This window comes from Pistacia vera, unplaced genomic scaffold, assembly GCF_008641045.1.
Source record: "Pistacia vera cultivar Batoury unplaced genomic scaffold, PisVer_v2 Contig686, whole genome shotgun sequence".
Classification (NCBI taxonomy): Eukaryota; Viridiplantae; Streptophyta; class Magnoliopsida; order Sapindales; family Anacardiaceae; genus Pistacia; species Pistacia vera.
In genome coordinates, this window is record NW_022196541.1 from 19,532 (window position 1) to 91,620 (window position 72,089).

The 72,089-nt window shown below is 35.6% G+C and overlaps 4 protein-coding genes across 4 annotated transcripts; 3 read left to right on the top strand and 1 right to left on the bottom strand.

Annotated features, from left to right (window-relative positions):
* Positions 1 to 25,084: 25,084 nt before the first annotated feature.
* LOC116113603 (chaperone protein DnaJ-like) lies at positions 25,085 to 26,363 on the top strand. The gene is made up of 5 exons (XM_031399756.1): positions 25,085 to 25,205; positions 25,302 to 25,389; positions 25,500 to 25,570; positions 25,670 to 25,726; positions 25,823 to 26,363. The coding sequence occupies exons 1-5, from the start codon at positions 25,110 to 25,112 to the stop codon at positions 26,012 to 26,014; spliced, it is 504 nt and encodes a 167-aa protein (XP_031255616.1). The 5' UTR covers positions 25,085 to 25,109; the 3' UTR covers positions 26,015 to 26,363.
* Positions 26,364 to 29,629: 3,266 nt separating this feature from the next.
* LOC116113606 (sulfated surface glycoprotein 185-like) lies at positions 29,630 to 30,465 on the top strand. Its single transcript, XM_031399759.1, has one exon. It carries the CDS (start codon positions 29,893 to 29,895, stop codon positions 30,337 to 30,339), a length of 447 nt encoding a protein of 148 aa, XP_031255619.1. The 5' UTR covers positions 29,630 to 29,892; the 3' UTR covers positions 30,340 to 30,465.
* A 17,387-nt stretch (positions 30,466 to 47,852) lies between these two features.
* On the top strand, positions 47,853 to 48,538 carry LOC116113611 (extensin-like). The gene has a single exon (XM_031399763.1). The coding sequence runs from the start codon at positions 47,912 to 47,914 to the stop codon at positions 48,374 to 48,376; it is 465 nt and encodes a 154-aa protein (XP_031255623.1). The 5' UTR covers positions 47,853 to 47,911; the 3' UTR covers positions 48,377 to 48,538.
* Positions 48,539 to 49,892: 1,354 nt separating this feature from the next.
* On the bottom strand, positions 49,893 to 54,903 carry LOC116113616 (protein WVD2-like 7). The gene is given in 12 exon segments (XM_031399769.1): positions 49,893 to 50,715; positions 51,040 to 51,059; positions 51,062 to 51,112; positions 51,115 to 51,148; positions 51,332 to 51,403; positions 51,501 to 51,600; positions 51,686 to 51,781; positions 51,863 to 51,906; positions 52,147 to 52,359; positions 52,528 to 53,385; positions 54,314 to 54,409; positions 54,639 to 54,903. Coding segments are annotated over 11 exon segments (1,986 nt in total). The 5' UTR covers positions 54,356 to 54,409; positions 54,639 to 54,903; the 3' UTR covers positions 49,893 to 50,259.
* Between the last annotated feature and the right edge of the window lie 17,186 nt (positions 54,904 to 72,089).

The window sequence follows — 72,089 nt, forward strand, 5'->3', positions numbered from 1 at the left end:
ACAATCTCTTATTCTTTAATAACGTCGTAATTAATTACAATTAGTGAATTGAGGATGACTAAAAATCATCATTATTGTTCATCTTTAATTTTGTTTTTTTCGTAATTTAAAACTTCAAAATTCTTTTTATATTTTTAATGGCGCCGAACAAATAACAATATTTTCAAAAAAACTCATTGATGTTAATTTCAACATTAGTTAAGTTATACTGAAATCAGCTTTATCAAACCAACTCTCATACTAACCCTTCGATTTTCAACACACACATCAATTCTATTTGACTTAGAATTACAAATTACTTTCCCAAATTCTCTGGATCTTTTCACCTGTAAAATTTATTGTGCTTTAGCTTTACATCCACTGGTGACAGTAACTATACAGAGTAGAGTGGGGAATATTAAATGCATGTAATGTAGCTTCGAAAAGGATTGTTGTTGGTAAGTCTTCTGCTTGTGGATCGATGTTGCCAAAAACATGAAAAACAAAGAACAAAATAAAAAAATTACTGATAATAATGATGTAAACAAAGACTTGGAAATGGGGGAGAAAGTAGATGCAGAGTGTGGGATCATGTGAGACTTGGACACAAATGCTCCATACAAAATTTCTTTTCCATCAACATTTCAGAATCACACGAGCACATCTAACTCTTCTTCAACGCAATTCCCAACTTAATTTAATTTAATTAATTATAGTCTCCATCTACTTTCTCTCTTTAGACACTTCAAATTGATTTTATTTTTTTATTTTTTACCAAGGAGAAGGTTGTTAAGGAAGAAGAAAGCACATGCACCACAATTCGTTAACAACGTATGAATTGTTTCACCCGTGAGTCAAACCTTCCCACGAGCCAAATGGCACGTAACAGATTCACACAATACGACACATTCAACTCAAATCAATCTTAAGATCTTTTTATTATCTTATCTCTATAAAACGGGGATTCCACTTAACCACAAGACACACTACTTCTTCATGGCCAAAGGGAAGAATTAGAAAAAAAAAAAAAAAAACTGGTACGTGCTTGTGCTTCTTCTTCTTCTTCCTCCATCTTTTGCTTTTTGCATCATTTTGATCCGATTCAGATTGATTTGGAAGCTGGTTTGACTTTACTTTGATTTTTTTTCAGGTGGGTTTGTGTCGTAAGACTTCAACCATATATGATTGAATTATGTACGAGAGATCCTATATACATAGCCGAAAGAATATTGAAAATCGGATGGGAATATTTTTCTTCTTGCTCGCTCGGGTGAGTGGCTTCCATGCTATACTTGTCAAGTGAGTAGTCTTTTGCAGGTTAACCTTTGCTTCGTTGTCTGTTCGACCTTGAACATTAATAAGACTTCTTCGAACAAACCCTAGTTAATAAAATTATTATTGATAATTTTATATATGTAATATGATCTAACTAAACTTAATAATCTTCTTAACATACATCTTTTTTTTTGATGATTCAATTTCTTTACATATAAGGAATCATCTTCAAATTTATCGATCTCATCTACTAATTACCCCATCATGATCCTTCTTCTTCTTCTCTTCGAAAAAGTGCTTCCATGGTTCCATGTATGTGTTGTAGTTTAAGTTTAGTTAGGTGGGAAGAAAAAACTTGTGCTTTCTGCGTATGACTTTCTGGTGCACTCAAATATTTGGGAGAAAATGAAAAAAGAGAACATACGTTTGATGAGACTATAGACTAAAACTTTTATTGCACTTGTACACCTTCAGGATCTAATTAACTTCTGTTTATATATAAGCTAGCCTTCGTTGAATCCATGCATGAAGTCAGTCAAGATTCATATTAGTTTCAGTTCTTTGCTATAAGGATCAGTTTAGAGTAAGCTAGCCTTCATTGAATCCATGCATGAATTAAGATTTTAATTATTTAGAAATTACATGATTGAAAACTTTCATTTGTTGAGTTAGATGTGGTGAATATTTTGACCTATATAGTTTGAAGATTCCAATTTGTTCGCATCAAATAGCTAGCTTGGCGCCTCGTGTGATTCATAATTTAATCATAAAGCTTTCCAAAAGCTGACATGTTCATGATCAACAAATACATCCATATTCTTTTCTAATTAGTCTCTGATTTTTTCATAAGCGAGTCCATAAGGGTGTGATTGAAATGAAGAACATCTTATAATTAGTTTTCCTAGAAGGAATTTAAGAGCCCATTTTGATAATATATGCTTTATTTACCAATCTCTCTCTCTCTCTCTCTCTCTCTCTCTCCTGTACTGCAACAACATGTCTTTTGACTACTTATTAACTACTATACAACTTTTGACAGATAATGAAAGTGGGGCCTTTTAGGAGTTACATATTTGAAAAAATCTACATTAGATTTTACCCACATATTTTAAACTTAAGGTGAAAAATAGTAAAGTACTCGTTGATTGGAATGTTATAGGATTATAATAAAGCCGGGGGAACAACAATTGCCTAAAAATTAGGTCAAAAGACTTAAGAAAGTTAACCGTTGGGGTTAAACTACCTAGATTAATTAGGTCTGTACTCTATACTACAATTAGAATGCTTGTTTAAGTTAATAATATTTCTTCCACTTCAAGAAAATTTCCTAGTTAAAAAATACTAATGGGTTTAAGTGTTATGCCTTGAGGCTTGAACTAAATATATTATAAATGATCTTTAAAATAAATACGTACATCCCATGTAGTCTGATCTGAATCTCACTCTGTAATATAAAAGAATCAACGAAGGCTGAAATTTCCCATTTAATTAACATATGAGTCGGTGATGTCACGACACTTTTTGGTTCACGAGTTGTTCAAATCATTGTGTTTTTTGGAGGTCTCTCTCTCTTGGATCTTTCAGCTTCATGGGGTCTCTAGCAGCCTAGGTTCGGAAACTTAATTTTGTGGCTTACATTTATCCGTGCATTTGTTTGTGAATTTTTTCCTAAAATTCTAAACAAAATATATCAATCTGGTTGTTGCACCTAATTAACTGCATGTATGAGCCAATGTACACCTTGTAAAATTTCACCAAAACTCTAGTACTTTGTTGGATTTTTTCCATTTCTGAATTCTGATGATTACAGGCAAGCAGATGAAAAGGTTTCTTTTACTGCATTCAACCCTTTCAATATGACCAATGCTTGTAATTTTAATTTCCCATAAAAGAATAATGTAGATATAGTTTTAATATATTTCATATAGTAAAATTAATTCAAGGTCGAACAGACGACGAAAGTGAGGTATAAAGCAAGGGACTGTTCTTTTGACGAGGGTTTGCATGGAACTCAACACCCTAATTCTTTGAAATGTGTATCAGCCAAAGTGAAGAATTTCACTTGAAAGGTAAAAATGAAGATGAAATATCTATCTCTATAAATTATAATCTCCTTTTATTTTTTTTTATTTTTTTCACTTACTCTTTTGCCATTGTAGTTGTATTGCAGGTGCCCATGTACGCATCACTTCGTAAGATTGTAATAATTTTTAGTAATAAATCGTGCCCCTCTAGTCCCCTAGCTACTAAAAGTAAGTTGTAAATTGGAAATTTGTTTGTGCAGCATTGATTATGTCGATGCAGTTTTTCGTACCAACTAGAAATACGCAGGATTCTAGATGAATCTACACAAGAATCTGCTTGAGACTCACGGATTTGATACATATACAATTCTGTCCCACTCAAATTAGAAATGGGGTGCTAACAGTATCCATGATTAAAATTAATAGTACTTTTGTAATATACATTGATATATCTTAAAATTAAAGAAGGCTTTACTTTCGAATAGATGTCCGTACTACGTGGAATGTTTAATTAATCTGATTGATATATTTTAAAGAAACCTTAAAACTTTTGGCAAATTAATTTGTGCCGTCAATCTCTCGTTTATTCATTTTGAAAGTCTTTAGGTGTATTTAAGAATTATTTTTGTATTATCTTCTTATTACTTGGGTTTCTTCTCTTATAAATTTACCAAATATCATAAGAATAATAATCAATTAGAAGAAAACAAAACAGCCCCCGTTGGGTAGTCAGAATTGTCCTCAAAATGGGTCTACGAAAATCATTATAAGCACTATACTGTGTTAATTTATTGAGTCAAAGAGAATGTTTTTGTGCAATATATTGTATACTTCATTCTAGAGGAAGTAGTTGGCTCTCACAAATCCAAATCAGTTTGATCGAAGACACGAAGTATAATGCTTCCATGAATACACTTAATATTGCTTGTCATTTGACTCTCTAAATAATTGCAGAAACCTCAATATTAAAGTCGACGACAGTAGAAATAAAAGCGAATTTTTATATTAAAATTTTCACATTTCAAGCAAATGGGTCTGATTAAAATCCTGTTTTGAATCTTGATAAAAGCTGGTTTTTTTCTTTTTTTTTAAAAAAAGAAAAAGAAAAAAGAGAAGAACTGGAGTTCTTTAGATTAAGGAAAGAAAGAAAGTATAAAATGACTTAATATCAGGTTTAATTAGGAAGTATGTAGTTTGGAAATGAGAAACAGAAAACTGCGGTTAAGGGCTTGGTGTTGGTGAGAGAGGGAAGGGAGGGTCGGTGCAATCATCTGATATTTGCAGACCATTTTAATTTAATCTGATGATGTATTTGAAGAAACCTTGAAACCTTTGGCAAATTAATTTATGCCGTCAATCTCTCGCTTATCATTTCGAACGTCTTTAGGTGAATTTAAGAATTATTTACAGGATTAACTTGTTTAACTTCAATGTAAATATTCAAACTGATCCACACCTTGAAATTCCAATATCAGAAACCTTTCGTCTATTTTTCTTCGGCTTTCCTCTAATGTTTTCTTTTTCATTCCAAGAGATGTGTCATCTCATTTAGAAAAATAAATCATACAATCGGTGGAGTAACTACTTTTAATATGTTAATATATTTTTGAGAGCCCATTGAATAATCCTAACTTAAGTTGATTATACGTCCTACATTCTTTAAGTTGAAATTTACATTTAATATATTATATATATATATATAGCATTCAAAGTCAGATTTTATTGTGTTATATTAAAATCATAAGTTATGAATTCTGACACCTATTCTGTGACTATAAAAGCTGGAGCATATACTCTCTCCATGTATCTTGTGATTATTCATCTGTCCAGGTAACGTGTCAAGGAGTTACTTCACTGTAAGGTTGTTAAGAGCTGTTTCAACAGTAAGATTTAAGACTGAGAGTCATCTAAGTGGCGTGGCATCTACGAAAGTACTACTTCACTATTAAGTCTCCAAAAAGGCCGATTTGTTAGGCACATGTCATGTAATAAGAGAGTTCTCATAAATATATAAAAGCACCCATCAACAATATAAATAGGGGTCTCTCACCCCAAATGAAGGGCCTTGAGAATTTGATATTTCAATAGAAAAAAAAGTGATTCTCTCTTGAGAGTAAATATCTTTTGTAAATATGTTAACAAGATAACAATGAACGTAAGATTACATTTGCATCCAAACACTTTAAAAACTGTTTTTGTCTATTCTTGTTATATTCTTACGCATTACTATTATTGCACATTGGTTCAGATCATATTTCTTGGTCTCAGCAAATCATTTGCGCAAACTCCCTCAAAGGCTTGCGTACTTCTGTTGGCGTGGAAAATCGCAGCAACATTTGTTATAGCCTTATGACTCTTAACAATAGCGAAAATGCCGGATATTATAAAGACCAACCTGATGATTTGAATCGTAAAAATATTTACTTAATTATTACATGATCAACAAAGAAAATATTCTTCAACGGAAATGGTCTTGTCATTTTTTTGCCACTAACTGCACTTCCATCATCGTCTAATGAAAGGCTAATAATTAAAGTCGAAGATGGAAATTTTGATGCTATTGCATATAATTTATTTACATTGACCTAGTTCATATTAGAGTTCTATCACAGCTTTATACTTGGGCGATTGGAGAAGAGTTATTTTATTCTAATATACTTAAACTCTTCACTGATTCTCTAAAAGATTTTACTGAGAGATTTCTCTATATATATGATCATAATATATGATAATGCGTCGGGAACTCTAATATGCTCCGCGACGATGAATTGAGTCGCATAACCTAATATCTTGTGATGAGTTCTGATTTCTTCACATAAACATGCGTCGGGGAAAATTTATTTTCTCTGATGTATCACTAATTCGAACATCATAGTGTTAACTGAGAATTAGGTTTCTACTTACGTGAGATTCTATTATATATTTTTGGATTATAAACTACTAAACTGGTGCATCTTTTAATACTTTGAGTCATATATACTGATGTCAAAACAATCAAGAGATAACTGAAATTGAAGACAGCAAGTGATATGAAAAACTATCATCGAATTGTATCAAGATTCAAATACTGGATTATTTGAAAACCTTTAGGTTTCTCAATACTTATAACATATAATATAAAAAAACTGTTGTTCTTAGGTTGAAACAATCTTTAAATAGTTCTCCCTTAAAATCTTAATCCGAGAAAACAAAGAAAATGAAAATTAAACAACTATTGTAAACATACCAAAACATCTAGAAACTCATATAAACAACCCTAAATTAAAAAATGTCCAAAACCCCTCAAAATGACCCAAAAGGTTAAAAAATAACGACCATGGCATGAATTTTGTTCGTTTAGTCATTTCGGTGTGCTTGCTCAAAAAAAATGGCATTCTGACACAATAGTACTATTTAACCCGTGAGACCCATATATATAATATATATATATATATATAATATATATATAATATATATATATATATATATTCAAAAGAGTATTTCTCAACCTAGCTCGACAAATATTATATCCATAAATATATTCTTATGGTTAGGAATAAGGCTGTAATATAGTTTGCCCTATATAAATAAACGTAGAGAATGAGAAAATAATTTAATGTCGCAGCTATCTAATTGTCCACGTTGACATTACTTAAAGCTTCAATTTTCATTCTCTCTCTTCTCTCTCTCAACGTCTTTATTCGCGAGAAGAAGACAATTAGCAACCGATAGTCAAAGTTCATAAGGTGTAAAATATTACAGCAAATACTCACAAAAAATGGTCCAAATTTCGAGAGAGTAAAAATCAAATCACCTGGACATTAGTATTTTTCATAAATTCTTTGCTAGCTACTCTTCTTTTTGTCACCAATATAATTTTATTTGATTTTTTACATTTATTTGATCTTTTCAGGTGGCTCTGGGCTTTAGGTGACAGTCAGACTACCATTGAATCACAAATAGAAAGCCAAGATTGACAATTGATGTACGAGTAAATTGAATTCTGCATTTTTCATTAAATAAGACTCTGATTTGTAACACATTAGTCAATAGGGTTTTTCTTAAGAAATAAATAGTAATTTATTGTGTCAAGAATTAGGGTTTTCCACGTCTCACTGCAATTTCTGAGGACAGGAAATATGCATTAAATTTTTCTAAAATATAGAAAGAAAAACTAATTTAAAATATATATAATAAGAAATAATAGATTAGCTAACTTGTGTGTGTGTGTGTGTGTGTGTGTTTTGTAAATAAGAGAATATTATGGAAGGTCTCACTGAAACTGACTTCACACCCTCATAATTAGAAAAAGATTTGTTTGACTTGTGAAATAAAGGCCATAAGATTTGCTGCGTCAAAGAAGAAGGAAACGACATTGGTTTCAGACTTTCGTCCATGAATCTACTTTTTAATTGAAGGGAATGGCAGATAGGCTCCTGCAATTCAGTACAGATATATTACATAGCTATACATAGCTTCAAAGATATTTATTTCTATTGGTGCACATTATGAAGGTTGGAGTTAAAATCTATCTCGTTAGTATATTCAAAGATTTTTATAGAGGATTGAGCGAAAAAATGGTGGGATGAGAAATGGAAAGGAAACGAATATGTATTTGAGTAGATAGGAATATGATAGAAAGAGAATAGGGAAACAAACGTTGTCATAGCTTTCATATTTAAATCCAAACCATCCTTTAACTTTTTGTGTTTTAAGTCTAAGAGTTATCTAATAATAAGGATAATCAATACAAATCACATTTTGGTCCAAATCAAGTATATATTGTCAAATAGTTATGGAACAAGCCTTATAAATTGAATTTAGGTTCATTTAGAAGTGAAGCTGGATTGACTGACTTTCCACTTTATACATCTTGGTTCTCATGAGATGCCACACCATCTATCTAGGGTGTTAAAAAAATAACAAAAACCGAACCGAAAAAACGGTTCGGTTACGGTTTGAAAAATTAAAAAAATCAGATTTTCGGTTAGGTTACGATTCGGGAAAAAATTAAAAACAGTTAACTGAAACCGGTTTTTTGAACCAGTTTATATATATATATATATAATATATATATAATATATAATATATATATATATATATATAATAATAATAAAATAATATAATAATAATAATAATAATATAATAATAATAATCCCCTAAAATTCACTCAACCAAAAATCCCAACCCAAATTCTTGATATCCCTTCTCACTCCCAGTTCTCAAAACTCTCCACCGTCACGGCAGCTTCGTCGTCTTTTTCCTGGCTTCGATAGCTTTGTCGTCTTCTTTCGACAGCTTCGTCATCTTCTTCCGGCTCCAGCAGCTTCGTCATTTTCTTTCGGTAGGCGGCAACTTCGTCGTCTTCTTCCAGCAGCAGGACAAGTTCCATTCTCTTCTCTGTAGTTTTCCGGCAGCAGGACAAGCTCCCTGATCTTCTTCAGCTTCGTCTTCTTTTAGTTCTCTCTAGATTCATCACACTTAGTCATTCACAGAGACACACACAAACGATCAGGTATCAGGAGCAGCTCTATCTCAACTTTCACTCTTTCAGTGGTTGATGATATGAATATGTGATAAAGATCTCATCTTTATGGTATTAACTCCAGTTCATTTTACTGTTTTTCATAATTATTTCCAAGAAAAAAATTAAGAAACTTTATAATGTTTGCTTCAACAGAGTTAAATTTGTAGGGCTGTTTTGTAGATTCGATATCCACATAATGTGGACTTTTTCTTACATCTCGACGTTGCCTCTTTTATACTTGGTTTCTTGCAGTCTTAGATTTGGTGTAGGCTTGTTCTTTGAATCGCTAATCTAGTTAAGTTCACTTGTATTGTTGTTTTTTTCTGCTAGCTGAATTTGATGTGGGGTTGGATTGCGTTTTATTTAGTTTCGGATGTTTGCTTTTTGAACAATGCAAGTGTTTTATTTAGTTTCGTATGCTTATTTTTTATTATTCTTCAATTTTCTGCTTGAAGATTATGATGATTTATTCAAGAACTTGGGTTTTGGTTTTGGGGGAAAACTCAAATTCATTTTTTCAGTTGCAGGGCATGTGTCTTTGATCTACATAATTGAATAAATAAGTTACATTTTTTTTAAGATAGAGATAAGAGGCTGTAAGATACTCTGATTGGATTGTTTGTTTGTTTATATATTTATTATCTTAGTCTTTAGTTTTAAATCATTTTCACATATTTCTTCATGTTGATGTTGCAGATATCCAAATCCAATCCCATGGCCGTTGACCATTCTAATACTGATGAGAGTCCTGAGACACCAACTAGTAGGAATCCAACTCCAAACTCATTGGTAGCTCCACATCCTTCTACGGATCCCGATCCTGATCCACAATTACGACCACCACGAGTCCCCAAACATGTAAGTTTTAATACTCGAAAGAATACTTCTGACATGTGGGTCACTTTACTGTAAATCCTTGTGAGAATATGGATGATAGGACAACAACGTGTGATTATTGTGGGAATGTGCTTATATGTCCAAGTAAAAGTGGTACTAGTTGTCTACGGAATCGCTTAAGTCGATGTAAAAAGTACCATTTTAATGTGATGGATAAGAAATAAAGGATCTTAGTTTTTCAACAGACATAATCACATGACCAATCAAGCGGTATTGCTGCCACCTCCACAAAATCTTCACTTACAACTTGGAAATTCAATCTAGATAAGCTTAGACGGTCTCTAGCTAGAATGATCATTGTTGATGAGTTACCCTTTAGACATGTAGAGCGTGAGGGGTTCTGCGACATGATAAGGGATGCACAACCTCTATTTCAAGTTCCCTCTCGTATTACTATGACTGGAGATTGTTTTAATATTTATGTTGAGGAGAGAAATAAGTTGAAGGCATTTTTTAGTAAGCTTAGTCAGAGAATAAGTCTTACCACAGATACATGGACATCTTGCCAAAACCTTAACTATATGTGTTTGACAGCTCACTTCATTGATGATGATTGGAAATTACACAAAAAGATCTCAAACTTTTGTCCAATTGCTAGTCACAAATGTTTATTGATTGGCAAGGCAATTGAGAGATGTTTGCTTGATTGGGATATTTCTAAGGTTTTTACCATTACCGTTGACAATGCAAGTTTTAATGATGTTGGAATGAAATATCTCCAGAATCGGTTAGAAAGTTGGAAGGGTAGTGTTTTGAATGGTGACTTTCTGCACATGAGGTGTTGTGCACATATATTAAGTCTCACTATAAAAGAGGGGTTAAAAGACATAGAGGACTCCATTTTTAGAATTTGTTCTGCAATGAGATATGTGAGGTCTTCTCCAATGAGATTACAAAAGTTTAAGGAGTGTGTAGAGCAAGAAAAGATTGAACAAAAAAATCTTTTGGTTCTTGATGTAGAAACAAGGTGGAACTTTACGTACTTAATGTTGGATGTGGCTATAAAATTTCAGAAAACATTTGAGTTGTTGGAAATCCAAGACATTAAGTATAGAGATGAACTTACTAGAGGGGAAAAGTCAAGGGGTTTGCCTATGCCTAGTTATTGGGAGTATGCCCGTTACTTGTTACCTTTTTTGAAAGTTTTTTATGATACTACTCTACGTGTGTTGGACTCACTTTTTGTTACTGGTAATGCATACATGCATGAGATCTTTGCCATTGGAATGCAGATTTCAACATGGTGTAGAATTAATGATGTTGGCTTAAGTATTATGGCTAGGAGAATGAAGGGAAAACATGATAAATATTGGTCAAATATTGATAACATCAACTTAATGTTATTCATTGCAGTGGTGTTGGATCCGAGATTCAAGTTAAGATATGTGAATTGGGTTATTAGTAATTCATATGATGATTTTAATGTTAAACTTTTGAAGACAAAAGTGCATACAACGTTGTACTCTTTATTTGACCAATACAAGCTCATTTATGCTTCTTCAAGTGGGCAATCTAGTCAACAATTTGAACAAGCAAGTCATGTTAATGTTGAAGATGTAAATGTTGATCCTGAAGAATTAATGTATTGTATGTACGATAAGGCAATGGCTAGACAAGAAGTTATGGTGACCAAATCTGAGATGGGTAAATATTTAGAGGATGAATGTGAGCAGTGTCATAAGGACAAGATGTTTGATATCTTGAGTTGGTGGAAAGTGAATTCAAATAGATATCCTGTTCTCTCTTCGATAGCACGAGAGGTGTTGGCTATGTCGGTTTCTACTGTTGCATCTGAGTCAGCGTTTAGCATTGGGGGTCGTGTATTAGATCCATTTCATAGCTCCCTCACTCCTAAGACAGTGGAGACTCTTATTTGTACACAAGATTGGATTCGGGTTACAGGTGGACCATTCATGATTGAGGAAAGCTTGGAAGAGATAGTAGAGCTTGAGTCAGGTAAAGTTTTTGCTTTAGTTTCAATTATTAGTTATTATGTTGTTTTTATTGGATTTATTGACTATATTTTGAATTTAACCATTATTTATATGATCTATTTTTTGTAGAATTTGTGTCTTCGGCAATGGGAAATAGTACTCGTATTCAACTTGATGATTGAAGGTTTTGTAGCATTTAATTGAGATTTGATTTTTTTAACAGTTTTGTTTTGTAGGCAATGAAAAAAAAATATGATTTAATTTTTATAAACTTCTAACATTTAATTTTTATTTGGGCAGAAATTGGGAGATCTACTCGTATTGACTTAATGTTGGTTTCCGCTTTCTAGTTGTGGAGTTGTATTTGCACACTTTCTTTTTTTGTTTTCCATTGAGACTTATTTAGTTATTTAGTTGTTTTATTATAGACATTTATTTTTATTTCATTTCAGACTTTTATTTGTATCAATTTTTAATGTATTATTAGTAGTGGTCAATGGATATGTATAAATGTTTAATTTTTATCTAGATATATATTGTTTATATTTATAATTTAATTTAAGAAAAAATTAAAAAAAAAAAGGAGAAAACCAATTCAAAACTAGTTAACCGAAAAATCGGTTTTTCTCCAAATCGGTTCGGAAATTTTTCCAAACCGAAAAACCAATTTGGTTAAGAAAAGCGATTAACAATTTGGTTAACCGCTTTTGAACACCCCAAATCTCATTGGATAGCAAGCCTGTTTTGATACCAATTGTTGTATATTGGGTTTAGCCAAGTAAATATTGTTGGGGTCTATATCCACTCAAATTTGTTTTATTTTCTCTTTTCTCTTTTTATTTTTTATTTTTTTGACTAAGAATATATATATATATTTTTTACGCTTTTCGATTTCGGGGTACTCCAATATCAACCTTTTATTTTGTAAATCAATCAAGTTACATTTCCGATTCAACAGGGTGGGGTCTCAAGTAATTAAAATTCTTACCTAATTAGCTTTAATCTTTGTTTAAAGATCCAAAGCTAATTAATTACTTTATAAGAGCATCTCTAATGGTGTTCTTTATTTTAAAAAGTATATTTCATATAAATAAAAAAGATCTTCATCGATTTCTATATATAAAGAACAATTTTTTTATTCAAATCCAATAGACTCTTTAAATTTTAGAAGAGAAAATATATTTTTTCAAGAAAAAAACTTAATAGGAGAGATAAATCATAAATAAAATGCATAAAAACTTTCAATTTATTATTTAAAATTATGATAGAGAGTGAAATTTGACTTTCTAAATGTGGAAAGTCAAACTCACTCTTTAATTTATATTAAAAGATAAAGAGTATGTTGGACTCTTGTTTTTATGGACAAACTCTTTATAATAAAGAGTTTGAGTCATATAAAGAATCATTTGAAGATGCTCTAAGAGCATCTCCAATAGTGCTCTTTATTTTGAAGAATGTCTTTCTTATAAATAAAGAGTATCTTCATTAATTTTTAAATACAAAGAACACAATTTTTATTTAATCCAATAGACTTTTAAAATTTAATAAAGATGCTCTTTATTTTCAAGAAAGAAACTTAATGGGAGAGAGAAATAATAAATAAAATGCATCAAAAGTTGTAGTTTATTAATTAAAATTAGGATAAAGAGTGAAATTTGACTCTCTATATGTGGAAAGTCAAACTCATTTTTTAATTTATATTTTAAAGATAAAGAGTCTGTTGAATTCTTGTTTTTATGGATATACTCTTTATAATAAAGAGTTTAGGTCATATAAAGAGACATTTGGAGATGCTCTAAGGAAGATTGATCTCTAGAAAAATGTTTCCAATAATATAATATAATACATGATTTAAGACTCTTTATACTCAACCCTTGCACAATTTGTAATTCTATTGTTAACTTTGTAATTAGAGATTTCATTTTGAGGAGTATGGATAATTATAATGTAACCCAATTAACTATCATGATTTTTCTTTATAATAAAATTCTCTCGTGTAGATTTCGTAAAAGAAAATAGAAATTCCAATAGACTGTCGAGTTGTTACACTTATTTGTCACTAAATTTAATCCACACCTTACAAGAAACGATACTTACTAAATTTGATAAAATCTGATGGATTTTAAAAAAAAAAATTTAGGTTAATAATTTAAATATAAAAAATTGGTTCATTTCTCTGTAAATGTCTGCATTTAAAAAAAAATAATAATAATACAAACCTTGTTTACCGATGTGTATGTTTTTTTTTATTGGTGAATTAAACATCCATTCTACAACAAACAAAGCATACAAATGAGGAAACAACATTCATATGAAAGCCATAAAATAGACATCAATGAGCCTAATCCAAACGAAAATTAATATGACTTATCCTGAAGATAAATTCTCAAAATACTTGAAGGGCAGGACGACGACCAATTCAAAGGCAAAGAATTCAATACTGCTAACCTTGTAACCTCATGCATTAACATATTGACTTTCCTTCTGGTCCACCGAAACCCAATTGAGGAATAACTGTGGGCAAGGTTGTGAATATCTCTCACAATTCCATCAATCTCCCAAAAAACTTTTTCCTTTTTGTAGTCCTTAACAGTTTGTTTCTAATAAGACCTTGCTCAAACCTAGATTGGAAGTCAAAGCAATAACTTTCCTAAAAGCTAACGCCTCTGTTACAATGGGGGTTGTAGCAAAGAAATTTGATGCCTGCCCCAAAAACAACATACCATTGTCGTCCCTTGCAACAATTTTCATCGCTCCTTTATGGGAGTACTTCTTAAAAGCTGCGTCACAGTTAATTTAATCTAATCAGCGGATGGGCTCCAAATATTGTAAAATTAGGTGAATTTGGGCGCTCAAGCATGTGAACAGTTGGGCCAAAAATGCTAAATGAGGAAGTGGAAACCGATGTGTATGTTTAAACAACCAAATTTCAATCAAAACCAGTTGGGCAAGAAAATGACAAGTGGGCCGTCAAGCCCAGCCCAGCCCAATACAGCCTCTTCTTTAACAGTTTCACATGAAAATGACCTTTCTAAATTCTTCCACTCTCTGCAGCTCCCCTAAGACCGTAGTTTAAGCAGTGATCGACGGTTTTTCGGCCAGAAATTTATTGCGGGAGACAGATGGCGTACTGTCGTTCGAAGATGATTGGGGCCCCACTTCCTCTGGCCTCCTGTGGAAAGGACTTAATTGACCCACCGGTGATTGTATCAACAACCAAGACAAGAGTTCTCCTTCCTCTTCAGGTTCAAACTTCAAGCTCAAAACTTTTTCCCACTTTGCAAATCAGTTTCTGTTTGTTTCATTTTCCCGGAAAGTAAAGCTCAATCGATGAAATGTTAAACTTATTTACTGTTTCATATCGATTTATATATCAATGGGTGCTAACTTTTATTAAACAAAGCGTGTGAGAAAATTTTTATTTCCAATTGGCTATTTTGATCAATTTAAAAGAGTTTTCAAGGTGGGCATTTTATGGTTGTATATCTGTAAGAATTTTACTAATCTAGTTCGGATGTCCTATTTTTTTGCTGCAGTTTTCCAATACCTATGCAAGAAAATTGATTGAATTTAAGTATAAAACTCACATATAGAATGGAGGTTTTGATCCTAACTTTGTTGTTTATGTAACAATTGATTTGACAATTTAATTAACGGTATAACAGTATTCTTATTAGTCTCGGAATAAAATTCTAAAGGCAAATGGAAACACGAGACTTGTAAACAAATGGTTCATAAATTGGTTAGAGTTTAACCAGAATGGTTCATAGGTAGTTGTGGATAGGATTGAGATACCTAAAGATTAAATCTTCGTGTTGCGGAATTTCGGATTGGATTGTAGTTTATTCATTGTTAATAATCCGAGTATTGCTACACTCGGCGTTTATAGGCATTGCAGTGGAGGTAATGCCGTTTAACAATACCACAGGTTCAATGATTTCCGTGTTATTCTTGAGCAGAAATCAAAGTAAGAACTTATTTGATAGTGTAGCCAAGGCACAAGAGCCAAACTGCTGTGTATTTTCATTCATTTTGACGTTCAATGGCAAACTTGAAAGTGAATGAAGAAATGGCTGCATACATTTGGATCCATTTTTCCTTGTAGTGGACTGTAATTTGTTTTTGGCTCCAGCAGGTGAGAAACAATCTAGAGCAGAAGTTGCAGAAGCCGGAAACCAATTGTATTTCACGAAGAGATACAATGCTTTATATGACAGCTAAAATTCTGAGTGGGGTTGCTCTTCTCTCAGCAGACCCTGCAGAAGCTCGTGTTCAGAAACTTGAGAGGAAGAGAAAAATCTTGGAGAAGCTCGAGAAGCTTAGGGAGAAAGCTGGGGTATTGAAGCCAAAGATTGAGAATGGGAAACAGACACCTCTGCCACCAAAGTGTCCCTCGAATCCTCAACAAGGTTCTGTTCTACCTCTGGTGGAATCAATCCTCCCCTAGTGAGAAATCACAACATCAAATGTTCGTTTTTTAACATATTTCAAATGAAGATTTTCATTAATTTTAGTTTATTTAGAATCATATTGTTGTTTATGAAAATGAGTTTTGGGTTAACATATTTACTCTATTTGTAGAAAAGCCCTTGAAATCAAAGACCAAATTTTTAATCTGAGTTGAATTAGTAAATCTTCTTGAAGAATTGAAAATCTCTCTTGAGCTTTCCTGAGCTTTGAAGGATCTTTTGGAGATATTTTTCTAACTATCAATGATATCTATGTATTTGGTCAGACCGAAACTTAGATCAGGAGAGAATCATGCTCTACATTTTGATTTACCATGTGTTACAGCATATTGCAACTAGTTCCTGCTCTACATTTTGATTTACCATATGTTACAGCATTTCCCTTTAGGGTGCTAATCTTGTATCTCAAATCATAGAGTTCATCTCTTGTAAATTGTAGACTCAATACATTTAGAAACTTCCATCATCTGTACCCTTAAGCCATAAAATAGGAGTAGGTATGGTGAAACCATTTAAGCATTCAAAAGATGAAAATATAGTCGAGGTGTTGGAAGATACATGGAAAGTTTATGATAGGTCCCGGTCAAAGCCAAATTACAATTACTGTTAGTAAATAGGATTCTCTTAGGGTGAGAATTAACCGCAGAGTTTGGATAAAATGTGGTTCCTTTTATTGAATTTCAAAGAACTTAAATACACAGAGAGTTCAATTGCTACTCCTAAACTCAACGACCCCACTTGCTAAAAAGTAGGCCTCGACCACTACTTAATAGCTAGCATAATGCAATTAATAAGTAAATAACAAAACCACAATCAAGTAGCCACATCTACTACATGGCCTATTCTCACGCCTACTGCTCAAGTTGCTTGGACTAATTCTTGACAGCACATCAATCTCCATGTTCTCCTGAACCACCCTTTTGCACGTTCTCCTGCACCAGCCACTTACACGTATTTCGGGTTTCTAATAGGAATGCGTTGAGAGCGTCTCGGCTCAACCCTACCCCCCTCTTTCACTGGGACCTTGTCCTCAAGGTCCAAATGCATGAATCTATCTCGCAATTGCTCAGAATTTTCCCAAGTTGCATCATCTGTAGGAAGATGTTTCCATTTGACCAAGCTTTCTGCGACAAACCGAGCTCCTTTTTTTATCCATCGAGTATCCACAAATGGCCTCAGGTTCAAGTACAAGTCCTGCATCATCAGTAAAAGGTGGCAAGTCAATAGTAGCACCAATTGTTTCACCAATTTTTTTCTTTAGCAGTGACGTGAAAGACTGGATGCACACGGGACTCCTCAGGCATTTTGAGCTTATAGGCCACCTTTCCAATTTTTTTCTCAACTTGGAAAGGGCCATAAAATCGACTTGCTAGCTTCTGAAATGCCCTTTCGGAAACTGATTTCTGTCGATATGGATGGAGCTTCAAGTAGACCCTGTCACCTTCTCGAAAATCAATGTCCCTTCTCTTAGCATCTGCTATTTGTTTCATTCGATTGTTGGCAGCATGTAGATGGACCTTGAGTTGTCGTAGCAACTCATCTCTTGAAGTCAGATTCCGATCTACTTCATTCACTGGTTAGGAGCCCACTTGATAATGAGGAATGTTTGGTGGAGGGCGGCCATAGAGAGCTTGAAAAGGCGTCATTCCTGTAGAAGCATGGTAAGTGGTATTGTACCAGAACTCAGCCCATGGAAGAAGAGAACTCCATTTGCGGGGCTGTTGGTGAACAGAGCATCGAAGATACTGCTCAAGACATCTGTTTACTACTTCCGACTGTCCGTCAATTTGCGAGTGGTAGGCGGAGCTCGTTTTCAATTGAGTTCCCGAGAGTTTGAAGAACTCACGCCAAAAATTGCTAATGAATACAGGATCTTGATCACTAATAATTGTTCTTGGCAATACATGCAACTTTACCACCCCCTCGACAAATTTTTCAGCTACTGTTTTTACGATCAAAGGATGAGTTAATGACAAATAATGGGCTGATTTGCTGAGGCGATCCACCACCACAAGAATGTTGTTTTTGCTGTTAGAAGTTGGAGACCTTCAATGAAGTCCATGGTTATATCATCCCACACTTGACATGGAATTGGTGAAGGTTGCAACAGTCCTGCTGGAGAGAGAGTGTCGGCCTTTGCTCTTTGGCAAATATCACAAGAAGAAACATATTGCTGCACATCCCGATGCATGGAAGGCCAATAAAACTGTTGTGCCGATCTTTTGTAGGTGCGTAAGACTCCAGAATGTCCACCAAAGTAAGAATCATGAAATTCCCATAATAGTTGAGGAATTATTCGAGAATTTGGTGGCACAACTACCCGATTTTTGTAGAGAACCAATTCATTGCGCCAAGAATAAGGAGTTCCTGGATTGTCCATTGCCAACTTCCCAATTCTTTCCATGTAAGCGTGTCCAACTGCTGCTTTTTTAATTTCCTCCCATATCTCAACCTATGACATAAATAAAGCATCAAGACTGGGGCTGTTAACTAATCTCGATAGTGCATCAGCTGCTGAATTCTGAAATATTAGTAGGCTTACGCCAATTAATCATTGCTTCAATTTTCCTTTGATCCACTTTTATGCCATGAGGAGTAATTATATGGCCCAAGTACTCCAATTCTTGTTGCCCAAAAGCACATTTACTTGATAAAAAACTGATGATGCCTCAATATTTCAAAAGCCTTTTTAACAGGTTCAAGATGCCTGATCCAACTGGGGGTATAAATCAAAATGTCATAAAAAAAGAGTAAGACAGATTTGCGAAGTTAAGGACGAAAAATAGAATTCATAATGGCTTGAAATGTAAAGGGTGCATTACAAAGACCAAACGGCATGACTAAATATTTGTAGTGACCATTATGAGTACGAAATGTCGTCTTAAGAATGTCTATAGGATTTACCCGAACTTGGTGGTAACCCGCCTTTAGGTCTAGTTTTGTAAAATAAGTTGCACCATAAAGCTCATCTAACATATCATCAATTGTAAGGATGAGAAATCGGTCTTTGATGGTCACGACATTAAGGGCTCTATAGTATGTGCAAAAGTGTCATGTTCCATTTTTTTTTTTTTAACCAATAAAATAGGAGATGAAAATGGACTAGTGCTTGATCTTATAAACCCAATTTTAACATGTTATGAACTTGTTTTTTAAATTCAGCTTTTTGGAAATAGGCATACCTGTAGGATCTCACATTGATTGGCTCGGTTCCTTCCTTGAGAGGAATTCGGTGGTCCACTTCTCTTATTGGTAGCAATTGTTTGTGGTTCTTGGAAAAGATCCTCAAAAGCTTCCAATAATTGTTGCATATCTGGGTGGCAACCTTGTGATGCAACTTCCTCCGATGGCTATAGGCAAACAGCAAACATAGAACTCCCTTGCCTACTTCTTTTGAAACGGCTCTCAATGATGCGACTTGAATAAGCTGCGCATTTACCCCTTACAACTTTTGGAATTGATTCTGCCATTGAAACTCCATGGTTATCTTCTTCCAATTACACACCACTGTCCATAGCTGTTCCAACCATTGCACGCCTAAAACCAAGTCCAAACCGGTTAGCCGTAATGAGTAAAATGTGAGTGAGAAGGGAATACCCTGAAGTAGAATTTGCACATGATCAAATCTCCCTTTGCATTTCAATAGGCTGCCGTTGGCTACCCTCACATCGAAGGGTTCGGTGGGTACTACTGGAAGTTGCAACAAATTTGCTATCTTCTCGCTAATGAAATTATGTATAGAGCCACTATTAATGAGTACCACGATATCATGTTGTCCCACCTTTGCCGCTACTCTCATGGTTTTAGAGGCTGTCCATCCTGTCGAAGCATGTAAGGTGATTTTAGGCTGCTATTGCAATTCAGTTAGCTCTTGCTCCACCTCATCACCAACTTCATCATCACTACCATCGTCTCCTTCTAGCAACAATAGTTGAGGGCCTCGACACTAATGTCCTACGATAAATTTTTCATCACAATTAAAACAAAGGCCTTAAGCACGCCGTTTTTGCATTTCTTCCCATGAGAGTCGTTTCATTAAAGATGCCAATTTTTTTTTGATGGGGCTAGAAGGTCTAGCGGTGCTCGGTTGAATGGTGGGCGTGTGAACCTTATTTGGCGAGTTAACTGCTCATCTTGCATGTGGGCAAGACTGATTACCTCTTTCAAAGATTTAGGCTTGAACATTCGTATGTTGTCTGCTATCTATGGTTTGAGTCCACCCATGAAAGTCCCCACCAATGCCTTTTGCATCCATCCTTGCACACAGTTGCCCAACTTCTCAAATTCTTTTTGGTAGTCCCGTAGTGAGCCAACTTGTTTCACCCTTGAGAGCGCTTTATCGAAGTGTTCACATTCATTTGGTCCAAATCGAGCCCACAATTCTTCTTCGAAAATAGCCCATGTCACCATCCTTCATTCTTCTCTGTAAGCTCGACGTAGCTATTGCCACCATTGATTAGCTTCTCCTTCAAGGTGGAATGAAGCCAATGATACTTTCTGTGCCTTTGCAGTAACTTGGTATTCAAAGAATTGGTCAACTCAGTTGAACCATTCTGTTGGATCATCACCCGAGAACCTTGGAAATTCAAGCCTAGCTATCTTTGATGAGAATATTTGTCTATTCCCATCTATTCCTTCCTTATTTTCCTCCTGGTTGCTCCTTAAATGGCTGATGTAATCACTTGCAGGGCCGGCCCAAGGGGTAGGCAGGTGAGGCACTTGCCTAGGGTCCCAAAAAACATAGGGCCAAAAAGGGCCCAAATTTTTTATAATATATTACAAAAATAAATATAGTGTATAATTTTTTATCCAAACCAACCCAAGGGAACCAAAAAAACAAAGCCGAAAAGACTCAAATTTATTATAAACTTTTTACATATATTCCCATCCAAAGTTTGACGAAATAGTAGTTTATACCTCTAGTTTTATATATTCCAATTTACACTCTTAAATTAACACATTGAATTTATTTTAACAATGAAAGGCTAAAATGGTCATTTACATGTCTCAAATTACTCACTCCCAATTCAATCCCAAAATTCAACATTCACATAAATAATCTCCACCCCTCTTCCGCCGTCAGCTGTTTGGAGCTGATTCCGATTGATTTTCTCACCAAAATCGATTGAAATCATAACTTTATCATTTTCCGAGTGTTTTTCCAGCTTTGATAGCCCTCGATTTGGTCGATTTTTTACGAATCTCGCAACCCAGCTCCACTGCGTGTGACAACCATTTTCGGCCTTTTTGGCATGTACCTGGTGTCGTTGGCCTTCCCCAACACCACCATCTTCCTCCCCTCAGCCCTCTCACCAAAACCCTTATCATACCTCATCCGTTTACTCCACCAATCGTTGGCCATCGATACCTTTTGGGTCACGACTTCTCAAGCCTTTTCCGGTCAATGCTGGCATTGAAAATCACTCATTTCACCACCCATCACTTCTCCAACATCTGCTCTCCAAAACCCCCCACCAACCTAATCCCGTTAGCCTTTTGGTCGTCGTCCACCTCTCCTAGTGATTTTGCATCTTAAAAGGCAAGAAAAATAAATTTGAAATAATTTTTATAATATATGCTTATATTATTAGAAGACCCCTAAAGTAACTCTTGCCTAGGGTCATAAATGTTCTTCAGATGGCCCTGATCACTTGTGTTGTTGTTTGGGCTTGTCTTGGTAAGCCTTACCTCAAAAAGTGTTTTGATGGTTTCTTCTAGTTGGCGCAACTTATCAGTTATGCCAATTTCCATTCTACTCATCCCATCTTGTTGTCTCCCTAGCTCACTTTCTAAATTTTCAATTCTCTCTTTATTGGTTGCCATGGTAAACCTGGCTGTGATATCAATTATAGGTCCCAGTCAAAGCCAAATTACAATTGCTTAAGTAAATAGGATTCTCTTAGGGTGAGAATTAACCGTAGAGTTTGGATTGAATTTCAAAGAACTTAAATAGACACAGTTCACCGCTACTCCTAAACTCAACAACCCCACATGCTAAAAAGAAGGCCTCAACCACTACATAATAGCTAGCATAATGCAATTAATAAGTAAAGGGAGAACGACATTCTCCCACCCAAGGTTTGGTAAAATGATAGTTTTCCACCCCCTTAGTTTCAAAACGACACTTTCCCACCCACTGCTATGTTCCGTTAGAAAATTCCGTTATCTGACATTTATAAACAGTACAAAGACGAAAATATCATTTTATCTTCTTCTGCACCTTTCTTCTTTCTCCTTCGCCAGAATTGCACCTTGTCGACCTTCTCACCACAATCTTCTCACACAAAATCTCCACCCTTATCTAAATCAACACACATCATCCAAATAAAATTAAAAAACTGAAATTCTGCTTACCAATGCCAACAACCCATTTGCAATGCATGAAAATAATAGGTAGAGACTCCTTTATGCTCGGCCATACAGAAGATTTCAAATAAGTTCTTATGAACTGAAAACTGTTGACTTTAAATCTGGATTGAAACAAATGCCCTAACAAGTATTCGACTTCATAGATTCCCAGGAGAACTTAAGAATTGCCGCATGATTGAGATTTTTTGGATCCCAATAACCAAGACCGCTTGCCACGTTTGGCTTAAAAACTGTGGACCAAGCAAGAGCAACACATTTACCTTTATCCATATCTCCTGACTACAAAAAAAAAAATTATTCGCTTACTGATAAACTTAAGCAAACTTAATGGCCATTTTTACGCCTTAAAACTATGGAGGAACATGGATTGGAAAACAGATTGGATTAGTTTAGCTCTTCCTGCCAGAGAAAGCATCTTCCCTTTCCAAGTCGATAATTTATAGACAAGATTTTATCTGCAAGGGGTTGAAGAAAAACTCTCTTTTTCTTATCTGTGAAGATACGAACTCCAAGGTAAGTGAATGGAAGGGATCCCTTTGAAATTTCTATACATTCAAACTCAGAGATAATATTAAAAATACTCTCCAAAATAATCTGCTTCATCACATGGCTCTTTTCTTCAAATGGTAAACAACTTTTTTCTTTTTTTAAATCTCAAAATTCTCTGACTCATTGCTCTTTAGTTCTATCAGTTTTTTATCTCAAAAAGATCCAGGTTTGACTTTGGCCAGATGCGATTTGGCCGGAATCATAGGCTGTGCGATTCCGATCGAATCGCACTAGGCCGGTTGCAATTCCAGCCATTTGGTAGGGGTGGGGGATTTTGGGGTGGTGGGTGGGGAAGAAAGTGTTTGAACCAGGGTTTTCTGACTTTATATACAGGAGAGAAACTGACACAATTATCCTTTAACTATTTCTTGAATTTACCATTTTGTCCTCTTTCAGTTAAAGTTAACAGAAGATGGGTGGTAAAATGTTATTTTGAAACTTGATGGGTGGAAAAATTATTTTCCTAAACCTTGGGTGGGACTATCGTTCTCCCATAAGTAAATGACAAAACCACAATAAAGTGGCCACTTCTACTACATGGCCTACTCTCACGCCTACTGCTCAAGTTGCTCGGACTAATTCTTGACAGCACATCAATCTCCAAGTTCTCCTTCACCACATTCATTTACACGTTCTCCTGTACCACCCACTTACACGTATTTCGGGTTTCTAATAGAAATGCTGAGAGCGTCTCGGCTTAACAGTTTAGTTCAATCATCATTCTTTCATGCAATGTCTTTGAAGGTTCAAAAACTATTGTGGCATTATTTTATTTACTTTTATCAGATCGCTTAATATAAAACACATCTAATATATACCTTTGTGAGTATCAAAAGTCCCCTAAAAATATTAAAAACCTCCTTTATTTTTTTATTTTTTTTTAGAAGTATCAAAACCCTTTTTAGAAAAGTAGAGTTTCTAAGTGATAAAAATAATAAAAATAATAATAATAATAATTTTCTTTCTTTTTTTATTACCTTCCTCGCAAATGTTAAGATCGAGTCTATTTGATTTAGTTTTTGTGAATGATTGACTTTTTTCAGTCTTTTCAACCATGATTCTGTAGGAGAAAATTATAAAAATCAAGATTTAAGGTTTAAGGTTTATATTAAACGTCTTCCCAGAATAAATGAATTAAACCTAATTATTATCATTGAGAAAGAGACGAAACTAAAGCAATAGCTCTTATTTTAGCTTACAGAATCAATCCCAATGGTTATTTAAGACTAAATGGACATTTTAACATGTGATTATGAGAAATTACAAATAAACACTATTAAAATCATTTTTTAACTACTTTTGGGTGACCGAGCGATTCAATAGAGACTTTTGAATGTATTATTCAAGAGATCTTGAGTTTGAGTCCTTACTCGAGTACTAAATCACTAGAGCTCTTACCCGGTTGATAGTTCTAGGGTCTTAGATTAGTTAAAGTATTCGTAAGTTGGTCCGAACACCTTCTATCATTAAAAAAAAAAAAAGATAAAAAAAACACCCTCTTTTAGCTTCTAGTTCATAATTATTGGATTGTATGGATCAACATTATTGAAGAAATTAAGTTAATATAACCTAATGCGATAAAATTAATATTGTTAAAGGAAAGAGATTTCTTTAACTGTACAACAAAATTAACCCTCTGAAACACAAACATCATAATAAAATAATTAGAGGAATTTATTAATGTGAGAACTCCAAATGGATTACTATTATTATAGCCAATGGTTATCTAAAAGGCTGCCATGCCACTTTTTGATAATTCCCTCTAAAGTCGAACACTTTCTCATCACGGATCATGATCTAATCACCACCGTCCATAACAGAACCACCCCGGTCCCACCATTTTCCACTTATCAGAAGCCTTAGAACTTTCTAACAAAAATATCTAAAACCCTCAGAAAGTATCATCTTCAACCTTCTCTCTTTCGCTTCCACGTTTCACTTAAAATATCTTTCCCGAGCCTTCTGGACCCAACCAGTATTTTCCCCCCTCTTTAAATATTTTTTGAAACAACCCGCCATAACCATCTTTTTATTTTATGCATAAATTCTGAAGCTCAATTTCAGAACTTTTGGTAGTTTTGTACTTTTGTTACTGCAATGCAAAAATATGGAACAAACTTCGCCATCTTATTATAGCGTTCTTGGCGTCACTGTGGATTCTTCTCCTGAAGAAATCAAACAAGCTTATCGCAAGCTTGCCATGGTAATTTATTTAGAATTCAAGATTGTTTCTTTTATCAATTATTTTTGTTGATTTTTTGTTACTGAATGTGGGTTTCTGCCTTTTGTTTGAATGAAGAAATGGCATCCTGATAAGTGGACGAAAACTCCATCTTTGTTGGGGAAAGCCAAGAGCAAGTTCCAGCAGATTCAAGAAGCTTACACAGGTGAGTTATTTTAAAAAAAAAAAAAAAGTTTATTTACATTAATTTTTGCATGTTTGGTTCTGAATTGAGTGTGAAAAAATATTTTTTTATTCTTTATTTTGTTGAAACAGTTTTATCAGATGAGAAAAAGAGAACACTATACGATGTGGGCTTGTATAATCCTGAATATGAAGAAGAGGAGGTGGGTGAATTGACTTAATTTTTTTTTTTTTTTTTTTTTCTGTTTCTTCTAATTTTTTAATCTCCATTTAATTTCTCTAACAATTGTGTTTGTGTTCAGGGGTTTTCTGATTTTGTGCAAGAAATGGTGTCTCTAATGGCTCAAACAAGAAAAGAGGTTAAAAAAACAATCGGTTCTGTTTTCTGGTCAATAATTTATCTAGAATATGAATTGGTATTAACTTAAGGATTCATGAAATTTACTTAAAAACAGGACAAAAGTTACAGCTTGGAGGAGCTACAGGCAATGTTGATGGAGATGTCAGAAGGATTTGAGGCATCCACATGGTTGAACGAATACCCAATTCTTGAAGATTCAAGATGTTCAAAGAGGACCCGTTGGGAAACGAGAAGCTCACATTTCGGTTGGGAGATGTATGGAGCAAGTGGCACTTATTGCAGATAAATTCAAGATCAAAATTTTTGCTCTGTTGAAAACAAATGGTGCATGAAAGAGAAACACATGAAATATATGTGGGCAGCGCAGGTGGAGCCACAAAGGAATTGGCTTTTTTCTCTATGAACAAGGCCTCATTGGGGGAATTGAGATTTTATCAATGTTCTGTTATGCGGTTTGTTGAATTTGTTCATGAGAACAAATGTATGAGAATTTGGTAGATGTATTGAGTGTCAACATGTGCTTATTTGGTTTCGAATACATTTGAAATCTTGGAAAATTTGCTTGACAATCGAGAATACTAAGATTATACAGGAAAGATAGCTTTCTGTTTAGCTTGTCCAGGTCAGCGCATTTCTACTAACCTGCGGATGTATTGAATACCTTATAAATTCAATAAATTAGGTAAGGTACAATTAATACATTGAGAAGGGCGGTTCTAAGATTTGAACCTAGAAAGTTAAGAAGGGAGCACACCTTCTTGACCAGGCCAGCCCCTGGATTCTCTGTCTCTACTCTTCAGTAGCAGGTCTTTTCCATGTTGGGTCTAAGAGGATGAACTGTCTAATTTATTTTTGGGTCTCTAAACTCAGATCAAAAGCCTGCTAAGTTTAGTACGTAATGACAAGTTGGGCTACAGAGAGGAGAGAACCCATATGAGTCTAAAGATAGCACTCATTTGGGCTTCGAGCCCATTTATTTTTAAGCTAGTGGGCTTTGTGTTTTGATCGTGTTCTTGTTGTTGTTAAATTTCACATGCACATCGTGTGAGACGTTAAAACTTATTTGTCTCGAACACTTGTCGTGATTGTAGGGTGACATATACCGCTCTCATGATTGTACATACACATATAACAGCTACACGATCACGATAGATCATAATCGATATATTCGGATATGTAGACATGATCTGTATATCTATAATAGATTGAAATTAGAATATTCTACACATATAAGTTGTAATTTGAGGAGAGCATATACATTTCTATAAAGATTTTCTCTCCTTAATAGCAATACATGTAAATACACAAAATCAAGTCAATGATTGAGAGCAGACGTAGAGATGATTTGGGAATCTCCAACACAAAAGTGAAAATTATTTTAAAGCAACGAAGGTTCTTGTGTTCTAATTAATTCAAAGATTGCATGATTTGGAAGGTTGACGAGAAAGAAAATTAGAAAATAAGTGGAAGATGCTTTAAAGAAAATGGGTCGGCAGCTTAGCCTTAAAACTTTTTGTCCCTCCTTTGCTCTCTAGTTTCTTCAACATTAAGTCCTTAACTAATTTAATTGAATCATATAATAATGCATCATATTATTATAACTTCCAAATCACTTCCTTCTTTTAATTTTAATATAAGGTCTAGGTTGAGTTGGTAGAGATTTGGCTTAAATAATTTTAATAAAAGGACCTATACTTCTATAATTAGTTTCTAGTAAAGTCAATGCTAACTCACATTTTAAAAGTGATACTAGTCATTGCTGATTATTGTTTATTATAATAAACTAATAAAAATGATATTATCACCTGTTTTCAGGTCCATTTAGTACGGTTTATTCGAACAGAACTTATATAAGAAGTGTTTATTAGTGTATAACTTATGAAAATATAGTTTTTGTGAAAAAAAAATTTTAATTGTTTAATTTGGAAAATGTAAAAGAGCATTCTTGTGTTAATTTACTAAAAAAGATTTTAAAATACGAGAATAAATCAAGTTAAATATATAAAATGATTAATGACATTAATCCTCATGAGGTATATTAAAATAACAAAAATTCCCCTTAGATTTTAGAAATAATAGAAATCCCCCTTTTGTTAAGTTTTAAGTGTTAAGATAAACAATGAAAGGGTAATTTGATAATATTTACTAACTCATAATAGTATAAATTTTAACGGGTCAATAGTAGTTCATTAACGGCAGGACAATTTTTGTTATTTTAGAAACCTTAAAGGGATATTTGTAATTATATCATACCTCAAGGAGTCTATTTTAAAGCTCGAATTTTAAGCATGTCCCATAAGCCATAAAATATGCATGAAGGCATGTTATTTGGTCTATGGGGTTGACTCCATCTCTAAATTGAACGTGACAATATTGTTATACACTAAGTATAAGTCAATTATACATTTATATAATGTATATGATATGGAAAATACTCAACATCAAATTCAATTGTCACATGATTGTGAGTCTCCATTTTTGTGATTTGTCATTTTAAGGTCAACATCCATGGCCACTCCTCCTAAATCATACCATCAAATTAAATAAATCTTTTTTTAATTCTTAAATATAAAAAAAAGTAATAATTCCCTTTTCTTAAATTCAAAGTTAAATAGATTAATTGAAGTCCAAAATTAATTGCATAATAAATGAAACTTTTGTTTTTTGGTGACCGAGGTGTCCGGGATAACTTGTGGACACCTCAACTATTCCTTCAGGGCTCTGAAGTTGACGACTAGATAAGCTCTTTAGTAGTCATCCCTATTAGCATCTATATAGATTCGAACTCAAGAGTTCATGAAATCTCATTTTGTTCTTTTACCATTAGGCCACTCAATGGTGGTTAATAAATGAAACTTCAGTATTATAATTTCCTGGAAAAAGTGAATAAATTTTCCCTGGAATTTGTTAAAAAAAATGCAGAGAAAAAGGAATTGGGTAAGCTAATAATTGAGAAGCTAAGGGCACATGACTTGAACTATTGAAGAAGAAAAGTTGCAAGAAACTTGAAGAAAATGACCCGAAATTTGGGGCCTAAATTTGTGAAACGTGAGCTGTATAAAATCATACGTGTCTAATTTTAGGAAAGGAATCTGTTGGTTTTGATAAGCGTTTCTTTACATAATGACAATTGTGTATTTTGCATATGTTTATATAAATTAATACTACGCCAAAATATTATATATGAAATTCAATTGATTGTGACCTTAATTATAGAAAATAATATATCCTATATATAATGTAAGATCTTTTCTCTTTTGGGGTCAAATGGTGTAGGTGATGCATGCAGAAATCCCTTTTTTCAAATCTAATTTTTTTTAATTAATTAATCCAATAGGGTAATATAAATGAGGTTTTCTTTCTCTTAGCTTTGTTTATTTATTTTTTGTATAAATCATGCAATAAAGTAAAAATATTTTAATTATTTATATGAAAGTAGCTAAGTACACCGTCATGCCCATAAAATTATTAAATAGCCAAATTTTTAGGCCGACATGTCGATTTCCCATTTAAAGTATAAGAATACTACTTGAACCATGTGGACAATTAATGTATACTATTTATTTTCAAAGCTAAAATTAATTTCATGCATATAGTGTTTAGGTTACACAGATGGTGGCATATATATATATATATTATAATCCTGTAGAAGTGTTTTAGATGAATTATTTCAAATCAAGTGATGAAAGTGGGGCAAATAATTGAAGCCCAAAGATTAATTAAATAAAAATTAATTGAGATTATGATAAAAGAAATTAACAATTAATGGAAATTTGGTCGAAAGAGTCGCATAGTGGGGTCCCAAATTTGGAGTATTCACATGCAATTACGATTCCCTTGAGCAATAAGGCATGCTACCCTACCAAGCAACCCCTTAAAAACACGTCTCATTTTAGTCATTTCAGTCCACTTTGCCTACTCAACCCTTGAGCAATATTAAGGCATTCATTTTCCTCCTACTTCTACTTCTACTTGTACTTCTACTTCTCCCAAAAGCACTTCTCCCAAAAGCGCTTTTTAACTAATTCACAGTCCCCATGCACCTAATAACGTAACAAACCGAATCACTTTTCTTCATTTTTACTCTCCAAAACTCTCTTCACAAACCAAAACCCACCTCCCAAAATACTCCATTTTCACCCCTTCGACCTTCAAGGTTCATCCATGGCGATTCAATCTTCCTCTTTCAGCCTTCGAAAACCGGTCAGACTGGCCAAAATTTTCATTTTTCTTGCCGTTTTCGCGTCCCAAGTCAACGGGTTGACTGCCAGAAAGCTAGAGGAATCCTCCACCGGTGGTGATCAAAGCATAAAGTGCCAGCCATCATGCATACAGAGCCCGCCTCCACCGTCGCCTCCGTCGCCTCCTCCTCCAAGTCCACCACCACCCGAGCTGCCGCCGCCCCCGCCGTCGCCCCCACCGACTCCCAAGAAGCCCTCAACGCAGTACTGCCCACCGCCACCTTCGTTCATTTACATGACCGGCCCGCCGGGCCCGCCGGGGAACCTCTACCCCATTGACAGTGATTTCAGCGGCAGCCGAAAAGCCTCTGCCGCGAATTTGCCGATTCTGGTCGGCTCTGGATTGCTTCTTCTCTTGGCCTTCTGGTGAGCGTCAAAGATGGTAAATTTGATCAACGCTTTAAAGAAGGAAGATAAATTTTATAGAAAATAGCTTGGTAATTAATCACTTCTTGTATTTTAATTTTTGAATAAATTTCTTCCCTTTAATTTTGGATTTTGTACTCAATTGTTCAATCAAATAACAATATTTTACTATTATAGATCCAAATTTTGATTTGAGTTTTTGTTTGATTAATAATTTTGATCATTTTATTTTTATTTTTTTTTGGTATGTGAGTATGAACAGAAATTGAATGGATGTTTTTATTAAATTAAATTAATAATATGATGATAATGTTGGAGTGAATCAGTGAATGGATGGTTTTTGGATCATCCACCAACTTGGTTTTCAGTGCCAATTAATCATAAAAAAAAAAAACCTATGGTTTTCAATGGGTCCAATTTTAGTTAGTGAGACCTGATGGTGGTTTGGATCTTTCTCTTTTGGACACGTTGCTTGCATTTGTGGAGTCGAGGGTGAACATTTGATGGGTCCTATCCAACGGGAAAATGTTGAAACATTAAACCCATCGAATTAAAATTTATTTATTTAATTGGGCTTTTAATTTTATTATTTTTTATACTTTAAATTAGCATTTAAAGACTTTAAATGCTAATTTAAAGCAATTTATGACTTCAATTAGACTAAAAGGTCATTAGACGTGGGCTAGATTTTTTCTTTTTTCCAAAGATTCTCTACCAAATTACATATTCCTATAATTATAAAAAAAAATCGCTTCAAAATAATTAAAAAACAGTAAATATGTTCATATTAAGCGATCCCACTCAGTAAATGAAATAAACTTGCTTTAATATAATAATAATAATAAAAAAAAAGGGTAAAAACCCATATCATTTTTTTTTTCTGGTATTCAGAGTTGTTTGAGCCAACTCACATTCATATTAACTAATAATTTGGGATTATGAAATTAATGACCAAATAAGTTTTCAATGACTACCCCTTATTAATAGTCATGAAAATTTAAACTTATTATCTCTTGATTAATATGTTGAAAAATCTTAAGCAAACTTTTAAACAATCGAAAGATAGTTAAGACTCATATAGTTAACAGTTAAATATTTTACAAAAACGAAACTTCTAAACTAACCATAGATGATCGATTTTTAAAGATGTTATGTCACTTGTATATACATCGTATATGAATTTGACGCCAAATGTAATAAAAATTTGTGAACTAATTAATGGGTGGCAAGTGTCCGTGTAAAGTTAAGAGTTTGGTGTTAGGGAGTCCCATGAAGGGACAAATGGGAGATGAGTTGAATGATAAATCCTAAGAATGAAGAAGATTCTAACACATTGATTTGATGTCAGAAGTGATGATGATCAAATAGAGAGTGAACGGATGAAATCAATTTCGATTTCACCAAATTATAGAGTGGGGGACCCATGTGGCCAGGCAAGTACCCAGTTTTGCAGGACACGTCATGGACTGAAGTTTTTGTTTGGTAATGACTAATGGAGTAGGTTAGACAAAAGTGCTTTTGTCTTTGAACTAATCTCTTATCTTCAATTTGATGAGTTGCTTCATTTCATTCAGTTACCTGTTCTTTTTTTATCTAGATTTTGGCATTATTTTATGCTTAGTTTATTGATAAATTAAGTTTAGTTGTTGGACAAATATGATTATGAAAGCTTAGTTTATTGATAAATTAAGTTTAGTTATTGGACAAATATGGTTATGAAAGCTTAGTTTCTTTTCTTTAATTTTACTAAATAATGATGGGTTTTTGATAAATATAATATCACTAACGAATATAATTATAAACGGTTAATAAATATAATATAAATCTTTAAAAAATTTACATCAAAGTTCAAAAATTCTAATAATTGAATAAGAATATTATCATATTGCTGTCAATACATGAAAAACATCTTTTATTAACGATTTCTCTATCGACACAAAAAAACAAGTTGGAAATTGAAACTGGTTTTGTCATAATAGATGTACAGTAAATAAATTTTATAACTCTTTTTTATGTCAGTAAATGATGTTTTTCATTACCTTTCATGACTCTTTGTGTGTTGGTGGATGACATTTTCTTCTTGTGTGTAAACTTGTTTTCTACTATTAAACATACTTATCTTATATTTAAATGTATAATTTAGATTACTCTATTCACCATCCATCACTAATCAACTGGTCTAAATCAAATGAATATAACGCTTTTGTCATTGTTGGTTTGAATGGCAGCTTGTTATTTGTCAATATATATATCTATAGCTAAAGTTGAAAACTATATTATATGGTAATTAAATAATTAAAATATGATTAATGGTAGGGCTAATCACTTTAGAATAAAAGGAACCCATAACTTTTTGGGCAGGCGTTCAAACATCAAATCCTCAGTGATACCCAATTATATTCCAACAAATATACTCATGGGTTAATAATTAATTAATTAATATTTAAGCTTAGAAAATTTCAAAAGAAAGTTTAATTTATCTTCAAACTTTATGACTAAGGATAAAGAGTAGTGAGTTCGTACCCTAATTTGTCTTGAAATAGATGGTAAAGTGACAATTTGTTTTTTCTATTCATAGTAAAGGATAAATGATATTATTTAATATATATATATATATATATATATAGACCAAAAAGTCCCAAACCACTTGCCTTGTGAGCTGGATGGCAAAACTTTAGCCATCTGGTGGGTTACTTTTGTGCTGAGTCCTACATAGTGGTCATCGACCACATTATGTCTTATCTGGTCTATAGATTATAAGGTGTTCAATGGATCTCGAAGATTAGTTGAGACATGTACAAACTGGTCCAACACTTCGATTAACAAAAAAAGTGTGTTGAAATTGGAGCCGTTGAATTTGACATTCTTTGAAAAGAGGTTTGTCACTCACTAATTTTCATAGGTGAATTAATTAAAAAAAATAATATGCGAGAAAATCAAGATTAAGATGTTCATCTTGGACAGGTATATTTCTATCTATGTGATAAATCAGAGTAATTAAATACGATAATCCAATTTATTGTATATAAATATGTAAATTGATGTAAATTGAGCCCTGTGATGCAATTATTCTAATTTCTATTTTCAAGAAATGTGATTATTCTTAATTTCTTTGACATAATCAAACACTTTGATTGAGATAATCAAATTAACAGGTCACAAACTTAAATGGACCAAATTAACGTAGACATTTGGTCAAAACTGGGAAAAAAAAATTGAAATTCATGATATTAAAGTGACACAAATAACAATTTTTTTTTGCTGTCTTTATCCTTGGTGGGCTCATAATAATAGACAAAACACCAATATTCTTGCCAAAAAATTAAAATTGAAAAAAAAAAAAAGCAAAAGCAAACCACTTGGTTTGTGCCAGATGGGACGATGAAGACTTTAGGTTACCTAGGGTCTTATTTTTAAATCCCACAAGTGACCATTTATCACATTGTGACTTTCTGATCCATTGGGTTTGTAGGGTGTTCAATGGATACCGATCGGGGATTAGTCGAGGTGCACAAACTGACCTCGACACCTGGTGGGCCACCATGATCAACAAAAAAAAAAAAAAGGGCAAAAGCAATTATGAATAGAAAGAGATATCCAATGTGCAAAATGAAATAAAATTGCTATAAAGTAAGAAGATACTTCAAGGAAGGTTGTGCATTATTAAAGAATGAAAAATTCTATTTTGTTATGCACTTTTTCTATATGATAATAAGTTCATCTTTTGGGTTTAAAAAGCATAAGATAAGAAAAAGTGAAATTATATTAAAGTTTGTCATCCTTTTGGGATTCATTTAAGTTGTTTCTTTTTTTATAAACAAAATAAAATTGATCGGAATTATTTTCATTTATTTTTGTATAATTTACACAAATTTTTTTTAAAGGTTGGGATACCGTACCTTGATTTTTTTTTTTCTTAATTAATTTTTTTATAATGTTTTTGAGCTGTTTATCTTTGTCATCTCATCTGTTAAAAGGGAATTCGAAGGGTATATATATATATATATATATATATATATGTCTTGATTTAAAGGGAATTTGATTAAGGCTAGCTTTTTGTAAGTCTTTGGAGTGAAGATTCTTGATTAATTAAATCATAAGTTGATCAATGGTTCATGAACTAAAAAGAATAAAAGGAGTATTAAATTAATTGCTTTTTGGAATCAATTATTTGGTTTAGCTACAAGTCTACAACTACTACCGCACAATTCAAAATAAGTGCTTATTGAAACATGGAATTCAAAGACCTTAAATTTCCACCGACACAAAGAAATTTGAGAAGAAATCTCCCCACCTAATTTCACCTTTTCTAGCTCCCATTTCAAATCTTAACCATACCATACCATATATATATAACTATAGAAAAAGAAAATATATAAAGTATGAATGGAACTAGATAACAAACTAGATATTTTAGATGTAACATGTGTTAGGTTACGATAAAAGTATTCGAGAAAGACATACAAATTTATACTTTGAAAACTCTCAAATGTAGACATCAACAGTTTCTAAAATCTAGATTGTTACCGTTTATTGTCTTTGGTTAACACTAAGAAACATAGTTTTGCTAAAATTTTCCAGTTAAATTTTGTCTTTTAATGTTAACTCACAACAGTAAATAATTAACCAACAAACAACAACAATAAATAAAGATTTGTATTTTAAATAATCGCTAACCTTTACATTAATTTATTTTCTCTTTTTATCTATATAGTTTATTAGAAAAAAAGAAGTGAAGTGTAGTGTGGTGCATGCCTCAAGCTTTTGAGATGTTATTGAAAGTTTATTATGATCGCTAACATTAATTCTGCCAAATATTATGATATATATAGTACCTCGACCAATCCTCTGGGATCCTGAAGTTTACGATTAGGTAAATCCTCTAGTGGTCACCCCTATTAGCAATCGAAGGGAATCAAACTCAAGACTTTTTAAGTAATACACCTAAGAGTGTCTATCGTCTTACCCGACCACCCAGGGGCTATTACGTATTTTTATTTTTTAACATTAACCAGTAATAGTAAATGGTTAATCAACAATAATAATAAAAAAAAAAAAGGATCCGAGTTTTTTTTTTTTAAATATGAAATTTGTATTTATTTGATCTTTTAATTTATTAGGTTTTACAAATAAAAAGAAGGTATTGAGATGTAATTGTGTTTAATTAAGGTTAGGATTTGGCATATATTTATGGACACGTCCAAATCACTCAACTTCACACTTTCCAGCTGTTCGTGGATCATGAAATTTTCTACATTGCGTGAAGAATCAACTAAGAACTAAGAAGCAGCTTCTTGGATGCAGACAAGCTTCAAAGTTCAGCAAAATACAAAAAAAAAAAAAACTTTTAAAATTATTTAAAAGTCATCAAATCGGACGCTTGACCTGCATTTTTTTCCACGTCTTCTTTAATTATTCATCACCTGCTTCTTCCAAAAGTGATTCTCTGGTGGGTCACCTGAAATATGCTTCTGCTTCCAAGGGATTATCAAATTTCAGTAGGCTGGTTACAATGAATTTACCAAAAAAAAAAATGGGTTTGGTTATAATTTAAGGGGTTTTTTTTTTAAAAAAAAAAAACTATTATATAGTATTATTTTATTTTCAACATATACTTATAATATAATTAATGTTGTATTTTAGTATGATGTTATTTTCCTTGAGGTGTCACCATACAATTATATTTTGATTAATTTAATGTTGGACATGTGATTTAGAGGTCAACTTCAATAAAGATTCTGGTTAATATGAAAAAAATTTAATAATTAAAAAAATTAGTTGTTGCAACTTTCATCATATATATATATATATTTTTTTTTTTTCTGGTGATCCGGGGTGTCTGGCCCAGGACAGGTTCACACGCACTTAACAATCTATCAGGGGCTTTGAAGTTAACGACTGGGTAAATCTCTATGGCTCTCCTATTAAGCAACTGAGAATCGAATTCAGTACCTTTTGAGTAATACATAAAAAGTCCTATTCACCACTTGCCACCCACGACATAAATTTTTTATACCAATAAAAAAAAAAAAGAAGCTAAAACTTAATTGTTATGTTACAACTTATTCTTAGTAATTTGTAATATTTAATTCACATTACTTCAATTTTTTAATAATTTTCTGTGTAATTAATAATTATTAATTTGGAATGAAAAATAAATGCATGTGATGAGGCTTAGTGCTTTTCAATTAAGCCTTGTTTTGGGGAACATGCTCCTTAACATGGATCTTAAAATGTGCTATTATCACACATATTATTAATAATTAATTATTTCAATATATTTATGTCGAAGGAAGGAGATTAATTGAGTTCTTCAAACACTCTGAACATTTTCAGATTTTCTGAGTAGATTTGAGCAATCCCAACATCTTAAATATTTGTTTTTTCCTTAAAAAAGTACCCATTCTTTTTTTTTTTTTTTTTTGTATATTTTATAATTTATATGTAATTATGATTATGGAGTCATATATAAATTTTAAACCTTAAACATAAATTTCTCCTAAAAAAAAAAAAAAGAGCATAGCTTAGGCATCAGGCATTATCATTAAAACTTGAATATTAAAAATGCAGGTACTGGTTATTAATTAGTTCATGAATTAACATTAATAATTACCTAAAACTTAGAATCCATAGTAAAGCTTTGGTTTAGTTGGTTAATTACCAAGAACTTAATTAATTAATTAGTTAAATAATGGATCCCCACTTTAATTAATTAACTTATAGGGTAGTTATCATGAAGTATCAAGAATATAAATTAGGTGAATGTGACAATTTTTAATATTCTAATTAACTCTTAATATCACTACGTCTTCTTTGGGGCAAAAATGTTCTAACCCAAATAATCAGACTCTTTTACATATACCTTAGTCTTCACTCTAAAATTTATTTATATTCAATCAAATAAATTTAAATTTATCCTTAAGGGTAATTGTCTCAATTTAGTTTCTTTTAAGTTTCCATGAAAAATCTAGAATACCGGGGATGCTTCATATCAGTATACTTATACGTGAAAAAATATCTTGTCAATTATATTACAAATTATCCTTTCATATCAACGACTGAAAAATTGCGTCCCAATTTGAGTTAAAAGATCTTGTCCCATTATGATATGCCTAAATTTCTTTTTTTTTTTGTTTATCTAATTTATCTTTGAATTGGTTGTTATAAATATTGTTGATGCTTGATTCTAACACCACCTAATTGACACGTGCGCAACGTTGATTGGTCAAGAGACCCACGTGATTATGGACAGAAAATATGAAATAAATGCGATGAGAGCTTTTTAAAGTAGTTCGGATGCTAAGGTAGCAAGTCCTACTTCCACTGATTTGTATTAGTATAGTGGGTCAGGTCGCAACACGGACTGACTTACAAAGATTAGGAAAAGTAAATACAAAGTTTGCAAAGAGAGAGAGAGAGTTCAATGTAAAATGGCCGAATCCCCTTAATGAAGGGTCTTCCTCTTTTTATAACGAGATGATGCATGTAATCATCATTAAATCCATGGGTTGGTGTGAATGTCAGACATAATCTGGCTTTACGTCCCATTGTCCACTTCCCAAGCTGTTTCACGCGATTTGGAGCAGGAATGGACACGTGGGAGCTCCATGCGTTTGGCAACCTGACGTGCGCTTACCGTTCTGACGGAGCAGGTCACACTTCATCACAAACTCCCCCGTCAGCCCTTGATTCCCAAGCAAACAGAAGTCCCCTAGTTTTTAAGGTTTGAGGATCGAACCTTGGAAACTAAGTCATGCCGCGATTGGAGGTTCTGGTAATTTCGACCTGAAGGAAGAGCTCGGGCGGGCCTGTGCGAACACGACCCCGCACAATCTTTGCCTAAACACCTGACAATCTCATCCTAGCGACCTGGATCACGGACGTTCCTTACGTGCCTTGGGTTGGAATTCAATGAGCCTGTTTCCGTGCTGTCAGGCACTCTGCACGTGTTAAAGCGTCTGGCAGGCGCATTAAATGCGTTGTGTGCTGACCCAGCGTTGTTTTGACAGCATTAATTGCACGACACATTTGAAACGATGACCCTCCCACACATTAAATGCGGTGGGGCGCATTATGCAGAGAGAGAGAAGGCTGTCGTTTCGATTCCGAGGGGTGGTACCGTCGGTTCGTAGTCCAATAAAAGCCCAATTTTTCAGATGATGCCACCAGAATCCCTTCTACCTCGACGCGAAAAATCTTTGCAAACCGGAAGCTCTTCTTTTCTGATTGGCATCTTTTCGACACCCAAACAAGATCCTCCTCGTCACCCGCCTCAGAAGGTAAGGTCCTTTTCCTTCTTCCTCTTTTTTTTTTTTTTTTTTTTTTTTTTTTTTTTTTTTTGTGTTTGGTTGGTGGGCAATGGCATGGGTCTCCTGGTGTTTCATCAAGACGCACCTGTCGTCGGATTCGAGCCGTGGATGGCGGCTCAAGTTACTATTAGGGTTTAAGGAATTTGTCCATGCCGCCGCGTGGGACAACATGCATGGCTAAAATGACCTGTCTGTCATTGTTGCAACTCTGGAATGGAACCGTCAACGTCCAGACCCGAGGAAGGAGCCAGTTCGTCTTCGCGGACGTTCCCGCGGACGCACCCTTGATGTCTTCTCCGTTCTCACCTGAGAAGAGTTCGATAGGATAAAAAAGACAGTTCGCGTCCGTGCAGAGGTGTTCCTTGACAACACCCGTCGTCGCGGCATCCTTCCGATGGCCTAGCTACGATCTCCGAAGAGATCTTCAAGGGTGGAGGGATGATTCCCTTCCATCCTTTCATTAGGTCGGTCCTGGATCACTTCGGGATCGCACCGATGCGTTGACCCCAAACGGGTATGTCATCGCCGTCGCATGTACATCCCGTGCCGCAAGAGTGGCTTGGGCGAGCTAACGCGGTGGAGCTCGGCATCGCCTATTATCTTAAAAGAGTAAGGACAAGGATTCCTATTACTTGTCCTGACGACCTATCTCGCCGAGGGATACATAGCTATCCCAGCAACGCGGGGGCCTACGAGACGAAGTTCTTCTTTTTTTGCTATGACGGCTACTGCCACTTTTAGAAACCAAGTAGGTTCTTCTTCGCTAGTTCATTGTCTGTTCGCTTGCTTTTATTAAACGACCTGCCTTCTTTTGTAGTTAAAGACGCCCACCAAGACCTGCTCGCCCCTCGGACAGGCTCGTGTCTTTTGGAGTCCTTCCTAAGAAGTCGGGACACGAGAAGCTCGTGACGACCGCGAACTTGCGGAAGTACAGTTTCATTAGTAACAACGGCTTTGGAGCCCCCAGAAGGTAAGTTACACTGATTCCCTTCTGGTCCAGAATAACTTGTCTAGTTACTAATGTACTTGCATGCAGCGACCATGCCTCCGAAAGAGTCCGAGCAGCCTCGGCGAGCACCGTTCTCCTTCCTCGATCGAGAGAGAAAGGGCGACCGAAGTTGCTCGCCCCATGACGGTACAATCAGTGTGAACAGCTGTGCCTTCCCACCCCCGCCTGAGCAAGAGACGACCAGGACAGAACAGGTCGCCCAGCCACCACCTGCTCGCCCGGGGCAGAAGGCTCCGGCCCAGAGGTCAAAGAAAGGAAGCAGATTCAGTCGACAAATCAGAGACCGAATCTGAGGAAGAGCCCTTAAGGTTGCGACAGCCTCAAGAGGAGGTCGGGCAAGGAACCGCGGATGGCATTTGCTGCCGACAAAGAAGGACGCACCAGTCTAGACTCGTTGGGGAGCCTGCCCAAATACCTGCAACCGATAGTCTATTCTCTACTCGGTGTGGGCTATCGGAGTCTATGATGAGTTCGCCGATACGGGCGATGACCTGATACCACGTCGTTCCACATCTAAGCAAGGTAAACGAACTGCTCTTAAAGTTTTGTCCCCGTTTTCATTCAATTCACTTCTTGCTCACAGGCTTTGCTGTCGTGAGAATGTCCATGGAGAAGACTCGGCTGGGGGCCGCTAAGGGGGCAAGTGTTCTAAAGGAGGAGGTCCGAAGCTCAAATAGAGCCTGGAGACCGTCAAGCAGAAAGAACGCAAGCATTCAAAGCGACGAACAGGTACTTGAACCAAAAGGATGCCGCTTGCGGACAGTGGACTTCCAAAAGGCAGAGCTTGAACGACGTCAGGAGGAAGTAAATGACTTCAGAGGACAACCGCTAGGCTTTCTAAGGAGTCGAGAAAAGGACCAGAGCTCCAATGACCTCCATATGGGCTCAGCGAGCTAACAAGAAAGGGAGCTTCCGAAGGGAAAGACTAGCTCTCGAGGCCGAACTCCGGGAGTCGGAAAAATTGCTTCACTGACTGAGAAATGCGGATCCAGTCAGAGAGAGATCGGGATAGGCCGCCGACTGGGCAATCGGTCCATTTATACCCTGCGACCAAAGAACCCAGATCTGGATATTTTCGACCTCCCAGAAGGGTACAGACAGAGACCTTGCAGTTTTGGCAAGAAGATATCAAGCAGAGCGGCCACCCGAAGATCCGACCAGGCAAAGGTTCGGGTCTTGCTTCGAAGGATCCCCCCGACCAGCCATAGTGCAATGAGTCCGACTCCATTGGAATAGGGTCTTAATTTTTGTTGTAAATAAATGAAAATACATTTTGCCTTCAATTGTTGTTCGCTTTATCATACATTTGCAGTTTACAATTCAGTTTTACATAGCAATATTACATGCGATTGTCACAAGCGAACAGAATACATGCGATTGTTTCCACGAACAAATAATACTTTACATCAAAGAGGGAACTAACAAAATCAAAAACTATTTGAGAGCTGAGTTCGGGATTACTGATAGTAGGGCCGGAGGTGCTCGGAATTCCAGCTCGGGTACTTTGGAACCGTTCAACCTTTTGAGATAGCAAGTCCCCGGTCTGATCACCTTGTGACCCGGTACGGACCTTCCCAGTTGGTCCTAGTACCCCCGCATTGCTCCTTGGTTCCAAGGAGAACTTCTTTTAGCACAAGGTCTCCGATCTGGAAGTCTCTTCGCTTGACCTTGAATCGAAGAACCTCTTCGCACGTTGTTGGTAGGCTGCTATCCTTAGCGAAGCCTTGCTGCGGTCTCTTCAACAAGATCCAGACTTGCCCTCATATGCTTCATTTTCAACTTCGTCATACAAGTCTCCTCCGAAAGAACCAGTTCCCACCTCTACAGGAATCATTGCTTCGCAGCCATAGGCTAGCGAAAAAGGGGTTTCTGAGGTGGAGGTTCTTGGAGTTGTCCTGTACGCCCATAAGACTTCGGGGAGATCATCAGCCCAATTTCCTTTGGCTGCCCCAAGTTTGCCTTTAGAGTGTGCTTGATGGTCTTGTTGACAGCTTCAACTTGGCCATTTGCTGCGGTCGGGCGACTGAGAGAATTTTTATGGATGCCTAGCTCGTCGCAGAACTGCTTGAACTCCTCGTTATCGAATTGCTTTCCATTATCCGAGATGAGGGTGTGGGGAATTCCATAGCGGCACACTATGTTCTTGAAAACGAAGTCTTTAGCTTCTGGTCGTGATCGCGGCCACAGTTCGGCTTCCACCCATTTCGTGAAATAATCTACCACGACCCCGGCATACTTGACCCCTCCTTTTCCGACTGGCATGGGACCGATAAGGTCGATCCCCCATACTGGAAATGTCCGGGGGCTAGACATCGTTATCAGCTCGTGCGAGGGGCTTGTGGAATGTTCGCGAACCGCTGGCACTTGTCACATTCTTGACAAAATTGTGCATATCTTCTTGGATCCGGGGCCAATAAATCCCTGACGAACAACCTTGTTCGCAAGGATCGAGCAGCTGTGTGATTATCGCAGATCCCTTCGTGAATTTCCCTCATGCCGTAGTCTGTTTCTTCACTGGTTATCACTGAGAGAGAGGGCACCGAATCCTCTCCTGTACAGCTGGTCCCCGATGAGAGTGTACGAGTAGATCTTGCTCGCAACCCTTGCCTTAACCTTGTCGTCTGGCAAGGTCCCATCCTTGAGGTACTGAAAATGGGAGTCATCCAGGATCCGGTGTGAGTCACATTTACACCTGTTCGGTTGAGCTAATAGTTGGAGCATCCACGAAACAAACAGGAATGTTGTCGGACCTCTGAATCCAAGATGAGGCTATCTTTGCTAGGGCATCTACTATAGATTTGCTATCTCTGGGGATCTGATGATTTCAAAGTTTTTAAACCCCCAAAGCGGTCTTAGCTTCTTTCAGGTAGCGAACATGTTCTCCTCCTTGGCTTGGTATTCCCCTAAAATTTGGTTGATGACCAGCATGGAGTCGTTGTAAATGCTGATCGCGATTGCCCACATTTCTTTGGCAATGTCGCAACCCGCAGGCAGGGCTTCATACTCTGCCTCATTGTTGGTCGTCTTAACCCCGAACCGGAGAATACCATGAATTCGAGCCCCCTCGGAGCTTATAAGGAGAAGACCCCACAGCTCTTTTCCTGTTCGATGACCCGGACGTAGAGGTTCCAGGTCGACGGTTCTGAATCACTTTCCTGCATGACTTCGCTAGGCTGTTGCTCGCTTGGGAGATAGGAAAACTCTGAGATAAGTCTGCAACAGTTTGCCCTTTAATGGTCGCGACCTGGGCTTGTACTTCAGGTCAAACTGGCTTAATTCCTGGCCTATTTGACAGTTTACCTGAGGCTTCTAGTTTCTGGGGACCTGCCTAGGGGTATTAGTCATTCATGGATCGTATGGGCGTGAAGTAAGGTCGCAGCTTTTTGGAGGCGATCGCGCAAGCAAGGCTAGTCGCTCCATTTCCGGATACCGCATCTCGGCATCCGACAGACCTTGCTTGCATAGTACACTGCCACTGCGCCTTTTCCTCTTCCCTTACTAGAGCTGCACTGACCGCGAACTGAGAGACGGACAGGTAATGAGCAGGATTTCCTATGGAAGAGGCTTAGAGAGGAGAGATGGCTTCCCTAGGTGTTCTTTATACTCTGGAACCCTATTCGCATTCGGGAGTCCATTCGAATTTCTTATTGGCCTTTAGAACATTGAAAAATGGCAAGCACGGTCGGTTAGCCTTGATATGAAGCGACTAAGTGCCGCTATTCGCCATTTAACTCTGACCTGTTTCTTGCTAGTCGGGCTCTCCATATCGAGCAGAGCGTGGATCTTCTCGGGGTTTTTCTATGCCCCGCTGATTAACCATATACCCCAGGAACTTCCTGACGATACCCCAACGAACACTTGAGAGGGTTCACTTCATTCGGTACAGTCGGAGCATGTCAAACTCTCAGCGAGATTGCATGTGTTCTGAGGCGACCTAGGATTTGACCAGCATGTCATCCATATAGACCTCCATTGTCTTTTCGATCTGGTCGGAGAACATTCGGTTAACCAACCTCTGATAGGTCCACGCCCGCATTCTTGAGGCCGAAGGGCATAACTTTGTAACAGTATACCCCCGGTCCGTAATGAAGAACGTATGCTCCTCGTCTGGCCCATCATCGGATTTGATTGTACCCGAGTATGCATCCTGAAGCTTAGTAGCTCGTGCCCTGAGGTGGCATCAACGAGCTGGTCGATTCTCAGCAGAGGAAGCTTTCTTTCGGGCAGCCTTGTTGAGGTCGCTGAAGTCAACGTAGGTCCGCCACTTGCCGTTTGGCTTCTTACCAAACCGGGTTGGCAACCTAGGTCGGGTAGAGTGCCTCTCGGATGGACCCATTTCGGAGGAGGTTTTTCACTTCTTTTTAGTGCAACGTACCTCCTGAATCCATTGCTCTTATTTTCTGGCGAACCGGTTTTGGCCTCACTATTGACTTTAATGCATGGAAATAATGTCCGGCGTTATCCCGACCATGTCTGCATGCACCAGGCAAACACGTCAATGTTTCCCTTAAGAAGCTTATCAGTTCGGAAGCCAGCTGAGGGTTGAGACAGCTTCCAATCCTTAACACTCGGCTCGGCTCTTTTGGATCAACCGAAATTTCGGACAGATCCTCAACCGGGCCGCTAGGAGGGATTTCCTAGACTTGCGGATCTATGTTATCCTCCGCTGGGCCAGGCTGTGGCTTGATCCAGTTGATCGCCATAGCTTGGCGAGCACACATCTCGAAATGCCCTTTCCCTTGCCTGCCATCTACACTGCTTTTACGTAATTCGCGAGATGCGCTTTGCGACCACTCACTTCCCCTATCTCCGTGGGAGTGGGGAACTTCATCTTGAGGTGATATTGGAAGTGACTGCCTTGAAGCTTCTCAACAGAGGTCGCCCCAAGATTCCATTAAGGCCGATGGGCAATCCACAACCAAAAATTCGGTAACCCTAGTCACCTCCTGGATCGTCCTTTGGGATCGGTATTCCCCTGTAAAACCATAAAGAGGTATCGAGGCGGGCTTCAGGTCGGCCTCGTCTAGGTTCATTCTATCGAAGCGGTCTTGAACAGGATGTTCATAGCTCTTTGTTGTCCACAAGCATTCTGCAGACATTATGGCACCCTATCGGGCGGTGATCACCAGGCGTCCTCGTGAGGATGGTGCAAGCGAGTTGCTTCCTTTTCGCAGAAGGTGATCGACTCCTCCTTTCGAGCCTTTGCGGTCGCTGCGAAGTGTTCATTACCCTGATCGGACGTGATATGCTTCACAAGCGTACCTTTCCTGCGCACCTCGCGTGTTTCCCGCGAGGTGCGGGCCTCCAAAGATTATGTTAACACCTACTGTACCGCTTGATCACGACGCTTTTTCTTTTGCTCCCCTTGGCTCTCTTTTGGAGAGTCATCATATACTCCTTGAAGTGCCCTTTTTTGATGAGCTCTTCGATTGCCTGCTTTAGGGCTCAGCATTCATCAGTGTGATGCCCGTATCCCGATGGAAACGTCAGTATTTTTGTTGTTTCTGGCCGTACAGGGGTTTTCATGGTTTCCGGCTCACCAACAGTTGGCCTCCTCGGATTTGTCAAGGATTGAGATATGGACATGTTCAACGGTGGTATGAGCTCTGTCCCGGTCGCGACGAGAACAGGAGCATAGGACTTTTTGTGTTCGTAGCGGGGTTTCTTCCCTTTTCGCTGATCATCAATGTCTCCTTTGCGATCAGCTCTCCTATTTTCCTCCCCACCAGACATACTGCTTGAAGTGCCGTGATCGTGACGGCAGAGTGCCGCCAATAATTCTCTATTCGGGATATTTTCTGCGAGATTGTAAAATCTGGTGAGGGAAACATCGTCATCAGCCTGCATTTCTTTTCACAGGTCAGTTTGCGGGCGAACTCCAACTATTATAATGTTCGATGGACTCTTCAGGGCATGAGCCACCTTGTTGAGTTCCCTGTGGAAACGGTCGATGTAAGATTGCAGGGATTCGTCTCTTTCTTGCCTTATGTTGCTGAGGTCGTCAAAGGCATCGAAAACTTCTGATTTGCTTGGAAATGCCTGAACGTCGTGCTCCATCTGAGGCCACGAACTGATCGATCTCCTAGAGCGACCTTAACCACCGCTGGCATGAGAGTCAGCGTCACGACCAAACAACGACATTTTACAAGGTCTGAAACCTGGTGGAGCTCCATCAGTCGTTGAACTCATACAAATGATCCTGCGGGTCATGGTTCCCATCAAATGGTCGCATGTCGGGCATTCTAAACCCCGGTGGGAGTGAGGCAGCTACATTTCGGGAAGAAGGGATGCGGGAGACCTGGGCCTGTTCGTTTTGCTGCTCCCTTAACCTGTCCGAGCTCGCTGTAGCTCCTCAATTTGTGGTAACGGAGCCAATTGGGGGTTGCTTTCACGCATACGAGTCCGGCCTCGCGATTACGGTTCAGGAAAGTTCGGAGTCGGACTCCTCTTCGCCTCGGCTGGCATTTCCCCGCACTCGACACACGCTGACTAGAGCGTGTGAGGCGATGGATGCACGGGGCATTTTCACGACCCTCACGGTGGTACGAACCGCCCCGCAAGGTGTGGGGACCACCCGCATGATGCGATCGGGATCGTTCTGCTGGCGATGACAGGAATCGTCGCCCCGACACTTTTGCTTGGGTTCCCCTGCACGTGGCATGGGACAGCTCGGGATTCATTTTTTCGTCGGTCTCAGCTTTGTCGGCACCCTGCTCGGGGAAAGGTTTGTGTTCACTGGTCCTTGGGAGCCCGTAGGCTTACTTTTTGCCACTTGCTTACCCTTACGTCTACGCGCTGCAGTGCTCGCGGCATGGGCTATTTCCCTTTGCCGCGCTTTCGCGCGACGTGCAGCGTTTTTGGCGGTTGCACCGCCCCAGCTGTTGTAGATGAATCCTTGGTCCAAACGGTCCAGCCTCTGGTTGACCGTCTGAAGTATTGTTGAACCTCTCCAGTAGCGTCTGATGGCGGGGTCAACGCTGCGAAGCTGCCGGGATATCCATCGCACCATTTTGTGAAACTGGAAGTATCCTGGAAGGATATCCCCCTGGTTAGGGGAACTCCCTCGACGCGCTGGTTGGCTTGGTCAGGTTTAGATTGGCGGGCCATTTGTTGTTGTAGGACCAGTAGTTAAGATTCTCCTGATGAAGGATAACACTAAATCAGGCCCTCCTTCTAGCGCCAAACTGTTGATGCGTGATTCTAACACCAACTAATCGACATGTGCGCACGTTGATTGGTCAAGAGACACACGTGATTATGGACAGAAAATGTGAAATAATGTGATAGAGCTTTTTAAGTGGTTCGGATGCTAAGGTAGCAAGTCTTACTTCCACTGATTTGTATTAGTATATGGGTCAGGTCCGCCAGCGGATTGATTTACAAATGTTTGGAAAGTAAATACAAAGTTTGCAAGAGAGAGAGAGAGTTCAAGTGTAAAATGGCCGAATCCCCTTAATGAAGGGGTCTTCCTCTTTTTATAACGAGATGAATGCATGTAATCATCATTAAATCCATGGGTTGGTGTGAATGTTAGGACATAATCCGGCTTTACGTCCCATTGCCCACTTTCCAAGCTGATTTCACGCGATTTGGAGCAGGGAAATGGACACGTGGGAGCTCCATAGCGTTTGGCAGACCTGACGTGCGCTTACCGTTCTGACGGGAGCAGGTCACACTTCATCACGAACTCCCCACGTCAGCCCTTGATTTCCCAGGCATAACAAATATAGAATTGTCTTGATTTATAAAAGGATTAAAAAAAAAGAAAAAGAAATCAATGCATCAATACGATTATTATTATTTTTTTTTTGGTATTTACTTATCTTATCATACACCCTCACGACAACCTTAAAGTTGGTATATATGTACATATCATATATACATGGATTTATAATATTATTAATGTGATATTACATACTATGGTGTCGTACCTCTAATTTTTTTTAAATATTATATAATTTATTAAAGGTCCCATAAATGATCTCCATTGTCTTTCTTAATAAAAGTCTTGGTCTCTAAGTCAAGAGAGAGACACCATATCCAACCCTAATTCAAAAAAATAAAAGACAAATTTTTATTTTTATTTTTAAATAAAAAAGTAATAATAAAGTAGCTTGAACTTGCTTTTCAATCTTTATCTCATATTGGGAAATATTACTTCTGGTCACTAAAAGTGAAGTCTCCAAAGCTCAACCACTTCCATCTTTAATTTCCTTTCTTCTCGATTCACTCTCACTCACCCTTTTCTCACAGCAGAAATGGCCATGGCTTCAAAAATCTTAACTCGAATTCTCTCAACTTTCCTCTTCATTCTTCTCAATTTTCTTCCTTTCACCATGCAGGATGAGCCCTGCCCCTATCCATGCTACCCTCCGCCCACCGGCGGCTCCGGCTCCACCACCCCCACCACCGTCTCCACGCCACCGCCTCCGGCCACTCTCCCGCCGCCCTCTACGTCAACCTCTTACCCTCCTCCTCAAGTGTACAACTATCCTACACCACCTGGGAATTTACCTAATTACCCTTCACCACCTTTTGGCAACAATAATGGAAACCCTCCGCCTGACCCTATTTTGCCCTACTTTCCTTATTACTACAGAAAGCCTCCGCATCAAACGGACGATGGATCATCGGCGGCTGCGAGTCTTGGAAGATCATCATCACCACTCAACTTTTTTTCGTTTTTGTTTTTGTTTTTGTTTTTGTTGCTGCCGCTTGTTTAAGATAGTGAAAGTAGTTATTGTTATGTAATTTATATGTTTTTATGTAGGAATTTTGATGTGTCGCCATTAAAGAGAGCTTGGTTTGCAATTTAGTTGCAGAAAATTTGAAGGGTTTTGTATAAATTTGTTTAATGGTGAAGAAGAAGAAGAAGGTTCAAGGATGATTCATGGTGGCCCAAAGCTAAGCCAAAAAGACTTTGACTCTTTAGTTTGTTTGGTAATGTAGTTTGAGATTATGATTATAATTTGTATTTAATATTTATTTTTATTTATATTATTATTTTTGTTTTTATTAAGATAAATGTAACCACTTTGAATTGATTGCATCACTTTTTTGGATTAACATGAATGGAGGTTAAACTATGAGCTCACAAGAGAACCTTCATGATTCGAAATTTCCAAAGGGTTTCTTTTTTTCTCCCCATAAATTTTTTTATTTTTTATTCTTTATTTTTAAAGGTAATTTGAAAAAATAAAATAAAATAGGTTGAAATTAAGGTAGTTCCAGTACCATAATTAAACCAGTTAAATTTACATTTAAGAGTTGGTGGGAAAATATCTTGTCAAATAAAGGATTTGGCTCCTTCATGAAAGAGGTAGAATTTTTTTTTTTTTTTTCTAATTTAGTGACATGTTTTATTTGCCTCATAAAAAGACTTACCAACCAAAGAATTAAAATAAAAAAATAATACAAAAAAATTATTCAATTGCTCAGCACAAGGGCATGGAAATGTTTTTTACATGAAACTTGTTACTTTTATAGTTGTATTAAGGGCGAACCAAAAGAGTTGCAAATAGTACAATTCATAGTCTTAGGTTTGATTCTCCTGTTGGTACAAAGATAATATATTTGCTTATGATTTATTTCAGAGGCCAAGATGGTGAGTTACTATGAAATAACTCATCTTGAGAATTAGGCGAAGTGTACATAAACTAGCCTGACATATGAATTATTAAAAAAATGTTCTTCAAGTATAACTTTTCTATATTATGTATCATTTTCAAGAAATAATTCTTGAGCTTTCAAATGGTAAATTTTTTTTATTTTTAGAGTATTCATAAGGAAGGACATCTGTTACCAAAACATTTAGCTTTAAAATGGATAATAATTAATAATTCAATTCACGATAATAATTAATAATTCAGGTCACTTTTGAGCACATTTTCAGGTTAAAGATTCATTAAAATTTGTGTAATTGACTTCAAACTTATATAAACAAACAAAAAGTTAATCTTCATATTATTACCCAATTGATGTCTGCCATTTGAAGGACAAATTATCAACTCAGAATCAATTAAATTATCTAATTTATACTAATCATAAACTTAATCCAAGACTAACAATAGACAGTCAATACTACAAGTTCCCATGAACCTTTAGTTTTTGGAAATTGTAATTTATCCCCTTATGGTTTCAGATATAGCTCACAACCCCCTACCACTCTTAGACCAGGGCTAAAACAATAATTCTACAAGCATTCTAATAACATATTTTAAGACAAATTAAAGTGATATATGTTATTACATAAAGAGTGACTCAATAAATTACAACTTCTATTGATGAATAATGTTTCATATATTTGGTGGGAAGGAGAAATTTCAATCACAAATGCCACCCTTATTCTCTATTCAGCTACATGTTACATTACATTTTGCATACATAAAATACCTGAAAGAAACAAAGTTACAAGCATGAAATGCAACCCTCAAATGATTTTTCATCAATGTGATGCTCAAACAAACATGCAATATATTGAATCTCACCGGAAAAGCTTTGCACTTGCGATTACTTTTGTTTCATAATCATTGGATTTCCCTGACATTGTGATGGTAACTTTCGCTCGAAGTAGAATGCGAATGTGTGAAGCGTAGGCTTGCGTTGCTCAAGAAGCTACTCCAACTGCTAGACTACCTATTCCAGAACTGCTGCCGAGGCCAATGCCTTTCATACTCTTCCTCATCATCTCATTGCTATTTCTTCGAGCTCCCACTTTTGGTTTCACCTCGCTTCTGTCGTCTTTTGTTGCCTTACTGGTCTCTGATACTCGATATTTCTGCAAACTTGGACTCCTCTCTTTCTCTCGCAGTTTCCTCTCTGTGTTGCCGTTTTTCATTCTGGCTTCATGATGAATGCTGCTGTGGCTTCTGGGTGCTGAAGAGACCTCAGAGAGATCAGTTGTAGAGGACTTGGATACTTCAGAGGATTCAGGTTTATCAGCAGTGTTTACAGACTCAGTCATGGTGAGGCCTCTGTCTTTTCTGGCCTTTGAAAGCATTGGTGATCTTGCAGTACTTTTGGTTCCTGGACTTGTTGACTTATGTCGTATTGTAGCTGGTGTCTAAAATAAAATAAACATAGGGCTTTAATATGAACAAGTTAAAAACAAAAGAGAAATCTTATTGCACAGATCATTATGAAAATATGAACGTTCATGCGACTAAGAGCACGCTAATGTTTTAATCATGTCCTGTGGAATACACAGCATAGTGGTATAACTTCAAGCCAAATTCAATCATGAGCACCAGTGCCCATGTACCCATTTAAGTGACTTCATGAAAATGCTGGAGTGAAGTGAACTTCCCCAGTGAGATAGAATCGAGTTCCTGATTATTTGTCCTGGAAATAATTCAGTATAACTAAGCAAGAAACATGAATAGTGTACCTTGTTTCCATCAGATCCCGCGATGCAGTGGCTTGATAGAAAGAAGGCATTGGTGTAGCTTTAAAATTAAGGGTTTTCGGAATTGTCTAATCTCAGCCTGTCTCTTTTCCTGAAATAACAATAATTCAGCCACACCGATTTTAAAATAATTTTTTTTAAACAAAAAAGAAAACCCTCTTTTGCTTAAGACCATTAAATTTCATCATCTGAAATATACAGAACCAATTCATCTGAAATAATTTATTTATTTAATTCGCTAAAGTAAATCCTAATCATTGAATGATCCAAATACCTGTGTTTTTGCTTGCATCTGATTCATTTCAGCCTCCTTAGCATGCATTTTTTCCTCCAACTTCATGTAGAACTGAAATTGCTAAATTACAAGACACTTAAAATTAAATCTACAAATGAAAATTAAATCTACAAAAAGTCTGATTTGCAATAAAATCAGCCTTGCTTGCCTCTTTCCTTCTTTCTGCCCGTTCATCACTTTTGAAACTGAAAGCTGCAGAACTTGGCCTCATTACCAGCTTACTTGAATCGGCAGCAGTCTGCTTAAGCCTGCATAGCAGTTAACCCACATCAGAATTTTGACAGTTAATACATTGACATTATAAGAAATATAGCAGTTATGTTGATAACAGACCTATTTGGCGTTTGGTGACCTCTAGGATCAATCTTCTTCGATGCAGAAGGTTGGGATTCAGCTACTTTCTTGGCTCTCATCTGATCTTTTTCACTGCTAAGACAAAAAAGAAAAGAATCCAATAAGTCTCCTTTGCGGAACATACGGGTTTGCTATCTGCATAAAAACACTGATTACCTCTTATTCTCAACCTTTGATTTTGTAGCTGAACTTTCAGAGTCCTTTGCCACAAAAAAAAAAAAGAAAAAGAAAAAGAAAAAGAAAAAAAAGAACGAAGATATTACCAAATTATATATTTGAATAGCAATTAACTGCAAATTTGAAGGAAAGGAAAAAAATAACAAAAAGGCAGTGTCTCATGTAGGACACTGCCTTGTGTTGTGATGTGTTAGGATTTTAACAATTTTGTTTCTAACATTATCTAGAAATATGATATTTTGTGCCATATTCCAAAAGCCAACCTGTGTCTTTGGAGATCTCTGTGATGAACGTCTAACGGGAGTGGATGTTTGTAATGACTGCTTTTCCGCTTTCATTCTCCCTGGACACTCTTTTTCGATTCTGCTCTGGCTCTTTGCAGCAGTTTTTGAAGTCTTGAGAGAAATCGGTTTTTGGACATGGCTCTGAGAGTTCAGTTGAGGCTTAATAGACTTATTTTCCACAGCAATCCTCAACTGTAAGCAGGAAAACAAGTGAACATAGAGAAACATACCATAAGACGATTATATTTTGGATAGTGTAATTTATTGTCTAGAAACTGGCTTTTAACATATTTCTTTATGCGGAAGCTACAAACATGCATCATGATCAAAGAGTACTCATGAGTAAATAGAAACCCATACCTTTGGAGAAAGATTTTTCCTATTTTCCAAACTAGATTTACCAACTCTCCTAGAGGTTGCACTCTTGGGGGATAAGCTGATGGCTTCAGAAGATTCATTTACATCAACTGCATCATTATTGCAGTTCTTTTGTAGTTCTATCTCTGCTTCATCATTACTTGGAAGTGACTTGTCACAGACAATTCCAGTATGACATGTTTCCACAGTGTTAACATCTTCAGGGGCAGTGTTGACCAAACCATCAGCATTGGCCAAAGCAGCTTTCATTGGAGATTCAGCTGGCAAAACTGAAGGATCTTCTCTTTCACATTCCATTACATCAAGCTCTCCATGATATTCTGAACGTTCAGGGCTCTCATCAAAGTGAGTGAATTTGCTAGTTTCATTTCCAAAATAATATTGGCTCCTTTCATTTCCATCATCAAATTCCTGTCTCCAATATGCAGTCTCGGAGACATTCTCATCAAAGTGATAGTTGTGGCTCTCTTCATTTCCATTAAGATCTTCTGCGTAGTGCACATCCACATTCTCAAAGGCAATCCCGTCAAATTGATCACAACGACTACCTTCAGTTACATTTTCATATCCATCTCTACAACCCTCATTCTCAAAGACATCATTTTCACCAGTTTCGTCTTCATTGGCATTTTGGCACTCGGATGAACCCTGAAGCAGAAGAGCCTTCCGCTTGAAGTGAGCTTCAAAATAAGCTTTCTTTTCAATGACTGAACCCGGTTTAGAGCATTTCTCAACCTCTTCAAGATACCTATTGTGTGAAAAAGAAGATCTCCTTTCCCAAGATAAGGGTTCGTTTTCAAATCTTCCAAACGATATAGAACCAGAGTGCAAGGAATCTGTCTGCCCAGTTCATAGGGAAGGGTTAAGTGAATAACTGGACAACTAATAAGCTGGAGGCAAAAGATAACATGCGCGTGCATTATAAGTATAACAGTCCAAATCCAAAGATGATATGCAAGTTTTTAATTGCGATTATAATCAAGAACTCAATCTCGTATGATTAGAAATATATCAGCTATTTCAATTAAATTAGAAAAGACCACCTCATTGATTCTTCTCTCCTTGTGTTCCCTTTCTCATTTTAAATGCTGTACCTATAATGCTAGTGTAACTGTGTTTTAAGCACACGGTAACTCATTAATACTATTCAAAGTTATTTTTCAGCATTATCGATACTAAAGATGAAGACTCAACTGGCGAAATGATTATTGGTCTTAAATAATTACAGAAAATGATCTAGATGTTTAAGATTGAAAACCACCAAGAAAAGCAAGGTTTACTTCAACAGTGATGAATGAAAGAACAGGTTAAACGGAGCTAAATAAAGATTGTGAACTCATCAGTGTATATGTCAAATAATGAATAGATCAATCACGAAACAAATCTCATCAACAGCCGAATCCCAAAAGCACTCAAAGAAAGTATACATATCAGAACAAATAAATGAAAAAATCTACCCACAATAAGGATAAGCAACAAAAACTTCAAGACAATTTCACTGTTGAAAATTATAACTCACTGTTCTTCTCCCCTGTCTCTTTTGGTCAAACAATTATTGTAGATTCCAAAAAGAAACTAGATCTCTTTTTATTGCCAATACATCCAAAAAGAGCATAAAGATCATTCATCATTATAAAACATGATCTCAATTCTCAAACTATTCATTATGCAGAAATAAAGGCAAACCCACGAAGAAAATGCACACAAAATGAACATAAACACAAACATAAAAAGCAAACTCAGATCCTGAAGCAAATTAAACAAGTACCTGAAAACTAAGGCTGAAAGGCTCTTCAATCTCACCAGCCATTCCAACTCTCTCAAATTCAATCAACAAGCATCAACCATTCTCAACTCAAATCACCTGCTCCCACAAGAACCATTATCGAAACACAAAAAGAGACAAACTTTAATCTCAAGAAATGAATGCCCCACAATGCAAGTCATAACAAAACAACATAAAAAGCAGAGTGTTTTGAAGCTTGTAACGTAAATGTAATTAAAGAATCTTAAGCAAACGTGTTAAGAGTTAAAAACCCAAAAAAACAAAAAAACAAAAAAGACCACTTTCTAGAGGCTTAGATCTCACTCACTTCACTTAAAGATCAAATTTTGCTTTCTGGGTTTGGCTCGTTAAATGAAATGCTTTAAGGGTAAGAAGTTTTGGGATCAGTTATTGCTTCATTTCATGTGCGGGTTGATGTCTTTTTGTCTTGTTCAAGTCAGACACTCTTAAGTACTCAACAGTGTTTGTGCTTGTGTAAATTCTGGTTTAATTAAGAGCCGTTTGATGGGAAAATTACGGGGTTTTGAGGGCATTAAACGGCTGAGATTGAAGATCAGAGAAGAGAGGAGTTAGTAGTTGAAACTGAGTAGTTTGTGTTTATGTTTATCTCAGACAGCTTGAGAGTACTGTTGACTTTCCAGCTAACGATGTTTCCGTATCGAAGGGATTGTCTGTGGGGGTTTTTTTTCTGGTGTATCTCTTCTTATTCTTCTAATTTTGTGTCCCCATTTGGAGTAAATTCTTGTATATTTTTTTTATATTACCACCAATATTATAATATCAAACGTTAAACTGATCTCGTAATACTTAATTATAAGAGTGTTGTAAATGTTGAACATTTTATTAAAAGATAGTCCATAGTCGACATCTAATATCAATAAAAGATATTAACTATTCATCTTATCTAATATTTAATCAAAGATTTTAGTGATTTTTTGCAATGATTACAGCGTCATCATCGTCGGTATTAGACACACTAACAGAAAAATGATTTAAAGGGATTACCCTTAGACTTTCTCAATCCAACTCACGGACTGGAGCTGTCCACCCTAATTACACTACAGAGCCACCAGTCCGCCCTTTTCCGATGTAGGTATGAAAATCAAAGACAAAAAAACAAAGTAGGATTTATTTTCTTATAATATAGTGAAAAAAAATTAAATTTTACTAATATTGATACATTTAAAATAAAAGTTTAGTGTTCGATATCACTATCCTTCGTAATATAGTGATATGGATATTAAATTGTACTAATATATACACACATAAGATGAGACTTTAATATTTTAAATCTTTAGTTTAACAATTTTTACATAATTATCACATGAAATTATAAATTTCCTTTTTTATTGTTAACATTGAAGCAACTCATAATTTAAAACCTAAAATTCATTAAATAGATGTACATGAAATTGAAGACACATCCATAATGAAGTACAAACCGATAATGGAGAGTGTAAAAAAAATACAATAATTATGAAATATTTATTTTTTTATTAAAAAAAACTAAAATATAACAATAATTAAAGAGTATATTGTTTATCAAACCCCAAAAGATAAATCATCACCATCGAAAACGTATGGGGGCCCAATATTGGATCTCATTATCAGACAAAAGACGGAGGGTCCCAGTGCGATGGATCTGATCTTTTACAAGTGGGACCCTAGAACTTATGATGGATATTGAGTTATGGATGATTGCAATTGCAATGATTAGAGCCGTTGGATTAGGGTCCATGGATGATCCATCATTTGGGTAAATGGGCTGGTAACTTAAATAAGGACAAGCCCAAGATTTCTGTGCATGTGCATCATGGCCATGCCTGTCTCACACTCTCACCAATCAACGGCTGTGAGTGCTCTAAAGACAAACCAAGATCGGATCTCTCTATTTTTGGATTTTCTAGTGCATTGTCACTGTCCCAGTTAGATACTGGACCCACTTGCCGTAGGACCGATTCAAGATTTAAATAATAAAAAAAAGTCTTAATCCTTATCATCAGGGATTTGCTTTGATTTTAAAATATTTTAATTTGATAATAAATTTAGTAGTACACTAAATACCTCATATTTTAGATTACTTTTATTAAATTCAATTTTTTTATTAAATTACCTCCATAATTCAAACATAATTAAAAAAAAAGACAATAAAAAATGAAATACCTTTTTCATAAACTTTATGACACATTAAAAATACCTTTTAAAAATGATTTTTATATGAATTTAAAAAAAAATTCTTATATTAAATTTTTTAAATTCGTATTTTTTTTTTAATTTTAAATTTGAAGATGAATTAAATAAAAAAATATTCATAAAATTTATAATGGAATGTACATAGAAAATTGGGCAGTTGTAAATAAATAAATAAATATTCTTTCCTTAACAATAAACCCATTTAAATTTTATTAAATCTTAAATATTTATAAAAAGAGGATATGGATAAGACTTAAATTGACTAACTTGTAATATTCTAATTAACAAATACTTAAAAGAGTTAAGATGTCTATTTCAATTACTAAACAAACCTCCTTTCTGTACTTGGGATCAAAATCCTATAAATAAATTAACAATAAATGTATATGTTTTTTATAAGCTGGCCATGCACATACAAAATAATAATAATATATAATAATAAAAGAATACTACAAAATGGGGCCTACCCATGAAGACTAAACCTCCAAGTTTAAGGTAAAAAATTTAATCCAAAACATTGGGTGAGATCAACATCAATATACTACCCATGAAGAAATAAACCTCCAAGTTTAAGGTAAAATTTAATCCAAAACATTGGTGAGAGATCAACATCAATATTATAGAAGTAAATAAATGGGTTCACCAGAAGAATGAGAACAAGTGTGAAAAAGAGATATGTTTGTCCACTTAAAACTTCATTATATTGAGTAGTTTTCCAGTCAAGATCGTCCTGACATAATTATGTCAAGACCATAATCATCGTTAGATCTTTATATGTAAAATATTATCAATCAAATGAGTGAATCTATTGTATTCTAATGGGATCCTGATATATCAGAAGGATGGTCTGATTAGAGAATTTTCGTATACATAAATCATATAGTCATTCTCTAGTCAAAACATCTTAATATAATTCATCACTATATGTTTATCACTGTTGGATTCATCTATCGGATTATATAATATTTATAAGTTAGATTCAATGATGTTATGCATAGTTATGACAAATTAATATTAGGACATCTTCACTAGAGTTTATTATTATTATTATATTATTATTATATTATTTATTATTTTATATATTATATATATATATATATATATAATATATATAATATTATATATATATATATTATATATATATTATATTCAATCAATTGAGTAGAAACATTATAACTTATTTTAGATGAAAATCCACAAACTTGCTCCCCATTATCGAAGAGGCTGACTTCAATAAATAAAGAATTGCATTGTTCTCTAGTTACAACAACTACTAAAATTAAGCAAACTTCTTGTTGAAGATTATCATTCAATATGCAAATTGGTTATTAATATTATAATTCATAATGGTTGTGATTGTGGTCCTTTTTCTTTGGCGTTGTATCTTAATTAGACATAATAATGAAATGGTTAGCTAATAAATTGCACTATCATAGAAAAGGTAATTTTTCTCTTCCTTAGGCTTTGTACTTTGCATTTTGGTATTATTTTGGGTTGCTAGGGACCAAAAGAACCCAAAAGATAGTGTTTTTTTTCTCTCTACCATCTAGCTTCTATGGCCTATTTTGCCACTCACATACGATCATACTTTTTTTTTTTGGTAACCAAGGTGGTTCGGGGCAACCTTACGAGCATCTCAACTAATACTTGGGAGAGACTATGCAGCAACCCACTGCGAGACCTTTCACTTAAATCGCGAATGCTCAAATGAGGAATCAAACATGAGTAAGGTGTAAAGGAGTTGAGTTTCACCCTAAACAAGTCAGACTTGACTCCCTCGTAGTCGAGTCACAAGTCAACGAGTAAGAGAAACGAGCTTGGGACTCGACTTGGTAGTAGTTGAGTTAGCTCGAAACTCGACTCGAGTTCAAGCCGGCTCCATCAACACTTATATAAAAACCAAAAACAAATAGAACCACACAGCCTGGCATTACATCAAACACTACATGCACCATCAAAGTAGCTGTATTTCCAAAGGTTCAAATTTCATTATACACCATGCACACCAATCTTATGGCAAAAATCCAAAGCTACAACAAAACAATCTTATGATTAAGTATAAAATCATTAGAGTTTTTAAGAGATTGCAAAAAAAAAGCTCGTTTTGAGAGGAATAATGAAGATGAAAGATGATAGGAGAAGATCGGAGATATCGTAATGTGTGGGGCAACAAACCATTAGGCGACATGACATATGTCTTCATGGCTAGACTAACCTGTTGCGGTTGAAAAATGTAACAGTGACAACTGTTGAGAAACGAGACGAAGCGATGGCCGGACGGACAAGGCGATAGTTATAGGCGATTGACAAGGCGAGACGAAATGGTGGCCGACAGAGAATCGAGCTAAGAATCGACGGATAGTGCCGAGTTCTTGCATTAGAACAGGGTGTTTAGTTCAATTGAAAATAGGGTTTATGCAATTTGGGAATAGATTTTACGTTGGGTTAATTGGATTTGGGGGTAATTTATGATTTTTTTACCTTTTGCATGTTTATTTACAAAACATACATATTACTTGTATTTATCGCATAAAAACCAAAACGAGCCAATAAATACTCGCGAGCTGAGCCGGGGTACACTCAAACTCGACTCGACCATTAGTGAGAGTAGAACACAAGCCCGAGTAAATAACAAACCGACTCGTAAGTAGCTCGGCTCAGCTGATAGTCCTAAACATGAGATCATGCACCTATTCGTACTATCCCCAATTCGCCATCTGGGCTATCCACGGATGGGTAGGGATGGCAATAGGGCTGATCCCAATCCCTGCCCCTGCCCTAACCCCCGACCCCTAAAGGTATGATGAAGAATCCTCGTCCTTGCCGCACCCCACCCTATAGGATTTTTTGCTTCCCCGCCCCGCCCCATCCTATGGGTGAAGATGTAGAAGAACTGAGAAATGGACAAGCTAAAGAGTGAACATGATAGAGATAAAGAGGTTTTGTTGCGGCAAAGATAAGATGAAGGGTAAAGACGAGTGAGACGAAAAGGCAAACGGTGATTCGCATGGTCATGGAGGAGGTTTAGGGTTGGTTTGGCCAAAAAACTGGGTTATATATAACAAGGACAAATTTGTGATTATCTTAATATTTAAAGATATTATTATAAAATGTTGTTGATCAGGGAGTGGGAAGGAGTCAAGGTTAAGGGACAACTATCATTGTCCACGCCCTATCCCCAGGAACACGAACGAAATTCGTCCTCGCCTATTATGAGAAATCCCTACCTTGTACGAGGCGAGGTGCGGTAGGGTAGGTCCTTGCAAAAACAGGGCAAGTTGCCATCCCTAACTTAGTTTGTATTGATATTTTTGAAATAAAGAGTTATTTACTCCATTTTATCATGATTTTAGAAACTGATAAATCATAACTCAATATCCTTAATAATATTATTACTTAAAATGTGACACACAGAGAAGTGGAGAAAACGACTAGCATCAAAACTTCCAACTATGAAACTCAGTTCACTTATGGAACATTTTCAAAATTTACTACGGTGTTAATTGCTTTTAGCTGACATTTTCTTTAACTTTTTCACCTACTTGTTAGATAAACTTAAAGAAAATGTTATTAGAAAGAAACTTTACTCACTTCTAACCTAAGACCGTGCGCTTATTCACACTATCCTCAATTCGTCCTACCCATCTGAACTACCCACGGATTGGTAGGGATGACAACGGGGTGAGACGGGGCCAGAGATCCATTCCTTGTCCCACCTCATCCTGTCCCTACTATGAGGATGACGGGGAATCCTTGTCCTGTGTCACAGGAAAGGGGTGATCCCCATCCACATTGTACTCCACCTCATTCTACATGGAGATTCATCCCTTTCCCTCCCTGCCTCGCCCTACAGGTGAAGACGTAAGAGAATCGAGAAAGAAAGAAGTTAAAGAGTGAAGACAATGGAGACGAAGAGACGGTGTCGCAACGATTATAAGCTGAAGAGTGAAGATGAGAAGAATGAAGACGTGGCGTTGTGGCAAAGATAAGCTTAACGGTGAAAACAATGGAGACGAAGAGGTTAACAGCGATTTGTGTGGTTATGGATGAGGTTTAGGGAATTACGGTTGGTTTGGGGAAAAATTGGGTTATATTTAGCAAGGATAAATTTGCAATTAACTAATGTTCATAGATATTATTGCAAAATATGGTCAGGACTGGGCGAGGCGGGGTGAGGCATGGGGACAACTATCCCCGTGCCCGAGAATGGGGACAAAATTCATTCTCATCCCTGTCCGCATCCTCTCCTATTGCGAGGAATCCATATTTCGTATGGGGCAGCTCCCCACAAAAACAGTGCAAGTTGTCATCCCTAATTTAGTTTGTATTAATATATTTGAAATAAAGAGTTATTTACTCCATTTTATTATGATTTTAGAAATTGATAAGTTATTACCAAATGTCCTTAATAATATTATTACTTGGAATGTTAAACATAGAGCAGTGGAGAAAACGACTAGCATAAGAACTTCCAATTATGAAACTCAGTTCATTTATGGAACATTTTCATAATTTACTCTTCAACTTCTTCACTTCTCTACTTGTTAGATAAATTTGAAGAAAATGTTACTAGAAAGAAACTTTACTCACTTTTAATATGAGACTGTGCATCTATCCATATTATCCACAATTCGTCCTAACCATTTGGTCTACCCACAGATTGGTAAAGATGGCAATGGGATAGGGCAAGGCTAGGGATCCCATTCCCTATCCCTGTCCCCCCTGCCCCCTAAGTTGATTCTTTGTCCTTACTATGGGAATGACGAGGAATCCTCATCCTTACGTCGTGAGGAAGGGGTGATCCTTGTTCTACACGGGGATTTTTCGTCTCCTTGCCCTGCCTTACGGGTGAAGACGCAAGAGATTCGAATAATGTAGAAGCTAAAGAGTGAAGACAACAAAGACGAAAAGGCGATGTTGCGGCAAAGATAAGCTAATTGGTGAAGATGATGGAAATGTGGATGGCAATTCACGTGGCCATGGTAGAGGTTTAGGGAGTTAGCGTTGGTTTGGGGAAAAAATGAGTTATATATAATATGGATAAATATGAAATTATTAATTTTTAAGGGTATTATTGTAAAATGTGTTTAGGGTGGGTCAAGAGTGGGGCAGGGTTGGGACGGAGGTCAATTATCCTCGTCCTTGCTTTGTCCCTAGGAATGAGGATGAAATCCTTCCCATCCTCGTCCCTGTCACCGCCTATTATAGGGAATCCCTATAGGGTAGGGTGAGGCAAAGCGTGTCCCCACAAAAACGAGACAGGTTGCCATCCCTAACTTAGTTTGCATTGATATATTTAAAATAAAGAATTATTTGCTCCATTTTATCACGATTTTAATAATTGATAAAATCATAACCCAATATCCTTAATAATATTATTACTTAGAATGTTAAACACAAAGTAGTGGAGAAAACGACTAGCATAAGAGCTTCTAACTATGAAACTTAGTTCATTTATGGAACATTTTTAGAATTTACTATAGTGTTCATTGCTTTCAACTAACATTTTCTTCAACTTCTTCACTTCTCTACTTGTTAGATAAACTTGAATAAAATGTTACTAGAAATAAACTTTACTCACTTCTAATCTAAGATCATGCGTCTATCCACATTATCCCCAATTTATTTTATCCATTTTGGCTTTGGCTATCCACGGATTGGTAGGGATGGCAATGGGGTGGGGTGGGCCCAGGGATCTTATTCTTTATCCCCGTCCTCGCCCCCTAAGGGGATTCCTTGTCCCCTCTATATGGATGACGCTCATCTTTAGTTTTTACCTCTTCAAAAAGAGAAGTAGTTAAAGAATGTCTTAATAAAGCATCATTTAGCCAAATGCGCACTCCATCATGTCAAAATATGGATAAGTCTTCTTATAAGAAGAGTCGGAAACGTGTTGCTTCCCATGAAAGCTCCAAATTTAAGATGAAAGGCAATAAATGTAAAATAGAAGAGCTAGACTCCATAAATGAATTGCATGATGTGAAAGAATCAAGGAGAGGTAATTTAAGGATTTATGGTATGTATAATTTATTAGATATTATTTGCAACTCAAAATACATAAATGAGGATTTTTTTGTGCACCAAGGCCTTTAGTTCAAAGCATAGGCTCAAAGATTAACAAGAAAAAATTTAAGAAAACTACTAAAAAAGGGAAGGATGCGAATCAAATAAAAGTTGTAGGTAATTACAATGAGCTTAATAGGCTGCAACACATCCTTTAGATGAATTGAATATATAACTGAGTTTTTTAACTTGTTCTTATATTTATGCCCTCACTGCATAGCTTTGTGTTTATGAATTTATCTCTTTTAATAAGAATTCCAAAACTTGAAGATGAACATCAATTGATTTTTTGCTTGAAGACATGGGGATCTGTGTTAGTGAATCATATAAATATTTCGAAGTGGCGCAATGGTAAAGCATAGTAAGTGCCACAAGAATGTTCAAGGCTAAACATCATTTGTTCATTGTTATGTTGCAGGCAAGTGACATGTATAGCACTATTTTAAAACCCAACCTAGAGAGTGACCCGGTAAACTAACTGGGTCCCGTGTCAACCGGTCCAATTGGTTGGACCGATTGCACCATCACGCTGATGTTAGCATGGTGAAATTAAAATTTTATTACTTTTAAATATTTGTGATAATCTTTCTTGTTAACTTTTTATGTATAATTTTTGGTTAGTTTTCAATTTATATGCCAATAATTCAACATTAATAGATATAGTAATCTGTTTCAAAATCATGAGAATATGCCAATAAAAGTTTTATTTCTAATAAATGCAATGGTATATACTTACTATTACTAATATGAGAAGTACTTCAATATAATTATTAGTGACTAGAATCACATCATCCCTTATTTTATCAATTCTGCCCAAAAATCATAAAAATACTTTAAGAACACACTTTTTAGTTATCTTTAAGTCATAAAAATACTTCCAAACACAATTTTTTTTTTTTCAAATTTATAAAAATCTTTTTATTTTCTTTCTTTTTCTGGGGAGTAAGTTTAGTGGAATTCGGTGGCGATTCTTCTTTGTGTTGAAGTATCTAAATTAATTAATTTAATGGTGGTATACACAACCCAAGTTACCCAACCTTAATAGTGTTTCGAAAGTCTATAGTTTTCAAATCACTTATTTCGATTTCCTCTTGATTAAAGAAAAAAGACTTTACTAATCATCACCTTTAATAATATGCCACACCCATAACCAGGGTGACTTTGTGGAGTAGAAAGTGATCCTAAATATTGCTTCTTTCAATGCCTAATAAAGTTCTTTGCTTGAGAAATGCGCTTGAAGGAAAAGAGAAATGTAGAATAAACCTGCAAAATCAAGAAGAAGATGAAAAGTATAGTGGCGAGTTTTGAACTCTGGCTCGTGTGTTAAGTTGAATAAGATTCGATTTGATCTTTTTAGACTTTACACTTAAGAGTGAAGAAGATTGAAGATGCAATTATGAGATGGATTGAAGGATGAGTGAAGAAATCTGTGAAGAATGAAGCCCGATTGAAAAGAAAAGAATGGAGATTGGGAATCAATTATTTTAGGCTTTAGCAAACTCTAATTAATGAACGGTTTAAGCATTAGGCCGATTGGACCTCTGTTGACACTATTCCAAGCAGTTTTCAAGTAAATGCCAGATTTATAGTGAATCGGACTGGAGTCAAGGCCATTCTAGGCGAACAGGTTGAACCGGCTGGCCGATCTGGGTTTTAAAACAGTGATGTGTAGTTGCAATTGGTGAGGTCATAAATTAAATGCAATTGCCATTTTTTGAGATTAGCCCTATTATGTGCTTAGTTGTGTAATTGCTGGTGCAGTATTGCTATCAAATTTCTCACAAATATTTCCAACGCCACGTAACCTAACGGAAAAAAAAAAAAAAAAAAAAAAACTTTAGTTATTTTCTTTAGTTTCATTGTTTTTGTCGATGATGAATTGCATAAGTCTATGATGAAACTAGAATTGTTGGGATTTTATTTTTGGAAAATGTTAAGCATTGCTTCAAGTAGGTTTATTGACTGAATTTGATTGAGGTTGTTGAGTGGTTCAACCACCATTTTCATTTTTTTTGGGCAGGCTTTAGAAACATTTTATGTGGTTAGGTGAAGTTTGATAATGTTGGTGGACTCTAGAACCTAGTAGAGAAGTGCTTGAGGCGAAATTCTAGGATTAGACATTGTTGAGGAAATGATTTAGGCATTACGTTTGATCTTAATGGATGAGAGTTATGTGTTTACATCAAATAGAAACATGACCAATGCATAAAAACAAGATTGTCTAGATTTTTTAAGGTCAATAATTTGGCGGAAGGTGATATTTGTGTCTTTAAGATGCTAAAGATGAAGAAAAAGATGAACATTCTTCTAAAAGTATCATTATTATCTACAATATTGTAATATAAAGTATTAAGAAGTGCAGTCAATGATGTTTGAGCTATTTTGAAAACTGAAAAGGTTAACAAACTCTTAACACTGGTGCTTTTATTGTATTTGGCTTTTGAAGTCAAAGAATATCTAACGCGACCCATCCTGACCCTCTCTATCTCATAGGCTCCGAGCACACCTATAAGACTTGGGCGACCGAGACGTACCATGTGGGAAAACTATGAAACCTGTTTTTGAATTGAAACATCATAAAACTCATCTAACTAAAACATTTATAAACATTCATTTTTGTTTCTCACGAACCAATATAACATCATTTGTAAATAAACAAATAAAATCGCGTTTTTACAAATAAAGCGTATGGTATCAGATTTTTTTTTCCTCATATCTCTTACAAATCGAAAACATGAAATAAATACATAATGAAGAAATATAACATTTTGCAGTGGATAATAAAACACAACTATGACACACATGATGAAATGAAGTTGTGTGGCCCAACCTTGAGTGAGATTCACTCCTCTACATGATCTCATTTTTGACTTGGTGGAGGGGAAAAAAAAACATTTGAAAACGAGGGGTGACCTAGAAATACTCAGTGAGTGGGGAAAATGGTAGAAAACATCTTAGTATGCAATAAAACATTCAGGCTTATAAAATCTCATTTCCATAAACACATTTTTATAATATAAACCATCAATCCCATGTGAAATCCCTCACCACAACTAATGCCCAGGAGTAAATCCATCCAACCCAGCAAGATCTAACATTATGCAAGTTAAAACATTAAATCCATCCTATTAGGCGGGAACAAACACCACTCAAGCCTTCAACCCACTTGGGCCAATAATATAACTAATCACATCCTACTAGGTGGGATCATACATCGCTCTGGCCTTCGACCCATTCGAGCTGGCAATATAACTAATCATACGCATACGCAGAGTCAAATCAATATCATGAGGTGGATGGGTACTATATATGACGGTTTGAAAACTACTATCATCAATATACATACTTTAAGCTCACCATTTTTCATAAATCTCATGCCTTCATTCATAAAGAAAACACATAACATAACGTTAAATCATCATATGCAGTATAAGGCTAAAATGCAAGTTTTCCACATGATTTCATAATAACAATTTAGCCCAAATTCTGTATTATCAACAATTCTTGCCCAAAACATATCAACATCTAATCTTTCTCATATCAATTTCTCAAATCTCAACAATAATTTTGTATTAAACACATTTCCATAACAAAAATCAAAGGATTTAAGTAATTAAAACATTAGTAATGTTTGAGTAAATCATTTATGTAATTTTTTACAAAATAAAATTAAAGTTAGGGTTTTGGATTTCCATTCACAGCACGTGAAGCTTGCCCCAAATAATGAAAGCCCTCAAAACAATTAATCCTCCTTCTCCTAATTGAGCCAATTTTCAAAAGATTAGGTAAAAACCCTAAAATAGAAGAAATAAGGGGAAAAGGTATATTTACCCAAATTAATACTTAACCACGAAGAATAGATGCCAATGTTTACTTTCCTAACGATTTTCTGACTGATCCTCAAAACAATTGATCCTCCTTCCCCTAATTGATCCACTTTTTTTCTTTCTAATCTTTTCTTCATTTTCTCTTTTCTTTTTCTTCCCTTTTATTTCTTCTAGCCGACTATCACCTGATATTTTGTGAGCGGCTGGCAAATATCATTTTGCGCCCCCAATTTTCACGCTATTACCTCTAACACATCAGCATTTCCCTCTTTTCCCCCAAATTATCGTACAATTTTATAAATTCCCAAAGGATTGAATCTTTACACTTGCACCCCTAAAATAACTTTTAAGATTTACACTGCAGTCCAAATTCCAAAACTTTATTGCTATGACGAAAAAAAAAGTTATGCTACGACATAGTCTTTTTTGAAAAACCTTAATATAGTCCCTCATTATTAATTCTTTTCACTTGGACCCCCAAATAACTTCTAAATACTTGCAATTAACCCTTTTTTTCCCCCAAATGCCTCATTTTCTCTTTTTTTCTCTCCCTAACACCCCTCTCCAAGCAACAACTCAACTCTAGTCATACTACCATCATAGAAAATCATCCTTTTTCAACACCAATCATAATTGTTTACACAAAACACCAACCAAAAAAACAATGAGATTTAAATTTTCTCTACACTTCCCTAATATCAAAACAACACACATATAATATTCTCAAGGATTTCCTTCTCACAAGCAACAATCCACAACTCAAATTATTCACATATGAAAAATTTAAGGCATGTACAACATACATTCACTCTAAAATTACCTTTCTTATCCCAAACAATCTGATACACAACCATATTAGGTTACGGGGGTTACAATATCGTAAAGAAAGATTTAGGCTATTAATAAATGGTGAGAGTATATGCTATTCAAATTTCTCACAAATATTTCCAACGCACAGTACACCTTAACCGATAAAAGAAAAAAAAAAAAAAAAAACTTGTTATTTTCTTAGTTTCTTGTTTTGTCGATGATGAATTGCATACGTCTATGATGAAACTAGAAATTGTTGGGATTTTATTTTTGGAAAATGTTAAGCATTGCTTCAGTTTAGGTTTTATTGACTGAATTTTGATTGAGGTTTTTGAGTGGTTCAACCACCTTTTTCATTTTTTGGGCATGCTTAGAAACATTTATTTGTGTTAGGTGAAGTTTGATAATGTTGGTGGACCTCTAACCTAGTAGAGAAGTGCTTGAGGCGAAATTCTAGGATTAGACATTGTTGAGGAAATGATTTAGGCATTACGTTTGATCTTAATGGATGAGAGTTATGTGTTACATCAATAGAAACAGACAATGCTAAAAACAGATTGTCTAGATTTTTTAATATCAGTGTTTCGAAAGTCTATAAGTTTTCAAATCACTTATTTCGATTTCTCCTCTTGATTAAAGATAAAAAGACTCATTACTAATCATTTCACCTTTAATAATATGCCAACACCATAACACAGAGGTGACTTTGTGGTAGTAGAAAGTGCATCATAAATATTGCTCCTCTTTTCAATGCGTAATAAAGTTCCTTTGCTTGAGAAATGCGCGTTGAAGGAAAAGAGAAATGTAGAATAAACCTGCAAAATCAATGAAGAAGATGAAAAAGTATAGTGTTCGCGTTTCGCAACTCTGGCTTGTCGTTGAAGTTGAATAAGATTCGATTTCGATCTTTTTTAGACTTTACACTTAAGAGTGAAGAACATTGAAGATGCAATTATGGAGATGGAATTTGAAGGATGAGTGAACGAAATCTGTGAAGAATGAAGCCTGATTGAAAAGAAATGAATATGGAGATTGGGAATCAATTATTTTAAGGATTTCAACAACTCTTAATTAATGAACCGGTTTAAGCATCAGACCGATCGGACCTGTGGTTCGACACTATTTCAAAGCAGTTTTCAAGTAAATGCCAGATATTATAGTGAATCGGATCGGAGTCAAGGCCAGTTCTAGGCCGAACAGGTTGAACCGGCTGTTCCGATCCGGGTTTTAAAATAGTGATGTATAGTTGCAATTTGGTGAGTTCATAAATTACATGCAATTGCCAATTTTTTGAGATTAGCCTTTATTATGTGCTTAGTTGTGTAATTTGAAAACATTACAACTCAGTATGCAATAAAACATTTAGGGAAGAAAAACATTTGAAAACGAGGGGTGACCTAAAAATACTCAGTGGGTGGGGAAAATGGTAGAAAACATCTCAGTATGCAATAAAACATTTAGGCTTATAAAATTTCATTTCTACAAACACATTTTTATAATATAAACCATCTTTTAATCCCATGTGAAATCCCTCACCACAACTAGTACCTAGGAGTAAATCCATCCAACCCAGCAAGATCTAACATCACGCAAGTTAAAACATTAAATCTATCCTGCTAGGCGGAAACAAACATCACTCAAGACTTTGAACCCAATGGAATTTGCATACTCAAGTCCAGCACAAACAAATCTTGCTAGGTGGAATCATACACCACTAAAGCCTTCAACCCACTTGGGCCAACAATATAACTAATCACATCCTACTAGGTGGGATCATACACCGCTCTAGCCTTCGACCCATTCGGGCTGGCAATATAACTAATCATACACATACGCAGAGTCAAATCAATATCGTGAGGTGGATGGGTACTATACATGATGGTTTGAAAATTACTATCATCAATATACATACTTTAAGCTCACCATTTTTCATAAATCTCATGCCTTCATTCATAAAGAAAACACATAACATAACGTTAAATCATCATATGCAGTATAAGGCTAAAATACAAGTTTTCAACATGATTTCATAATAACAATTTAGCCCAAATTTTGTATTATCAACAATTCTTGCCCAAAACATATCAAAATCTAATCTTTCTCATATCAATTTCTCAAATCTCAACAATAATTTTGTATTAAACACATTTCCATAACAAAAATCAAAGGATTTAAATAATTAAAACATTAGTAATGTTTGAGTAAATCATTTATGTAATTTTTTACAAAAAATAAAAGTTAGGGTTTTAGATTTCTATTCACAACACGTGAAGCTTGCCCCAAATGATGAAAGCCCTCAAAATAATTGATCCTCCTTCCTTCTCCTAATTGAGCCAATTTTCAAAGATTAGCCAAAAACTCCAAAATAGAAGAAATAAGGGGAAAAGGTGAAGATTTACCCAAATTAATACTTAACCACGAAGAATAGATGCCAATGTTCACTTTCCTAACGATTTTCTAGCCGATCCTCAAAATAATTGATCCTCCTTCCCCTAATTGATCCACTTATTTTCTTTCAAATCCTTTCTTCATTTTCTCTTTTCTTTTTCTTCCCTTTTATTTCTTCCAGTCGACTATCACCTGATATTTTGTGAGCGCCTGACAAAAATCATTTTGCCGCCTAAATTTTCATGCTATTACCTCTTACACATCAGCATTTCCTTCTTTTCCCACCAAATTATTGTATAATTTAAAAAGTCCCAAAGGATTGAATCTTTACACTTGCACCCCCAAAATAACTTTTAAGATTTACATTGCAGTCCAAATTCCAAAACTTCATTGCTACGACAAAAAAAAAGTTATGTTGCGACATAGTCTTTTTGAAAAACTTCAATATAGTCCCTCATTATTAATTCTTTTCACTTGGACCCCTAAATAACTTCTAAAAACTTGCAATTAACCCCCTTTTTTTTTTTCCCCAAATGCCTTATTTTCTCCTTCATTCTCTCCCTAACACCCCATTCCAAGCAACAACTCAACTCTAGTCATACTACCATCATAGAAAATCATCATTTTTCAACTCCAATCATAATTGTTTACACAAAACACCAACCAAAAAAACAATGAGATTTAAATTTTCTCTACACTTCCCTAATATCAAAACAACACACATATAATATTCTCAAGGATTTCCTTCTCACAAGCAACAATCCACAACTCAAACCATTCACATATGAAAATTTTAAGGCATGTACAACATACATTCACTCTAAAATTACCTTTCTTATCCCAAACAATCCGATACACAACCATATTAGGTTACGGGGGTTACAATATCGTAAAGAAAGATTTAGGCTATTAATAAACTCTCTCTTTTCTGTACTAAGATTTAGGCTATTATCTGAGGATCATATTCATGTCTTGTTAGACTTTTTCAGGGCGAGAAAGTGTTGGTTGTACATAATAAGTTGGCTTTTCAAAGTGGCAAGCAACTTTTTTGCACTCTTAAAGCAACTTATATTTCAAGGATTAGCTTCCATACTTTTCATTGCTTCAACTTATACTCTCACTACAACTCTAGAAGAGATCTCAACCAATACCACCATTTGTATCCAAGAGTAGATAACTCCCAATAGCTAAAAGTCTAATGCAAAGAGATTGTTCAATCAATAGAGTTCGAACATGGGCTTGGGCCGAACATGACACTTGGGCCAAGTTTGGGTCAAGTCTATGTCAACTCTATGCCAAGCCTGGGTTAAGCCTCTTGAGCTAGATTTCGAGCCTCGTACAGACTTGGGCTTGGGTCTAACGTGACACTTGGAAGCATTGAAGTAGCTACTACAATCAAACTAATTTTCTGGTACATATTTATATATATGCATATTTGATTTGAAGATTGAAGTTATTTTTTCTCATTTCTTACTTGTTTGCTCAGTTAATATGTTCAAAGAAATATAAAGCTTTATCAAACAACATGAAGTTTATATTTAGAATGGAAGCAACTATTGTAGGAGCACTCAATTGGGAAATGTGCGATTTCACAGTGTTTACTTTTCAACCATATTTCATCGAGAAAATTCATCTATCATGCTCAATTAATCTCAATATGGTCAGTTAGATCATAATATAAGGAGAATGGGGTAAGTATTTTAGAAAGCATAAATGTTTTCATTTTACAATTAAGGATTTAACTGATCAATTTTTTGTGGTTACATATATCACTTTCAAAAAATTTAGGCCTTCAATTATTGCAACATTAGTTTTTTTAACAGCTTGCAAAATTCAAAAACATGATGATTATCAAGAATGCAAAGAGAGTTTCATCAACTACGACATCAATGAGATGAAAAACAGATGTAGCACAAACTATATAATATGGATTTATTGTTTGACTATGAGTAATAAATAATAATAAGCTAGGCTTTGATCTCATTGTTTTCAAGAAATTTTACAAGAATGCACCGAGAAAACTTACACAATGTGGATGTCTTTAATGGGTTCAAATGATGCAATTGTGTAGAATGAGGCTATAGAAATTGACCCAAACATTAGAATTGGCCAACTGTTAAACTTTCGACTCAAATAGATGAAAATGTAATGCTAAGATGAAGACGTATAGGTACTATTTTCTTAGGTCCAAACTATAACTTTCTGATGTCTTACCTTGGTACTAGATTGTCTTGCATATTTACCTTTTTTAAAACTATTTATATGTAAAGATTTATTAGGCTTACTATATTAGAAGACAATGGGAGTTTAGGGTATATAAAATTTTGGTAGACAATGAGAGTTCTTGTAATGTTTTATACCTTAATGTGTTTAAGAAAATGGGATTAGATAAGTATCACTAAAACCTATGAAATCTCCTTTATTGGATTTCATTGGTGACAATGTTTCTTTCTTTAGGGACTATTAAGTTACCTATG

Excerpts from the sequence above, each read along its gene's own strand:
- LOC116113606 (XM_031399759.1), top strand. The coding sequence starts at position 29,893 with ATGGCGATTCAATCTTCCTCTTTCAGCCTTCGAAAACCGGTCAGACTG.
- LOC116113611 (XM_031399763.1), top strand. The coding sequence starts at position 47,912 with ATGGCCATGGCTTCAAAAATCTTAACTCGAATTCTCTCAACTTTCCTC.
- LOC116113603 (XM_031399756.1), top strand. The coding sequence starts at position 25,110 with ATGGAACAAACTTCGCCATCTTATTATAGCGTTCTTGGCGTCACTGTG. Across the intron at positions 25,390-25,499 it reads GATTCAAGAAGCTTACACAG|TTTTATCAGATGAGAAAAAG; the intron begins GTGAGTTATTTT and ends TTGTTGAAACAG. Across the intron at positions 25,571-25,669 it reads CTGAATATGAAGAAGAGGAG|GGGTTTTCTGATTTTGTGCA; the intron begins GTGGGTGAATTG and ends GTTTGTGTTCAG.